Genomic DNA, 72,089 nt, shown 5'->3' on the forward strand with positions numbered 1-72,089 from the left:
TGACTTTAGGTTTGATTGTCACAGATACACCAGGCTGTTGCTGTTATCTCTGGTGATTTCTGTTCGTCCTCTGTGCCTATTCTGCTAGAACAGGCAGTTCCACTGGCGTCATTATAAATACGCCCCCAACTATTCCAGTGCTTTTGCTGAATGGTGTCTGATCCAGTGCATGTTGCAGCAACTAAATGTTAATCCAGATCATCTAGAGGAGTGATTCAAAGTCTCTTCAGCATCTCCAGCATCTGACCTGTAATACCGGATGACATAAAAGGAGAGACGGGCCATGGAAGAAGGATATGGTCAGCAAGCATGTCGTCTGGAATTACTTGAACAACTCTTGAGGATAAAAGCACAGCAAGAAGCTGCAGAACTCACAAGACAGACAGAAAACAACCAGAAAAGTGAGTTCATTCATCATCCGGAGGCTGGAGATAAGGCCTCTGATGTTTCAAACAAAGTGCAAGTCACCAAAACAGTAGTAAACTACAAAGACATCATAAAGAGGGTGTGGTACAAGTACCCCAACAATGTCTATCACTGAGAAGTTTATTTTCATGTTAAAAATCAGGTCATTGTAAAATATTGCATTATTCATTGTCATTTTGAAAGCTATTACTTGGGGAAAAAAATAATATGTTAATGTTTATCAAACAGTTCTACATTAAAACATTTTCAATTAAGTCATCTAACTATCCAAAATTGCCTTTCCTGTTAAATGTTTTTTTCTGACAGTCCATGAAAGTACATGCTTGATTAATGTATGAAGAAATGTGCCCCAGTTGACTGGAAAATTGCACCTGGCATGAATTGTGATATCCTAAAAAAGGGGGTGACAAACGTTGAAACACGACGAAAACAGACATCTGCAATTAAAATATCTACAATCTAAAATATCTAATTATCATTTTTGGTGTGTTTATTTTTTTGTGTTTGGTTATTTTTTTCCTGTGTCAGTGGATATGTTTCATCTCTGCGCGTCTGTTGATGGTTGGTAACAGTGCCACATACACAGTAATAGACAGTGTCTTCAGGATGCAGTTTCACCACTGTTAATGTCATTATATTATTGGAATGTGTTAGTAACTTTTTTATTCACTGAACAAAGAAACAGTGAATCAGTAAAACTCAGGTTAACAATAAATTTCAAAGCAATGAAGTGTTGATAATATTTATTATATGAGAACATGGCTTATAAATATAGCTTTAGCAGAAATCATGCTGTTACCCAAAATGTTTTAAAGCCATTTACTATTTTTTTTTAAATGCTAAATTCAATGGCCATTTAATTCTAAATAAAAGTAAATTAGTAAATTATCAGTACGTAAACAAATCAGATATATCTTTAAAAGAATCATCAGACTGCGAAAAAAAATTGCTTTGCATACTGACTGATTAGAAACACAGGTATGTGGAGATACAACACACAAAAACCATGAACATTTATTGTGGCTATTTTTTTCTGAATGTGTATATGATAATGAAGTAAAGAACAGAATTTTGGTTTGACCTGGGGTGTTAAGTTTTTGTACAGAGTTTCTTCCTCTTGTGTCACTGTGGCTCTTTGGCACAATAATAAACAGCTGAATCTTCAGTTGCCAAGCTGCTCATCTGCAGATACACCTGCTTTCTGCTGTTGTCTCTGGTGATGGTGAACCGGCCTCTGACTGACTGAGAGTAGTGGATATAGCTACTGCCACTGCTGCGATAGGCGATCCATTCCAGTCCTTTTCCAGCAGCTTGTCTGATCCAAGCAGCATGAATATCACCACCAAACCCTGAGTATGTACAGGTCAGTGTGTGGGAGTCTCCAGGCCTTTTAACCACTGATTCAGACTCTGTCAGTGTTTGACCCTCAGTACCTACAGAAATATTAACTTATTGTTGTGATCACATTTTCATTAGAAAAATGTTTGTTTGTCCAACAGATTTTTGTATCCTTACCAGCCAAGGTAGAAAACAAAATGAGAGAAACAACTAAACAGTTTGGTCTGATCATTGCAAAAGTCATTGTTGTTGTTGTCCACTCTGCAGTCTGTGACTTTTACTCTGCAGATGAACATTTGAAGGCATTGGCCATATCAGTTTTGCATTGGCTCCTCCTACTCAACAAAAAAACAAAAAACTCCTTTTCACAAAGTGAGAAGCAAAAGCTGGAAAATGTATAAATCACATTTGTCAGTAATATGACCATGTACTATAAATAATTGCGATACATAATTTTCTAATGATTCAAATGAACAATTATTAAGACAGTGTGACTGAATTTCTGTCTGCTGTCTATGAAGATGAGAGTAATATTCATTTCAATCAGAGTAGCACTGCACTACCTTTCCAGCAGCATGTCTGACTCAAGCGTTCCAGTAATGACTCAAACTCTCACTTTATACCCATCAGTCTCTGGGATTCTTCAGGCGTTTTGACCACTGGTTCACACTCAGTTAGGGTATAACAGTACCTACAAACAAATATTTAATTATTAGGGGAAATTAATTATGGAAAAGTTAACCTTGTATCAGTTCCTCCATCTGTTAGAGGACCACACCTTAGCTCATGCAAAATAGTCAGTAGCACTCGTGATTTTGATGTTGCATTTTTTGTAGAAATTCATGAACTGCAGCATGTCTGGGTTTATGTGTATGTGTTCATCTTATTCTTCTACTGTAATCTTTTGCTATTATTTGTGAACACTTGAATATGTGCTCTTACACTGCTAATATTAAGCAGCACACATTTTTGTTTGTTAATTTCATAAAATGGAATAATATAGAATAAGAGGCTTTGAAGCATGCACACTTTTTTTATTTTAATGCATCTATGGAGCTTTATAAACTCAAGCTTCATTGAAGTTATAACAACTAATCTTATCTTAAGTTCTAATTTGAAGACATTTCATTACAAACTTGCATTATAGTTGTTTATGTTATGTCTTTGTGTTGGGCACAAGCGAGTTTGATTAATCTTACGCATAGCAAGTTAAGTTATGGGTGTAGCATATATCAGAATTTTTTTTAATTGTTTTTGAATAAAATTTGTGTAATTTTCATATTTTCTTTGTTTTTGTTTTTCAAGTTTTCATTGTTATAGAAAATATACAAGCCATTCTTATTTAACCACTCCAAAACCATAAATGATCTAAGGGCTCCTCTGGTGGCTTCATGTTACAACTATTCAGACATTGAAGAGTTTTTGTTAATAACTCCCCCCAGACTGAGCTCCAACAGGGAGATCAGTTTGAGAACAGAAAAAAACACCTCTGCACATAGCACATGAAAAAACTCTTAATACACCAAAGAAACACATGACAAGCAACAGGGGTGGGTAAAGGGTGAGAGACAGCCAATGTAGACAGTACATCTGGGCCTGCAGCCTGTGCGCTGGTCTCCTTGATCCACCGTCAGCATCGGAGGGGAATAAGCGTCGAAGGCGTTTGGAGGGGGATGAGTGTACATCTGCATGTGTATATATATGTCTGTGTGTGTGTGTGTATGTGTCCAGAGTTCAGCTGAGACAGTGTCCTACGCACTGCCAGGCTAAGTAAACAGTCTTCCAGCCAACCCATGTGGCCTTGCGTAGGATAGGAAGAACAGTCTAGGCTCACACTGTTATCAAGGTGTTTTTGTTCAGTTCCAGCCTTGAGACCACAGCTGGCGCCGAGTGGTAGCCGCATGAAGTGATGATGGTTTTTACTTTAGTGCGAACAACTCATATGAATTTCAAAGCTGTTCTAACAGTCCGACACTGGTCTCTCAATCTCCCGTTGGAGAGCCGTGAGCTTCTCCATGATGTTATCAAACTTACGCTCCGTGATGGTATCATTCTTGTGCTCAAAGATCAGATTCTGAGAACTCATGACCGCAGTGAGCTTCTCCAAGATATTATCCAATTTGCGCTCAGAGGTCTTGTTCTGAGTGTTCACGGCAGCCGCGAGCTTCTCCAAGATCTTATCTGTGCTGCACTCAATGAGCCCATTTTGAGAACTCACGCCTTGTCCCATCGTTCCAATCCCAACGGGCAGCCTTGTGGGGGTTTGAACAGCCGGTTCCGCTTTCTTAATTCTTCGATAAGCCAGGGCCAAGCCAGCTCCGATCAGCAAGAACCCTGTTATCATGGTTCCGAATAGGTAGATATCTTCAGCGTCTTTGATCAACAGTCCCGCCAGGCACACCACCCTCCAGTTGTGCCACCCGTCCATCGTGTATCCGGCAAGGAAAGTACCTCCAGGACACTCAGGCTCACCAGAGCCCAGACTTCTCGTTGAGAAAAGGGTGTCAATTGCCTTCAGGGACCAGTTGATCAAATCCATAATTCCTCTTTTAGGTTTTAGAGAACAGACTGTGAGAGAGTGTTCCAGGGAAAAGTAATACAAAAAACATGAGACTAGAAAAGGACACAAGAGGCTAAGCAGGGAAGCTAAGGGAGAGGAGGAGGAGGAGAGGAGAAAAGTGCGACCGCCTTCGTCAAGAGCAAGAGAGAAACAAATGATTTTATGTCCATATTTTATGTCCACTGCCTCCACTTATAATCCACTCCAGTTCTTTCCCTGCAGGCTGTCTGATCCAGGCTGTCCTCCAGCTGCCTGGAGAATAAGAGACCTGATAGGTGATTGTCAGACTCTGACCTGGCTGCGCAATCACGGAGGCTGGCTGTGTCAGCTGCACTTCACACCTGTGGATAAAACATCAGTGCAATTGTAAAAAAAACAACAACAATATTCTCCAATCATAATGTTAGTATTTCTGGCTCACAGACCCAACCAGCCAACAGAAGCAGCACAAAGAACATTTTGTTACTGAAGGTGGTCTGATGGGAGCTCCTGCTCTCCTGTTGGAACTCACAGCATCATATCAGGTATTTATATGAGTCTGTGAGGAGGTTTACTTTGCATAAACATTGACACTGAAAGACAACAAAAGAACTATGGATTACACCCTCACTTACACCTAGACTGGAAATTGTTGTGAAAACATTTCATATATAAGCAAGCAGATTATGTTATTATTTCTTCGAGCGTGTTAATAACTGTACTTCGTTTCTGTACATTTGAAATGTAGAAAGCATTTTTGACTTAGTTTACATGTTATTTGTTTTTGTTTATATCCTTTTTTAAAAGAAAGTTAAATTTTATTTTATTTTTTTACAGAACCAGTCTAAAATCATTATTTGTCTGAGGGTTGTACCTCCGCTTGTTTAATGGTTTCACCAGTGCTGAGGGTCTAAGGAGTTTTTGTACAGCTCTACTAATAGTTTGTGTGACTGTGACTCTCTGGCACAGTAATACACAGCAGTGTCTTCAGGCTGCATATTTTGTCCATTTAAAGTCACTGCCTTGCTTGAAGTGTCTAAGTCAATGCTAAACTTGTTCTTTAATGAATCTTTGTAAAATGAATCTCCAGTATATTTCATTCCAATCCACTCCAGTCCTTTCCCTGCAGGCTGTCTGATCCAAGCTGTCCGATAGTTGCCCAGAGAATAAGACACCTGACAGGTGATGGTCAGACGCTGACCTGGCTGCACAATCACAGAGGATGGCTGTGTCAGCTGCTCACACTTCACACCTGTGGAAAAAAACATGTTTTATGTAACAGCAAAAGTCAGTATGCTGTGATCATCCTGTCAGTGGTTTTTTCCAGTCAGACTCACAGGATCCAGCAGCCAGCAGGAGCAGCAGAGCCACAGAGAACATTTTGGTATTCAAGATAATCTGATGAGAACTTTTCTTCTGCTTTAACTGACACCATGATTTCAAGCTTTTATAGTCGACTGTCAGGAAGTTTGCTTTGCATATAGATGGATGCTGACAGATTATAAGATAAGATAAGATAAGATAACCTTTATTAGTCCCACACGTAGGAAATGTGTTAAATTTGGCTATAAGAGATCACACTGCGGCAATCAGTATTTACAATTTAAAAAAAAAATAAAAAATTAAAATAACAATATTATTTAAAACACAAATATAAAGTTTGATGTGTTTTTCATTCAAAAATAATTTTACAAAAACAATCTCCCAGTGAAGCAGCTTTACTGAATCTTTGACTATGTTGATGAGTTAAATGTAATCTCTGTAACTTCTGTGAGAAAATGGTGTTTCTCACTTCTGTGACGCTGTGAGTCTCCAGCACAGTAATAAACAATAAAATCCTGCTATCAAGTTATCAAGAACGTGAAAAAATATGTACATTGGTTGCATGCAATAAAGTTTATATATTCTGTGTTAAAACGGTACAATTTTGATAGTAAAAATATTTTTATATCTTTAGTTCTTGAAAACTTTACATTTATCACATCTTAATTTAACACACAGTGTTTATGATTACATTTAAACTTTTTTATATGAATGCTTTTAGTCACCTTATGTTAAACCACCCTAATTATTTAATTTTGACAATTGGATATTCAGTTATATAAACTGCTTTTTAACACGTTTCTTATAAATATTTGCTGGTCAACCTGCTGTCAATGACTGTCAGTGATACTTGCATTTTGTAAATCTTTAAAAGTTTACTAAAAATATCTAAAATGTTACAGTTCTTTAAAGAAGCATCTATATTTTCTCAATATTGCACAGTTACAAAACTCCACTCCACACTACAGGCATGTGATACATTCTTGTGTGAACTATAATATAACATGACAACATAACAGTGAGAAACATACTGCTGGATATATAAATGAATCATCACAGCCAAGAAGGTAACAGTAACAGTACAATAAAAATATTAAAATGTCAATAATTTTAGCCAAGTAGTCAAAATTCCTGCACAGATTTTCTTCTGCCTCTGACATATATCCTCCAAACAGTAACAAGAAAAAAAGAACCGAAACCAATGAATCTAAACTAAAACTAAGCATTATCAAAAAAACAAAAAAACAAAAAAAACAAACAAACTGGTGAAAAAAATCTTCTAGACGTTTCTCTTCTTGCGTAAATGTATATATTCTATTTATATTAATAAAATATTATAATATAAATATATTTTATTTATATTAGCCTAGGTGGAAGTTAGCTTCTGACTGAATAAAAAAATAAATTATATTATTTACATATTACATATTATATTATTTAACCTGTTTTTTATACAGTGCCAAGTCAGTTAAAATAGTTGCTTTTTTTTTAACTCGGCCTTCTGACAGCTACTAAAAAAATACAACAAAGACAAAAACAATAAAAACACCCTCAGACAAAGTCTGATGTTTGCTTATTTAATAACAATCTGAGGTAAATACAGTGGCCACAAAGTATCTGTTTTTTATGTCAAATCTGAGTATCTGAGTTTTATGTCAAAGTGAAATACAATAAAGGATTATCTACTGACTTGATTTTTACATCTGTCATCATTCTTCTTTAACTCACATTGTAAAATCACTTAAATTATGTAATATCTTAAATTCATCAGTGGTCTGAGGGCTCCTCCTCTGGTGGCTTCATGTTATAACTGTTTAGGCACTGAGGGGATTTTGTTCAACTCTACGGATGTTTTGATGCTGTGGTTCTCTTCCACAGTAATACACAGCAGTGTCTTCAGTCTGCACAATCTGTCCACTTACAGTAAGTGCGTTGCTGGAAGAGTCTAAGTTGATGCGAAACTTATTCTTTACTGATTTTTTGCTGAATGAATCACCAGGATTATATTCAGATCCATACCAGTCCTTTCCCTGCAGGCTGCAATAAGTAATGATAAATAAGTCTATCTTTAAAAAGGTACTATTAAAGATTAATGCATGTGGTCTGAAAGCTAAAGAATAGAGTGCAATTTATAGTAAATATTTGAAATAGATGATCAAATTGATGACTAATCCCAACAGATAATATCTGTTGGGATTTTTTTGCAGATCTTTGTGGCTTTGTTGTGTCGTCTTGTGTTAATGATGTTGACTTGCAGTTCATTACTATAAATGTGAACAGCAGAAAGTAAATTGTTCCTTTGGTGATGTGCTGAGTTTTTGTACAAAGATTCTTCCTCTTGTGTCACTGTGGCTCTCGAGCACAATAATAAACAGCAGAATCCTCAGTCGTCAAGCTGTTCATCTGCAGATACACCTGCTTTCTGCTGTTGTCTCTGGAGATGGTAAAGTGACCTCTGACTGACTGAGAGTAGTAGATGCTGCTACTGCCAGGGCTGATATAAGCAATCCACTCCAGTCCTTTTCCAGCAGCTTGTCTGATCCAAGCAGCATAAATATCACTGCTGAACCCTGAGTATATACAGGTCAGTCTGTGGGATTGTCCAGGCTGTTTAATCACTGATTCAGACTGAGTCAGTGTTTGACCCTCAGTACCTGCAGATAAAAAACATAATTAGCCTTTGTATTTCAAGCATATAATTTGTCATCGAGTCATAATGTTTGTAAAAGAAATACTTCTGTCCTTACCAACCCAGTAAACTGACAGGACAAGAAAAACAGCCTTCAACGCTGGATGGTTCATTGTAGGAGCCATTTGTCTCTGCCCAGTTCACATTGGTGTGATTCAATCATGTAGTCCTTGTTTTTTATCCTGTGACACATATTCAAAGATGGAGGATATAATTTTGCATGTGTTCCTCCTCAAAGAGAACCACACTCCAGGTCATAGAAATTTAGCATTCAACAAGTATTCAGGCTATCATTATGCAAGAAATCAATACTACAGTGCTTAAAATATTTATTACACCACTTGCCATAATAATTTTATAAATCTTTCAAAAACCTGTTTTTTTGTAAATAGCTGGTACACATGACTCCTCTGTCAGAAAGGTCAGAAATTAATCAAGCATAATGGTCAACCAATAAAAGTATTTTTTTTTTCATTTCAGGAAATAAATATCTGTAATTTAACATCTTCATAAAATATAATAATGTGATTTCTTTTCTTTTTTTACTGATTTAAAATAAAAAATAATTTTAAAAAATTCGTCTTGAGTTTTTGTATAGCGTCAACATTTCCTCGTACCTATGTGTGTATCTAACACAGTAATACTGTACATAAAAGAGTCCCCTGGCTTAAAGTTGGACAGTCTGATAAACAACATATTGTTTTCTCTGTTTTATCTTACCTTAATTCAGAAACACAATAATAAACATCAATGATGAAATTTGATTACTTTCTGAAAATTGAAATGTAGAAAGCAGATATTGACTTAGTTTCATGCACTGGGTTTCTGTACAACATTTGTCCTTTATGTGTCTGTTACGACAGCGGCTCAAAAGCCGCAACATAAAAAAAGATGAATACCAGAGCGTTAGTGAGAAGAGGTTACCAGGTTGGCTAAAATGGCTGGTGCCACCAAGGCAAAGACAAGTGAGCTCCCTGGAAGCTTGCCTCAGGTATACTTTTATCCACACCTTACTAGGTGTGGCCAATTAGCACCAGCTGAAAACATTGAGGAGATTAGGGGCTGCAGAGGGACGTAACAGTGTCACTGGAAGTCGTAAGCGTAAAACCAAACGGCAGAATCCTCAGTCGTCAAGCTACATATACACCAGTGATTTTAAATCTGTCAAGCAAGATGTGATTGGCATGCAAACTTTCAGCTTTAATTTAAGGTGTTTAATAAAAGTAAGGCCTAAATTGTTTAGGAATTAGAGACAGGTGGTAGAAGAAGACACACTTCAGGTGTCTGACACTGCAGGTGATGGACAGAAGACCTGCACGTCATAAAGGCTGGCTGTGGTCATTGTTCACAGTTTAAGGTCAAATAAATTACAGTAACAGTTAATGTGTAGTGGCAATATTGTGAGTGTGTCTGCCTCAGTGAGAACATACACTGAGGGTGATAACACTAACCCTAAGGTATCACTTTCTTCTACTGATGAACTGATGATCATGACCTTAGTGGTAATATGACTCTGTCACGAAAGTTTCTATGAATGCAGACAGATGCTGACAAATTATAAGAAAAAATTGTCAACCCTGTGGAAATGCGTACTGGTACTAAACAATAGTTTTGGCATAATTAAAAGAAAATTATTATTCAAAATACAAAATAAAGTTAGATGTGTTTGTTATTTGTTAAAAACTGACAACAAGGCAGATGAAAACACAGAAATGTTTACACGTATGCCAAAAACAATTCCCAGTGAAGCAGATGATATGTTTGTGAGTTGATGAGTTAAATGTAATTTTTGTATCTTTGGGTAAGAAAAGTACAATTTAGATTTAGTTTAATGTGTTAAGTTTTTGTACAGCATTTCTTCCTCCTGTGTCACTGTGAGTATCGAGCACAGTAATAAACAGCAGAATCCTCAGTCGTCAGGCTGCTCATCTGCAGATACACCTGCTTTCTGCTGTTGTCTCTGGAGATAGTAAACCGGCCTTGGACTGACTGTGAGTAGTATTTGCTACTGCCACTGTAACTGTCAATCCAAGCAATCCACTCCAGTCCTTTTCCAGCAGCCTGTCTGATCCAAGCTACACCAACATCATAACCAAATCCTGAGTATGTACAGGTCAGTCTGTGGGAGTCTCCAGGACGTTTAACCACTGGTTCACACTGAGTCAGTGTTTGACCCTCTATACCTGCACAAATGTCAACAATTCCTTAGTTATAACATTTCTTCATATCATATAATTTGTTCAGCAAAATGTATGTCCTTATATGTCCTTACCAGCCAAGAAACAAAACAGAATCAGGAAAATAACTAAATGAACAGGTTTGGTCATTGTTAAAGTCAGTTGTTTTTGCCCAGTCTGCTGTGTCTATATGAGGTTGGGTCCCTGACTTAGGCTTGAACACTTATAAAGTTAGTTAATACAGGAGTTTTGCATTGACTCCTCCTCCCTGGAAAAAATACTGCTGTTTGACAAAGTTAAGAAAAAAACAAAAAAAATCAATATGTGCAATTTGCCAGTGTTCTGTGTCATTTTTATATATATTGTCCATAATTTTAAAGGAAATTTGAATTTTTAATATATTAAAACTGACCATTTTTTCATAACAATCATTTGCACACTATTTTCATACAATTTTGTCTTATACAGCTAGTAGTGCTGGCCAATGTGCTCTTTATGCACTTCATCATTGTTTTCAATGTTTTCCTTTATTATTCTTTATTTCTATTGAACACACAAATATAGTATTTGACAGCACACCACAGGCAATAGTGCGCCCCACATGGCTTGGCTATAACTTGGTTTTTCTCAACAACAAACTGTTCCACTATCACATTGCCAGGGAGGGACCTTAATTTCCCATTTGTAAGCTGGGAAAGCCAGAGGGACCTGGAAAGCGACGAAAACAACTTCAAATGAATCATTGTTAAATGTGGTATTGCAGAAGTGTGTCGAATTAGATGTTTTCTAATACGTGACTTTATTTTAACGGCTTGTTATATATATATATATATATATATATATATATATATATATATATATATATGTTCAAAAACAGTATAACAAAAAAGCTTTAGTCACTTGTTTAATTAATCTTCCAGTGTCTTTTTCTTCACACTTTTTTGTTTACACACAGAAAAATCTGAAAAAAGAAAAAAATTCACTTTTCTGTGCTTTCCCTAAATTTTATAAACAGTTTGACTTCAAATAAAGTTTAAAAATGTATACATTTAATATATAAATACTGCAACACAGTAGTGGACAGTATTTTATTTTATTTTTAACTGACAAGTTGTCAGAACTGTCAAAACTCTTTGCACATTCATGAAGATACACAGTTCGATTTTTGCCATAGCTGCTCATAAATACACACAGAATAGCATTGTATGTGAATGTGTATTACCACTTTGAATTGCAGTACATTGAGGAAAATTTCATCTTGCATTTCTAAAAAAAAAATGGCACCTTTTTTGATATAATTCAGTATTCCTTGTGTTGTTGGCAAATAGAGGAAGTAGTTTTTGTATGACTCTCCTGTTGCTGTTTCTCACTGTGTCTCTTCGGGCACAGTAATAAACTGCTGTGTCCTCAGTCTTCAGATTGTTCATCTGTAGATAGACTTTACTGCTGGAGTCATCTCTGGAAATAGTAAATCTACCCTGGACAGACTGGGAGTAATAGATATGAGAACTATATGTGTGTATAAATGCGATCCACTCCAGTCCTTTTCCAGGAGCCTGTCTGACCCAGTTCATAGGGTAGTCTCTGAATGTGAATCCAGAGCCTGTACAGGTCAGTCTGTGGGATGCTCCAGGCCTTTTAACTGCTGGTTCAGACTCAGTCAGAGTCTGACCAACAACACCTGTCAACAGCACCAAATCACACTAAGTTAAATAGTTTGTTGAGAGAAATAAATGTTGTGTAATATCAGGTCTATGAGTGTTTTCACCTGCCCAGCAGATAGTTAACAGCAGCAGTCCTGTCCTGTAGTCCATACTGTCAAACTGTGTGTCCTTCCTGTCATCTTCTCTGAAGTCAGATTTATAGAGGAGGAGCAGCATGCAAAAATATTTTGTTTTTGCATTAACGCCAATCTTTTAAGACCAGTCACAATTAGTAATATAGTTAGTACAAGTAATATATAAATCTGTTTTAAAGTCAGCCATTCATTTATATCAATAGAACAGGTGAAGGTGAAGATACTATTGTCAATTTTCTTAATGACTTTTATTGATAATTTTTTTGTGGAAGAAAAAAAAGGTCGATTAAGTTCTTAATGAGAAACTATGGTCTGCATATTATATTAATTCATTAAATAATTTCTATCTTATCGTAACAAAAAAGTTATCTGTCTTTCAAAAAAAGACCAATTCCTCGAAACAGTAAAGAGAGTGAGTCTCTGAGCTTCCATCTAACATTTCAAAAACAACCCCAAATCAACAAGCACAATTTAAGGTCACTATATTTAAATTTCTCATTGTAATTATTTCTGTGACATTTTATCATCATTATCATTTTTATTATAAGGTCTGCTTATAGACGCATCATTAAGAATTTTACAACAAACTGACTTCCAGAGAAAAATAATCTTGAATTCATTCATGTTCTGAGGGCTCCTCCTCTGGTAGTTTGATGCTACTGTTAGTCCAATAATCACACAACTGGTATGTTAACTCCAACTTCAATGGTTGCCTTCTTTCGTTCCTCCACCCAAGAGCAAAACCGACCCCTCAAAAACTCCTCCTTCCCCTTCCCGTCCGCGTGTAGCCATGCCCCCCTTCACTGGACACTTGCGCAGTGGGACAGATACATCTTAACAATCTCCCCTTTTTCTTTTAAGGAAAGGAAAACAGATTAGAACAATTTCTTTTTATTCTTTTTGAACAATATAACAGCTAAACATAATATAACACTCCAAACTAGTGTTTAAAAGAAACATTTTTATGAGTGTTAACTTATTTTTTGTCATTAGTCCTTTCAGCTTTCTAGCTGCCATTCCCCGTCTCTCAGGGCTCTTAGCAGTCCAAGTGCTGATGTTCCCACTTTTGTCAGGCAGTTAGCAAGCTGCTCTTTGGTAGATGTCCATATGATGTGCTGAATAGTCTCTGTGTGCATAAGTTCTTTGATGCTACTGATGTTGAGCCGAAGCCTCTTCTCAGTTACAGATTTTGTGGACTTGACAGCATCAAGAAGGGAATGGTTGTGTTACACAGACGATTGGCAAGATGTTGTGTGTACCATCACCAGTGGTGAGCTCAGAATAGAGTGCAGCCCGAAAAACAGCACTGTCGATCCCATCTGCAAGGGCCAAAGTCTCTCCTGCCAGTGTACTCCGTACCACCCTCCTGATCCGTTTCGACTGCCAACATATGGGCGAAAACTTTCCTCCTTCTCCCATCAAAATGATAAAATGTCCATCTTGTGTGCCTCCGTCTGAGAGGTTTCCCATGGAGGAATCACTAAACACCACTAATTTGAGGGAGTTGCTTTCACCCAAGAACTGAAACCTCAGCGTAACCTCCTCCGATTTACATTTTCTGATCAGTTTGTTTGTGCAGTGCATTGTCTGAATAGTAGCATGTTTTGTGCTTGATGCCAGGATGGAAATGTCACACATGATGTCGGGTCTGCTCTGTCTTGCTACCCACAGTATCTGTCCAATCTTGGATTTTAACATGTCCATCTCTGTATCTGTTAAAGGAGCCTCCCGCTGTGGTGCCCTGGTGGGATCAATAGGAATAGGCTGTAACTTTTGACTTAGACTAAACAATAAACAATAGGCTGTTTTCATCTACCGCTGTGATGACTTAGATAATGTGCATATTTCAGGAACATTGCTTTGTATTTGTCATGGCCCCTCAGTTCTCTCGATGTTGTCTCATCCTTTTCTCTCTTTCTAGCCTTTGTGCTGTTTTTGTGTAGAGGTGGGACACATCTCAGGTTATCCATGCACACACTTGTTCCTGATGTCCTTATTTGTAGCCACTACTTAATGTAATGTCTTGTTAGCTTTACTTGTGAAGTCTTAAGGATAAGTATGATACATATGCATTTTATACTTAAGATATAAAGATTTAAAAAAAAATCTGAATCAACATTCAAATTAAAGTTTTGGGGAAAAAAACAACTAAAAGTTTATTTCATTTCATTAAATTGCATTATATTCACAGGCTAAACCAAGTCTGAATTTGTAACTTCTAAACTATGCAACACTTTCACATTTTTTGCATTATGCTTTCATTGGAGCATGCAGCAATGTGGTTTACTTTGAGGGTTATGTATAGCAGAATATATATATATATATAGCATTATGAATTAGGAAAAGTAACCTATAAATAATTGTTATGAGAACTGGAATTAATAATCAGCTTTATTTCCAGATTATGTTTCAATGTTATGCATTGACTTATTATGCTGATCTGAAATCATCAGTGGTCTGAGGGCTCCTCCTCTGGTGGTTTCATGTTAGAACTGTTCAGTGAGGGGTTTTTGTTCAGCTCTAGTGAAGGGTTGTGTTACTGTGGCTCTCCAGTGCAATAATACACAGCAGAGTCCTCTGGCTTTAGGTTGGAAAGTCTCAGATGCACCATGCTGTTGCTTCCTGAGGCTTTTTCAACACTGACGTGGAGGGAATGGACTCCAAAGCCTGACCATTTAAACCTGGAAAGAACCAGTGAGATGAGTGAAACTGGGAGAAAAGAGTCACTTCATAAATAAAGAGAAAAGAAAAATAATAGTAATAATAATAATAATGAGTTAGTTATAAAATTATATGACTTACAGGGTAGACAGAGCACTGTCACCAGAACAGAGAGTCTGAGCATCATCTTGAAAGTGAAGTTGTGAAGGAAGTGCTTCCCATTAGACAAGATGACAGCCAGGCCCTACGAGGACAGAAGTAAGCCATCTAAATTTTATTAGGGAGGGACTAAAATGTCAGGCTTAAATATTATTCAAATACATCTTTAAAAAAGTTTGAAGGTGCGATGTAGTACACACACGTGTACACACAAAAACATCTATAAAGGCAGACACATCTCTTTTTCTTTTTTTTTAAATACTACCTGGGATAGAAGTGAAGTTAAATGATTTAATTAACAATTAATTTGTGATTATTACATCCAACCTATTATTACTAATTTAATTATGTCCTGTTGATTTTTAAGTGACATTTTATTTCTTCTTATTGTGCTGATCTGAAATCATTGGTGCTCTGAGGGATCACCTTCTTGTGGCTTCATGTGTTCAGTCACTGAGGGGTTTTTGTTCAGGTCTCATGATGCTTTGTGTTACTGTGGGTGGTTCTCTGGCACAGTAATACACAGCAGAGTCTTCAGGCTGCACATTCTGTCCAATCAGAGTCACGGTCCTGTTGGAAGAGTCTATGTCGATACTAAACTTGTTCTGTAGTGAGTCTTTGTACCGTGTGCTGTGTCCAATATGTACACTACCAATGCACTCCAGTTCTTTTCCTGCAGGTTGTCTGATCCAAAATGTTCGAGCGCTGCTAAGAGAATAAGAGGCCTGACAGGTGATGGTCAGACGATCCCCTGGATGCACAGTCACAGAGGCTGGCTGTGTCAGCTGTTCACACTTTACACCTGAGGAGGAAAACATGGGGAATATTGAAACAGTGTAACAGTCATTGTGTTTTTATCATAGTGTGAGTGCCTCAATAAGACTCACAGGATCCAGCAGCCAGCAGCAGCAGAGCTAAAGAGAACATGTTGGTACTGAAGGTGATCTGATGAGAACGTCTCATCTTCTTTTCAAGTCTTGATAGCAGACTGTCAGGAAGTTCACTTTGCATATCTGGAAGGACTCTGAGAGCCCTCTCACAAGAGGACTCTCACTTAAAATTGTGTTAATCTATTATAGTGGAACCCCGACTTATGAAATAAATTCATTCCCGAGGGTCTTTCGTAAGCTGAAAATTTTCGTAAGTCGAAGCACCCATCGCGCCTTTTGAGTGAACGATAGGCTATAGGCTAATTGCTAACTGCAACAACAATACGTCGTTCAAGTGGAACAGCGAAGCGCAAGTACGAAAGCCAAGGGGGTTGTCACATGATTCGGAAAGCATTGTGGGCATTTTGGGCTCAGCCAATCAGAGCCAGCGGATTTCGTTACGCGGGCATTTTGCCGTAACACGGGCAGAAATATTGCCATTAAGTGCATTCGTAACTTGAATTTTTTGTTAAATCGGGTATTCGTAAGTCGGGGTCCCACTGTATACATCTATTATTTAACTCAGGAAGAAGCTCTGATTCACAGAGGATCCTTTTACAAGCATATATTTTGTAAATGCATAATTTGTAAAATTACCCCCAAATTTCTGACTAGGGATTCTTGAATGTGCCGTGATTCTCTCTTTTTATCCATTTTTGTATTCTTCTAAAATGGTTGTTCAATGTTTTTCCATATTCTTTTTCATGATAATCAAAAGTATTTTTTATGTCACAAAAACACAGGTGTTATTGTGACATTGAGTTGAACATCATATTTTTGATCATCTGTTGGCCCCTGTAGGTTCTTGTGAAACTGTATGGCTGAAGGTTTTTGTAAAGCGTCTGTCATTACTTAAACCACTGTTTGTCTTTCACACAGTAATACACAGCAGAGTCCTCTGGTTTTAGGATGGAAGTCTCAGATTCTTTCCCAGCTCCTTAGACTCTCAGATATGTCATGCTGTTGCCGTTGCTGTTGTCTTTGGTCAATTTCTATATGTCCACTCAAACTGCTCACATATTTGCCTCTGCTGGAATCTGAGTAGCCTTCTCCTATCCATTCCAGTTTTTTTCTGCTTGTTGTCTTATACCATCCATAGAACAGCAGCTAAATATGAAACAAGATCCTCTACAGGAGAGACTGAGAGTCTCCCCAGGTCTCTTCACTACAGGACTGGAAGGGGTGGACTCCATACTCTGACCTGTAACACTGAAAAGATGAAAACAGGCAGGAACAAGTGAGACATATAACTGCAAAATGTTAAATATCATTAACTGACCATCAATCAGTTTGTCCTGGTACGTAATGAAATAGTAAGCAGCACATGAACTCAGGGGGAAGTAAAAAAGTGATCAATGAGGTTCAACACAAATGCTATGGCAAAGAGGAGCCAGGACAATGGAACCTCTGTAGCCAACTTGTGACCAATACTATGTGACGTGCCCTCTGAAGGTTGAAAGGAAGATGTGAATTCTGCATGCATTACAGATAAGGTGACTGTAATGCAGAATCATGTCAGGTGCTGGGGGTGTCCTATTTTTCATACTAGAAACCCTTTTGTTGATGTCTGCCACTGTGATTCCCACCCAGTGACATAATTCAGGAACTCAGTGGTGATGTGGTGTACAACACTGGAGGCTAACTTCAGGCCACTGGCACAAATCACCATCAAGTGTGGGATCTATGAAGGAGATGTCCTGTCCCCACTGCTGTTCTGCATAGGCCTGCAAACATCACCCACCTGCTCTACATGGGTGACATCAAGCTGTATAGCAAGAGTGATAGAGACATCAATTCACTGATCCATACCACTAGGATCTACAGCAGTGACATCGGAATGTCATTTGGACTGGAGAAGTGTAGTCAGATGGTAACAAAGAGAGGGAAGGTAGTCAGAACTAAGGGGATCACACTAACAGAAGGCAACAATGTAGGAAATTAGTTTTTTGAGTTTTTTCACACTTTTTGTTTACTACATAATTCCATATGTGTTCATTCATAGTTTTGATGCCTTCAGTGAGAATCTACGCCGTAAAAGAAATACCATTAAATGAGAAAGTGTGCCCAAACGTTTTACTTGTGGTGTATTAAATACTCATATTTCCCCTGTTAATAAATTGCTGCTTCTGCACATTAAGCTTTGTCTCACTCTTCTGGAAAATCTGAGAAATACAACATCTTGGTGCATGAAGCAATTTTCTGAAGGATAAACATGGTGTTATACTAGTATGTGTCATCATAATACGCTTTGAGGAAAGATAGCATGTGTCTAAATTCAAGAAGGAATTAAAGTATTTAGTCATTAGTTTCCTTTGTTCATTTTTGTATTTGTTTTCTTACTTCATCTTACATATATGTCACACTTAATATAAAACTAAAACACAAAAGACATTGTGTAAAGTACAAACAACACAATTAATAACAATGGAAACACAAAGTATTACATGTTCATATTAGTAATGTTTAGTGTTTAGTCTGCACCTCAAAGACTAAGAGCTGCTCCCTGAGTATTTCCATGGAGGACTGTTAACGTAATGTGAGGATGCGAGAGTCTGGCCATCTTCTTCCCAGTACACTATGATGTTAGCAGGGAAATATCCAGACACTAGGCCAGTGGTTCCCAAACTTTTTTTGCTGGGCCCCCTTTGTTTTACAAGAAAAATGTTCGTGCGCCCCCGCGTGCACGCACACGCACGCACACATCTTCCAACCACACACACCCATATTTTGCTCCACTGCGGTTTATTTCACACCTCAAACATTTAGTAAACAATTAAGCAAATACAAGTAAACTGCAATAAATTACAGGTAGTAATAAAATAAACTACTAACTCTTTTATGCTACGTCCACACCTACACGGGTATTTTTGAAAACGCAGCTGTTTAGTCCACACGTAAACGGCGTTTCGAATCACCGAAAACTGCGATTTTTTTAAAACTCCTTTTTTGCGTTTACGTGTGGACGAGGAATACAGAGTTTGTCACGCAACGTCAAAGGTATGTGCCTTTTTTCACGTCACGCTGTGCGCCACGGTATTGTTTACATGGGATAAATTGCAGAATGGCAGATAGAGATGAAATACTGTTAATCTGACTATCTGCAGGTTTTACACGCTTACATATACACACGCAGTTACTGTCCCTCTATTTACAAAAGCAGATGCGTCACGATGTGATTATTTTAGGTGTAGTTGTTTTTTTTTCTGTGTAATAATATTCAACATTGCTATCAGTACTTTTTTTTTTTCAAAAAATGCCTCTCTGTGCATAATGGGTTTAAAAACATAAACAACTGTGGCATACTGATACAAATCGTCAGGATCAGCCTGATATTATTTGTATCCCGCTGTAACTTTACTGTATAAAGTATAGTATAGTATGTATATCTCCAAAATGTCAGGAGTAGTTAGTCATTACAAGAAGTGTTTGTGAACTACAAATCAAGAATGTGGGATACTGTTTGTCCGTGATTTAAACAGCCCAATGCTGCTCCCGACGAAGGGAAAAGCAATTCTGCAGTGGAGACCTACCTCGGCACGTGTGCAGGTGAAACCAAAGGGAAGATATGCTTCACCATATTTTCTAGTCTTTGGCTTGGAATGAAGTTGGTTTGGAAACATATTCAGCTATGCTTCATCTCCTGCTTTGCGTTTCTGTAGGTGCCCGTGCTAGCAGTGTCCAAGCGTTTTGGTTTTTTCCCCCCTTTTTCATCCCACGCCCCTCCTGCCATGGCTCTGCACCCCCCCTAGGGGGCGGGCCCCACACTTTGGGAAAGTCTGCACTAGGCAAACAAGCATTAGGATGTCAGACATAGAAAGTTCAGAGGCAGTTGGTTGCATTGTCTTCACTGTTGGCACACAAAGGTCTTGAAAAACACAAAAGGGAGAGAACCATTAAAATATAGTCACAACCAGAGGAACATCAAATCAGATAAGTATTTATTGTCATTGCACAGTCATACCTAGAACAACAGTAGAACGAAATTGACCCTGCAGCCATGCTTTTGCCTCCTTTGTTTATGTTTCCTCTTTGGCTTGCCGCTGGGAAGATCCATCCATGGAGACCCTGGAGTTCTTATTATGTCCTCCAGAATGCCATGGAAGTCCAACGTAATGTTCCTTGCAGAGCGTAATCTCAAACTCAGAAGGTCCTGATGACTGTAAGTAGACTGTACTTGATATAGAGTAGTAAAACACACACACACATATATGTAAAAAATATAAAAAACAAAGCACCAAACGTGAGAAGCAGTGAGCCGCTGCATCTCACTGACGCATTGCCATCTTATACATGAAGTTTTAGAGAGAGCTTTAATCAATTTGTTACATTTCTTACATTACGTCTGCTTTTGCTTATATGGTCTTCATTGCCCTGATTGGGAAATGGATGTTTTCCTTCGCAAAACACTTATTTATATGCATCCCAATCCTCTGCTGGCACATTAAAGAAGCTCTGTCAAGTCTCTGTTCCATTGTTGCAACTCACTGTGGGATTAGTAATGGCATAACAGTCAGGAATTTTGTTGCCAGCTGATTTTCAGGTGACTTTCACTTTACCCGAACAGAGGCTGATATTTTTTGTCACGTTTTTATTCAGAGATCTTTCAGACACTTTACAAGAGAAGATCTTTCCTGTTTTATACTCATGGTGATCGATTATAAGTTGGCTGGTTACTTTAGCACGCTACTCATGCTGATATCAGTGATTGTTGGCCTGATTTCTACCAATGGAGTTTGAACTGGAGGACAATGAAACAAAGCAAAATATTATTTAAGGTGTCACCGTTCTGGGTCATTTTGACCCAGCATTTTCAGTTTTTGGTATTTTTCTGTATTATGATTTATGTTCTGATACTTTAGTTGTGCGGTTTTGATTATCATTCTAGGTTTAGTTCAGTGTCAAGTTTGCATCTTTGTGATTTGTTTCATGTTTCCTGTTTTATTTTGTTAGTCTCATTATACTCATTATAAATATCATGTGTGAACACAGCAAGGAAAAACATTAATCTTATCTAAGTTATTTGTACATTCAGATTCTGGTAAATGCAGAACTCTTCAATTTCAGTTGTCATTAAGTTATGTTAGAGTTGTGCTTTTACATTGTTTAGTGTTGTTCAGTAAGGTGAAAATAGGGCAGGAAGTCTGTTGCACAGTTGTTATGCATGATAAGGCAGAGTGATCAGGGCAAGCAGCAAGCGGAAGCATTGAGTAACAACCAGGTCTCAAAAAAGTACCAAAACACAGAATTGAGAGAATGCAAAGAGCAACAGAGCATCACAAACAGCAGGTGTGAGGTGTGGTTATGCCAGTAAGAGAAACAAAGAGCACATTTAAATTTCTCATGACAGTTTGCATGTGTACCACATACACAATATCGTATCACTTTGCCAAAGGTTTTAGTTCTCAAATCTTGTAATAATAGACTAAAATGCAACCAGCTGTAAAAGCTAACATTTAAGCATATCTGATATCACATGGGCTGCTGATCCCAGGTGCTGTGGATGTGCTCCAGATTACATAATTACATAAAGAGTACATAATTAAGTTAAGTAGTTACACGACAAATGATCTACATGTATATGAAAAACATATCAACACACAAGACATCTAAAATGCTATAACTACCTTTATATTGTATTTGGTGAAATAAACTGGTAACATATATTTTTAGTCATTTGAAATGTGAATGTGCTTAGTGAATACCTCAGGCACCAGAAACTCAAGAAAGAAGAGGAGCAAGCAGATGAGGCATCATGTGGCTTTACCAAACCAGGCAAAACCCCAGGTGCAGGCTGTGTAAAGATGCCCCTGAGACAATCCAGTACATAAGCTATATAGTTTTAGTTATAGTTTTAGTCTTCCATATTTCCAACTATATCCATAATCACATACTGTGTATGCTACCATTGTATATAGTATATTATCTTACTTTTTTTCATTGATTGTACTTATTTGTATTCATATATCTGTACCTGAGCTGAGGTGACGCAAAAATTTCCCTGTTGTGGGATCAATAAAGTCTTATCTTATCTTATCTTATCTTATCTTATCTTATCTTATCTTATAACAAGACGGTGCAAGATGCTAGCAGGCTCGGCATATATGGAACGCCATAACCAAGTGGCTGGCATAGTATACAGAAACATCTGTGTCAAGTATGGTCTGGAAGTCCCGAGGTCAAAATGGGAGATGCCCCCTAGGTTGGTCAAGAATGAGATACAGATGGGCAAACTGGTCCAACCGGACATAGTAATGGTGGACAAGCAGAGGAAGGACCACCATAGTCATAGATGTAGTTATACCAGGGGTCTGCAACCTTTAACACCCAAAGAGCCACTTGGACCCGGTTTCCACGCAAAAGAAAACACTGGGAGCCACAAATACTTTTTGAAATCTAAAATGAAGATAACACTGTATATATTGTTTTTTTACTTTTATGCTTTGTGTGAACAACTAAAGTAAGTAAGTAAAGTTTATTTATTAAGCGCTTTTCACAGACAGGCTGTCACAAAGCGCTGTACACAAATATTAAAATAAACAATACAATCAATAGACATTATACACAATGTAAAAGATCAAATGTAAATAATGTAAAGAATATAAAATACGTAGATCAACAAAAGGCTTGTTTGAACAGAAAAGTTTTTAACTGCTTTTTAAAAGAATCCACACAGCAACTAAGGTGTGTTGCTTATGAAATCCATGAAGTGCTACAGAGAAAATTACATTTTATTTATGTAATTAACACATTTTGAACTGAAAATGAAAAAAAGCACTATGCTGCTAAAAAAGGAAAAATAGATATTTGCAAAATTCTGCCTAAATATGTATTTTACCTGGTTAATGTGTGTGGCGGGGCGTGGTCTGCAGCGCCTGGGAGGCGGACCCACCTGAGCGGCACCCGCAATCACGCCTCGCCACCTTAAAGTCTGCGCTCTCTCTGCTGTTGTGTTGTCGGGCTGTGAGCTGAAAAGCTACAGCCGGCTGTATGCGTACAGCAACCGTGTGTGAAAAGTGGTCAATAAAGAGATGCTGAAAAGCGTGTTCATGCAAACATCGTCGGGTCTGCCGTGATATGTTTACAATAAGACTTATGGTCCCGAACCTGTGCGCAGCATCTGCAAATCGGGGCTTTCATCTTTACGCAGGACTGTAAGCTGTCATCTGTGAGGCGTGAGCGGTGTTTGTTTTAACATAGTTCATGGTGGAGCTGCTGACATAATGTGGATCCGAAGATCCATAACTGGCCTACCTGGGGTCGAAAGTCTCGATAAATGCACGGCGTTTCGGCGGGTATACCTGCTTCCGCGAGTGTGACGCTTATTTTGAGCGGTGAAAAAATAATATAATATAATTTTATTTTTATATTTCAAAATCACAATAATCTTCCAATTTAGAACTAGGGGAGACCGGGGATAGTTGTAACATTTTTGACATTTCTGTCTGTAAATTGGAGCTCTTTTAGGGTAGTGGATTAAAAAATGTAATGCAAAGTTTTTACATGTCTCTGCTATTAAATAGTGCAGCTATTTTCTCTGCAGCACAATTACCCATTGCATGGTATAGTCTCAAACACAAAGAGTGAAATGTTACAATTAACCCCATAGTCTGGGTTAGTTGTAAGATATACTGGGGTGAAATGTAACACAATGGCCTCATTGGCTGAGTGGGCATTATAACCTACAACTCTTGCACCAACTTTTGAACATAACAATGAAGCTGAAAAAATGTAGTTGTGCACCAGCATCGCAATTCCATTACTGTTTATCATGGCTTACCTTGGTGTGGTTTGCAAAGTGCTTCAGAAAGATGAGGAAATCTGTTTCTTGCACCCATCCTGATTTATTTCCACTACCAGTACTTCCTACTGGTCCATCTCTGACACAGTGGTCTGCATAATGTATGTGTGGGAACACAAACAGTGGAGGAATTGTGTTGCCAATGGCATTAACCGCATATACAAAGGTGACCAGTGAACCTCTCTCTGCTGATTTCATATCCCCAACTTGTTTAATATAAGTTAAAGTAATAGTGCGGTAAGTTGTAACATCTGCATTATTGTTACAACTAACCCAGACTGTTGCTGTTACAACTGACCCAGACTCCTATAGCCATGAACTAGCTAACATTACAGCCAACGGCTAAAACATTAGCACTAAAGACCTACACAGAATATATCCCCATAGACATACAAATAACACAATTTAAGTTTGATGAGTTTAACTGCAAAGCAGATAATGCTATTAGAAATTGAAATAATTCAATTCAATTCAATTCAATTCAATTCAATTTTATTTATATAGCGCCAAATCACAACAAATGTCGCCTCAAGGCGCTTCATAGATACAAAGAAAAGCCCAACAATCATATGACCCCCTATGAGCAAGCACTTTGGCGACAGTGGAAAGGAAAAACTCCCTTTTAACAGGAAGAAACCTCCGGCAGAACCAGGCTCAGGGAGGGGCGGCCATCTGCTGCGACCGGTTGGGGTGAGAGAAGGAAGACAGGATAAAGACATGCTGTGGAAGAGAGACAGAGATTAATAACAGATACGATTCAATACAGAGAGGTCAGTTAATACATAGTGAGTGAGAAAGGTGACTGGAAAGGAAAAACTCAATGCATCATGGGAAAGTAGAAAAACTTACTTTTTGGCATACAAATTACTTTTTTTCGTGTTAAATTGTCTATGTTTGACAAAATGTGCTGATTTTTCACATGCGATAGCAGAACTGAATTGGGCATGCACAGGATGAATCACATCATTTGAAACTTAGCCCTGAATGGAGAAATTGGAAGTGTTACAACTGACCCACGTTACAACTATCCCCGGTCTCCCCTACAAGTTAAAAAAAGAACTAAACACAAATAAAATACACTTCAGCTAAATACTTCTAATTTATTTTCCCAAACCACCGGGAGCCGCAGTATAAGGACAAAAGAGCCGCAGGTTGCCAACCCCTGAGTTATACCGAGTGATAGCAACATCACGTAGGAGAAACAGAAGTAGCTGGAGAAGTACCAAGGGCTTATAGAAGTGCTCAAGAAGCTGTGGCGGGTGAAGGTAACAGTGGTTCCAGTTGTAAACGGAGCACTTGTTGCAATGAACGTCAAGTTAGGTGACTGGCTCCAGCAGATCCCAGAAACAACATCTGAGATCTCTGTCCACAAGAACGCAGTCCTAGGAACAGCAAACATAATGTGCAAGACCCTCAAGCTCTCAGGCCTCTGTTAAAGGAGCCAAGCTTGAATTTTACTTTTCACAGTGTTCAAAAGAAAATCAGATTTCTGTAGCTGCAGAGCTCCAGTGTTCACTTCTGCATATACATTGACTGGCAAGCAAACACAGATTTAATATTAATCTTAATTATGTTAATTATCAGTGCACAATGGAAGTGGAGTGAGACAACTACAGATCAGAAAGGACAAGAAATAAGAACACCCCAATGTTCACTGAATAAGGCTACAGTATATATATACAGTGTTGGGGAGTAACGGAGTAACATGTACCACCATTATGTATTTGAAATACAAAATATGAGTAACTGTATTCCGTTACAGATAAAAAGATAAAGATAAAGATGATATTCAGAATACAGTTACTTTGCTGAAATAAATGGATTACACGACAGCATTTTCCTGTTTCATATGTTAGGCTGTCCCCTCTCTATTTTTAGGTAATTCCACGCTGGTGGAAACCCAAAAAAAACACGCATTAAGAGGCTCTAATGCCTGTGTCTCTATCTGGCGGCCCATGTCACCTCTACTTGTGGCCTGCATAATGACATGAAGAAATATTTTTTAAAATCATTATTCAAAAATTTATTTAATATGAAGGCAATAGGCAGGGTATTACAGGCATAGCCCTAAAGAATGTAGCTTCATGGGCAGTGTAGTCCGTGCTGCAGGAAGAATGGACTGCCATACCCGTTATGTGTCTGTGAGTGAGGGAGGGAGAAAAAGGAGAGTGGAAAAGTCCGAGTTGTCACCGACCAGAAACGGGAGCTGGAAGCATGTAAATATAACAATAACCACTGCAGCCAAAAAGAGTGCCTGACGAGCCCAGTTGTAAGTTCATGCTTTCCTCCGAAACAATAAGTTCAGTTTCAGCAGCCTTTCAACGCCTCTCTCTGTCTCTCACTAGCAAAGTTGACCGAGACAACAAAGTAAAGCTAGTTTTCGGCTACAAACCCGACACAAACCCAACATATTAGCCAGAGGTCCCTTTACTACGGTTCGGAGCTGCAAAGTTGTTTTATATACGCACAGAATCGTTTTCCATACGAGATCGCAGCAAAAAGTGCACCCTTACCTAATGTCCACCCTACTGTTACTCATTTATATATAAGATTTAAAAATCCAGTTGGTATTGGTATCGCGAGTAACCTTCTGTAATAGCAATAAACCACACAGCAATAGTACATTTATGTAGTTGTAAAAAGCATGAGAATATATTAAGTAAAAAATAAAAGTACTTAAAGTATTCAGAATATGTTACTCTCATTAACCCTTTAAGACCTACCATAGAACCAAGTCCGCCAGAGCTGATATTATATTTTTACATGCTGTAGAGCCATTTTTGGGAGCATTTCAAGTTGCTATACATCAATACAACCATTATAGCCCAAATTTTAATAATATGTATGCATTAAGTGCATAGTAATTACATACATTGCAAAAAAGTGCAATAAACGACAAAAAAATTGAAAATCGTTTTTGTTTTTTTAACATATATTTCTAGTTAGAGAAATTTAAGAGGCGTATCTCTCAAAACTGTAAATACAAAAAAGTTGCACAAAATAGTTTCCCACCACAGGAAATTTATTTTAAGTGTCTTCATAGTTTTATTTTTGAAATACACCAATTTTTATACACTGCAGGAAAAACGAAAAATAAATATTATAGTGCAAATTTGCAAAAAAGCAGCATATGCATCAAAATAAACTATTTTCAGCAGTGCAATATGAGTCCTGAGCATCCCAGAAACGACACAGAAAGTCATAAACTCAAACATAACTTTTAAAAACACCAGTATAGGCTCATGAGGCCCTGATGGTAAAGAACTACATTTCCGCGAAAATGACGTCACTTCCGGTTTCGGGCAGGTAATGGCGGACATGCGAAAGTTTGCTCTGACGTCTATTCCAACGTAGGAAGTGTTATGAACAGCTGATCAGATCTGCAAAGCCTGTTTCTGGAATATTATGTTTTTGTTGCTGCAAGCGCTTTTTATGCAGTTTCTGCAAAGTTATATGTGGAAGGAAACGTTGACCGAGGACAAGCTGATGGCATAAGATGTAAGTACAACTCCTCCGGTTTCACATGCAGAAAAAAATATTGCGCTAGCTTATGTGGTTGCAGAGCTACCGGGATTTAAAAATAGTTAGGCAAAACAGAGCGTGCCCGCTCCGACCGGCTTTAAAGGGTTAAGTAACGTGACGGAATACGTTACAAAATACATTTTGTCTGAAAAGAAACCATTTCGTTTGTTTTATATATATATATATATATATATATATATATATATATATATATATATATATGTTTATATGTAATTTAAGTGATCTAGGTAGCTCTGTTTTGGAAATTCAGTTCATGCTAGAAATGTGTTTTGGAGTTTGTACGTGTTTTGTCTCTAGGGGCCACCGCATATATTTATATATAAACATATATAAATAAAACCACTTTTTTTTACATTAGTAATTCCTTTTGTGCATAATTTTATATTATTGTTAATAATAAATTAATTAAAGCAACAAAACAACCTGAAGAGCCGGTTCGGAGCCGAAAGAGCCGGCTCTTTTTAGTGAGCCGAACCGAAAGAGCCGGTTCTCTAAAAAGAGCCGGAAATCCCATCACTAGTTTGTACGTGCTTTTTGGAGTTTGTACATGCTTTGTCTCAAGGGGCCACCGCATATATTTATATATAAACATATATAAATAAATCCACTTTTTTTACATTAGTAATTCCTTTTGTGCATAATTTTATATTATTGTTAATAATAAATTAATTAAAGCAACAAAACAACTTGAAGAGTTGGTTCGGAGCCGAAAGAGCCGGCTCTTTTGAGTGAGCCCAGCTGAAAGATCCGGTTCTCTAAAAAGAGCCGGAAATCCCATCAATAATCAGCTGATCATTAATCAATTTCACGATTGAAGTAGCAGCAGGAGAGGGAGGTAGAGAGAAGAGGCAGTCGCTCCATATATCGGTTGTTAAGCTTGACGCTGGAATGCTTTACAAACATTCAGAGATGAACTTACACACTTGCTTTACTTCTCTCTGGGATCACTTTATCGGAGATGTAATGTCAGTTTGGTAGCGAGGCTCTAAATACTCAACCAGACCGCTGAAAGGTCTCACACGCCACAGCCGCTCTATCACGTGATGCATACTGCTCCGACGTGCTACGGTTATGACCCGAGTAATGCCATGTCGCAAGTTTTGTGAGGTGCTATTGTGATATTTAATGGATCGGATTACATTTTATTTCTCTCCGATATCCGATCCAGTAATTTAGGTCAGTATCGGACCGATACCGATACGTAATATCGGATCGGTCCATCTCTAGTATTTACTATTAAGATATATTGTTTTATCAAACAGTCTGAGCTTGTTAATATAAAAATAAATATTTCACAATAATTCTAACAATGTTTTGAGATTTTAAAGTTACAAGTATGGTATGTTTTGGGTGATTAATATATAGTTGTATAATGTAAATTCAAATGAAAAAAGCAGGAATGATTGTCATTCATACAGAATGATTATGTAAATTATAAGGTGATTAATTGTAAATAATGTTACAGATTTTTCCTGTTGTTTTCAAAGACAATGTGCCATATTACTGTAACTTAATGTATTTTCAACATATTAGCAGTGTAAAAATAAAAGCAATTCACGTTTGTCGATTTACAGAAATTTAACATACATATTACAATAATTTACTCATTGATTTAATGGTATTTTACCGTTGCCATTTCGCAGTTATTTACAGTGAGTTTTACGTACATTTTTTACAGTGTACAGTTACAGAGGCTGGCTGTGTAAACCGATTAAACTTTTCCACACCTGTGGAGGAACTTTTATTGTAGTATGCTGTGGTCATTACATCAGAGTCCCTGCCTTAGTGAGGCTCACAGCATCCAGCAGCCAATGCCTCCAGCCAAACTTTCTTCTCAAGGGGATATGAAGGAATAAATTGCTGTATCATTAGACTGTAAAAACATTTTTTCATAATAATAAAAATACAAATATTAAAACGTAATAATGAAAAAGTTCTGACAGATTATGAAAGAATAGGGTCTTTGCTTTGTGTCTCTTGAGGACAATAATGAACAGCAGAATCGTTTGATGTCAAGATGCTCATCTGCCGATACAGCTGCTTTCTTCTGTTTTCTCTGGAGATGGTAAACTGGTGCTGAACTGCTGTGACCATAATTTGTTGCTACGACTACCTCAATCAAGAATAGTGACTCCTTAATGCCACTTCCCCACTTTTTTTTCTTAAGTATAAACACCCTTCAATCATCAATGGTCTTGGAGCTCCTCCTCTAGTGGCTTCATGTTACAACTGTTCATCCACTGAGGGGTTTTTGTTCAGCTCTACTGATGTTTTGTGCTACTGTGGCGTCTGGCACAGTAATACACAGCAGTGTCTTCAGGCTGCATATTCTGTCCATTTAAAGTCACTGTGTTGCTTGACGTGGCTAAGTCAATGCTGAACTTATTTTTCAGTGAGTCTTTATAGTGAGAACCCCCAGTGTATTTCATCCCAATCCACTCCAGCCCTTTCCCTCCAGGCTGTCTGATCCAAGCTGTGTAGTAACCAAGAGAATAAGAGACCTGACAGGTGATGGTCAGACGCTGACCTGGCTGCACAATCACAGAGGCTGGCTGTGTCAACTGTTCACACTTCACACCTGTGGAGAAAACATGTTTTATGTAGTAACAGTAAGAATCACTGTGCTGTGATCATAGTGTTTGTGTTCAGTGAGACTCACAGGATCCAGCAGCCAGCAGCAGCAGCAGAGCTACAGAGAACATGTTGGTACTAAAGATGATCTGATGGGAGCTTCTCATCTTCTTCTGTGACTGACAGCATGATATCAGACTTTATATCAGCCTGTGAGGAAGTTTGATTTGCATACAGATGGATGCTGACAGATTATAAGAGGAAAAAGATCACACTGTGGCATTTAGTATAAGTAGTAAGAACAAGTTTAGTACAATTAAAAGGAAATATTAATTAAAAACAAATATAGTTTTGGATTTTTTTAAAACAAAAAATCCTTTAACTCTCAATTCAGACACAGCAGATAACAATATTTACCTTTAAAAATCCACCAAAAAACTATTTATTGTAAAACTTTACAACACAAATGCTTCACAAAACCAGCAAATGTTGTTTTTCCGAGTGTGAGGATTGAGTTAAATTTATTTTCTGTAATTTGAGCAGCAATCTAGCAGTGTTTGGCTTTGAGTCTGATGAGTTTTTGTACAGAGTTTCTTCCTCTTGTGTCACTGTGGCCCTTGAGCACAATAATAAACAGCTGAATCCTTAGTTGTCAAGCTGCTCATCTGCAGATACACCTGCTTTCTGCTGTTGTCTCTGGTGATGGTAAACCGGCCTCTGAATGACTGAGAGTAGAAGATGACACTGCTAGGGTTGATATAAGCAATCCATTCTAGTCCTTTTCCAGCAGCCTGTCTGATCCAATTAGCATAAATATCACTGCGGAACCCTGAGTATGTACAGGTCAGTCTGTGGGAGTCTCCGGGCCTTTTAACCACTGGTTCAGACTCAGTCAGTGTTTGACCCTCAGTACCTACAGAAGTGTTAACAACTCGTTAGTTATCACATTTGTTCATATCATTTAATTTGTTCAGCAAAATGTATGTCCTTATATGTCCTTACCAGCCAAGAAACAAAACAGAATCAGGAAAATAACTAAATGAACAGGTTTGGTCATTGTTAAAGTCAGTTGTCTTTGCCCAGTCTGCTGTGTCTATATGAGGTTGGATCCCTGACTTAGGCTTGAACACATATAAAGTTAGTTAATACAGGAGTTTTGCATTAACTCCTCCTCCTCAGCAAAAATTTTGCTCTTTGACAAAGTAAAAAAACTAAAAAATGATACTAAACATTTTTCCATTTTTTGATTATTTTTTTTCATATATTAAATTAAATTAATTTTAAAGGAAATTAGAATTTTCAAATATTAAAACTGACCATTTTTTCAAGACAATCATTCGCACACTATTTTTAGAACATTATGTGTTATACTGCTAGTAGTGCTGGCCACTGGGCTCTTTATGTACTCTTTTTGGCACAGATTTCCTTTATTAGTCTTTATTTCTATTGAACACACAAATGCACAGTATTTGACAACACCACAGGTGTAAGTGTGGCTCAGATGGCTTGGCTATAACTTTGCTTTTCTCAGCAACAAACTGTGTCACATTGTCAGGAAGGGACCTTAATTTCCCATTTGCTAGGAAAGCCAGAGGGACCTATTATCAGAAAGCCACATGCACAGCCTCCAATGAATCATTGTTAAAAATTGAATTGCTCTGTGTTTAATAAATTAAATGAGATGCACTCTAATAAATGACTCTATTTTAATAGCGTGTTTTGTATAAACTTATTCAAAAAATGTAAATAAAATAGTCAACTCCTTAGTGCCTGTGATCTCAGCACAGTGGCACAAAGCAACTTTAGAAAATGTTTTATATACTCAAGTATGTTTCATTGTCTCAGTGTATTAATCACTTAAAACAGCACAGGTTTCTATAAACTTACAATATATTAGAAGAAAAACATTTTGTACATTAATCTTAAAAAACAATGAAAAACAAAAAACAAATTGACTTTTGGTAGGTTATAACACTTTTTCCCACTGTACAAAAACACTATCACAAAAAAAAGCTTTAGTCACTTATTTAATTAATCTTCCAGTCTTTTTCTTCACATTTTTTGTTTACACACAGAACAATTTGAGAGTATGAGTATGTGACATGTGTATTACCAATTAGCATTAGTGTACATTGAGGAAAATTTCATCTTGCATTTCTAAATAAAATGCCACCTTTTTGATATAATTCAGTATTCCTTGTGTTGTTGGCAAATAGAGGAAGTAGTTTTTGTATGACTCTCCAGTTGCTGTTTCTCACTGTGTCTGTCGGGCACAGTAATAAACTGCTGTGTCCTCAGTCTTCAGATTGTTCATCTGTAGATAGACTTTACTGCTGGGGTCATCTCTGGAAATAGTAAATCGACCCTGGACTGACTGGGAGTAAAAGAAATGAGAACTGCCTGTGTGTACAAAAGCGATCCACTCCAGTCCTTTTCCAGGAGCCTGTCTGACCCAGTTCATAGGGTAGCTGCTGAATGTGAATCCAGAGCCTGTACAGGTCAGTCTGTGGGATTCTCCAGGCCTTTTAATGACTGGTTCAGACTCAGTCAGAGTCTGACCAACAACACCTGTCAACAGCACCAAATCACACTAAGTTAAATAGTTTGTTGAGAGAAATAAATGTTGTGTAATATCAGGGTCTATGAGTATTTTCACCTGCCCAGCAGATAGTTAACAGCAGCAGTCCTGTCCTGTAGGCCATACTGTCAAACTGTGTGTCCTTAGCTTCCTGTCATCTTCTCTGAAGTCAGATTTATAGAGGAGGAGCAGCATGCAAAAATATTGTGGTTTTGCATTCATCCCACATTTTTTTAAGACCAGTCACAATTAGCCATGTAGTTAGGATATGTAATATATAAATCTGTTTTAGTCAGCCACTGATTATATCAATAGAACAGGTGAAGGTGAAGATACTATTGTCAATTTTCTTAATGATGTTTATTGATTAATATTTATAAAACACAAACATGATCATATGAGTAATAAAAATATTGGATAACACATAAATGAAGAGTCATGGGAACATTAACGGCAGTGCTCCAGTTTTATAATTAATATTATAGATATTAAAATTATTTTTTTGGAAGAAAAAAAAAGGATGATGAAGTATATCATGAGAAACTGTGGTCTGCATTTTGAGTATCTGCACAGGTTTTTGGAGGTCTGTGGATGATGATGATGATGTCTCTTTACAGATATATTATATTAATTCATTAAATAATTTCTATCTCAACCTAAAAACAAGTTATCTGTCTTTCAAAAGAGACAAATTCCTTGAAAAAGTAAAGCTGGTGAGATTTCAAACAAAACCTCAAATCAACAAGCATCATTTAATCTCACTATATTTAAATTTCTCATTGAAATTATTTTAATTCTGTGACAATTTATCATCATTATCATTATTATTATAAGATGTGCTTACAGACTCACCTTGGAGAATTTATCAACAAACTGACTTCCAGAGAAAAATAATCTTGAATTCATTCATGTTCTGAGGGCTCCTCCTCTGGTAGTTTGATGCTACAACTGAGGGGGTTTGTTAAGCTATGCTGAGGGGCTGTGTCTCTCTGGCTCTATGGTAATACACACCAGTGACTTCAGTCTGCAAATCTGGTCAATTTTCAAGTCACTTTCTTGTTTGAAGTTTTAAATTCGATACTGAAATTATTCTTCAGTGGATCTTTGTAGTATGAATCTGCAGTCTGCAGAATATCCAGTCCTTTCCCTGCATGTTTTTTTTTTTTAATCCAAGCTGTGTGGTAGCTCAGCAAATAAGAGACCTGACAGGTCAGATGGTCAGATGCTGACCTGGCTGCAGAGTCACAGAGGCTGGCTGTGTCAACTGTTCACACTGTATTTAATTGTACATAAAGTAACAGTGCGTAGCATCTATGATGTCAGTGTTTCTTTTCAGTGAAACTCATAGGATCCAGCAGCAGAGCTACAGAGAACATGTTGGTGCTGAAAGTGATCTTCTGGAATCTTCTCTTGTTCTGGTTCAACAAAATTCACCATGTCAAGTTCTTATATGTGTCTGTGAGGAAGCTTATTTTTAATACAGATTACAACTGGCAGAATTAAATAGAAATATGGATTAACCTGCAAGCAACAAGTGGAGTTTGGATGTTTTGTGCTGCTATGAACTGCATGAAGATTTGTATCAGGATATCACAGTGAGGGAGTGGGAATTTGATTAGGGATGTGACACTGAATTTTTTTGTCATTGTCATAAATTATTGTGACTTAATTATGGACATTTTCTTGTTTTGTCATGACTGACCTATTGAGTTATTAACACTTACCAGTGTTGAGGCTCTGAGGGATTTTTTATTCAGCTATACTGATGGTTTGTATTACTGTGACTCTCTGGCACAGTAATACACGTCCTGGTTGAAGTGTCTAAGATGATAGTCAACTATTGTTTCATCTAATATGATGAAACAATACAATGAAATCAGTGTATCTTTCATACTGTCATTGCCTCAGTGAGACTCTTTGGATCCAACAGCGGCATCAGAGCTACAGAGAACTTGTACTGAGGGTGATAACCCAAAACTTCTCATTTTCTCCTGCACCAGGCTGATATTAATCTTTATATCTGTGTGTGAGGAGCTTTGCTTTCTGTACAGAAGGACAATGACCGATTATAAGAGAGAATGAATGGCCTTGTGGCTGTACTGTAGTACTGGTTTGGGCATAATTAAAAGAAAAGTATTTAAAACAGAAATTTAGATTTTAATATGTCTTTGTCTTTGTTTTTTTAATTGATAAAAAATTTAATTAAGACAAGACATCATAAAAGCATTTCCCATTGAGGCAGTGTTATTACATCTTTGAGCGTTTTGATAACTTAACTGTAATTTCTGTAACTTTAAGGGGAAAAACAGCTGGCAGCAAATGGTTCCATCTTTTGATGGGCTGACTTTTTGTAGAGCATTTCTTCATTTTGTGTCACTGTGACTCTCGAGCACAATAATAAACAGCAGAGTCCCCAGTTGTCAAGCTGTTCATCTGCAGATACACCTGCTTTCTGCTGTTGTCTCTGGAGATGGTAAAGCGGCCTCTGAATGACTGAGAGTGCCAGCTGCTGCTGCTACTGCTGATCCAAGCGATCCATTCTAGTCCTTTTCCAGCAGCCTGTCTGATCCAAGCATTACTATAATCACCACTGAACCCTGAGTATGTACAGGTCAGTCTTTGGGAGTCTCCAGGCCTTTTAACCACTGATTCAGACTCAGTCAGTGTTTGACCTTCAGTACCTACAGAAATGTTGATGGCTTATTATTCCAAAGACTTTACTTCATAACAATTAATTTGAACAATAAATGTAAAAACGTCCTTACCAGTCAAGAAAAAAAACAAAATCAGTAAAATTGCAAAATAAACTTTTCTGATCATTGTTAAGGTCAGATGTCTTTGTCTAGTCTGCAGTGTCTCTGGTAGAATGAGTACCAAGATATATAAATCTACTGAACAGTTTTACATAGACTCCTCCTACAAAGTAAACTCAGCAGTATATCAAGAACCTAGTAAATATTTTTAGCAACTAACAGATGAATAGTTTGAGAACTGTTTGTTGCACTGGCTGCCCTGCTAGTATATAATTTTTCTTTTTGTTTTGTTTTGTTTTGTTTTGTTTTGTTTTGTTTTGTTTTGTTTTGTTTTGTTTTGTTTTGTTTTGTTTTGTTTTGTTTTGTTTTGTTTTGTTTTGGTTTGGTTTTTTTTGCTATGATCTTCATATGCACTGTATGCATCTGGTCCCTGTCATTCCTGTCTTCTAAGGACAAGTAGAATGGTGCGGGGGCAAGCCATCAGACATAATTAGTTTCTGGGCACAGCAGTGCTGTCGTTACATTGTATGTGAAGTGTCCTTAAGATTTCTTTTAAGAGGCCAGAGGGCACAACCTGATATCCAGGCAGCCAGAAACACAGGATCATTAACTTTTGCATCTTTTCTGATGATTGAAACAGAGAAAACATGCAAACTGCAAAGCCTGAAGATTAATATCAGGATATCATTTGGGAGGAAGTGACAAATATAAGTTTACTGTTTATTTATTTATTTTTGTTTAATTAAATCTAAAACATGTTTTTATCTGTAAAACGTTGACTAAACAATAAACATTAGCCTTCTCTCATCTACCCCGTGATGACTTTTTTTGGACTTATATAATGTGAATATTTCAGGAAAATTGCTTTGTCCTCAGTTCTCTCTATGTTCTCTCTTTCTATCCTTTATGCTATTTTTGTGTGGACTTGGGAGCCATCTCAGGTTATCCGTACACACACCTGTTCCTTATGCACTTCTTTGCAGCCACTACTTAATGTAATGTCAGACCGTCAGTCTTTGCTGGATCATTGCATTGCATCGGTCAGCAAATGTCCTTCTCATAATTTCTGCTAAAGAGAGGAGAGCTATTTGGTGTTTTATAGGAGAGAATCGGTGCATCAGCGTGGATTTGTGGAAAAGTGCCAAGCTTTTGTTTGTATTTGAATTCGCTTTAAATAAATTCAGTGAACTTCAGCATGAGTCCTGCCTTTTTTTTTTTTTTACAAATAATGAAACACAACCAATTCTAACCTTCATTACAGGTGGTTTAACACAAAGCTGGAAGAACTTTTAATGAACTTTAAGAACTTTTTAAAACTTATCATATAAATGATTATCAAAATATATTATTGTCACTTAATTACAGAAACAAAATGTCAAAACTTTTGCAGGTTATTAAGGTTGAATTGGAAATATAAAATTTAAAACTTTATACAGCTGTGTCTTCAGGCTGCATATTCTGTCCATTTAGAGTCACTGTCTTGCTTGAAATGTCTAAGTTGATGGTGAACTTGTTCTTTAGTGAATCTTTGTAGTATGTGTTGTGTCCATAATGTGCATCTCCAATCCACTCCAGTCCTTTCCCTGCAGGCTGTCTGATCCAAGCTGTCCGATAGCTGCTTAGAGAATAAGAGACCTGACAGGTGATGGTCAGACGCTGACCTGGCTGCACAGTCACAAACTCTGGCTGTGTCAGCTGCTCACATTTTACACCTGTGGAGAAAACATGTTGAATACTGAATCTGTGTTTCAGCAGAATCTTATAATCATATTCTGTCTTTTCCGTATTGAGACTCACAGGTTCCAGAAACCAGCAGCAGCAGGAGCACAGCTACAGAGAACATGTTGCCTCCTTTGTGTCACTGATGGCATGATCTCAACTCTTATAGGAGACTGTGAGTAAGTGCAATTTGCATACATGGATACAAACATGGTATAACAGAAAGGTTACTGAAGTTTCCACCTGTAAAAATAACTCTCATATATTAGGCAACCCTTAAGTTAAATATGTGTTTCTGACTGCAGAAAAATGTGGGTCATAGCTAGGTATTTTACAATGAAATGGAAATATGGAAAATGGGTTGTGCAAAAAAGGTGTTACATTATTGTGCTTAATTAGTGCTTAAATGGTAAATGGCCTGTATTTGTATAGCGCTTTACTAGTCCCTAAGGACCCCAAAGCACTTTACACAACCAGTCATCCACCCATTCACACATACATTCACACACTTAAACTATTTAAAACAGTGGAGGTTTATATGAACTAAAAAGGAAAAAAAATAATTTTTTCTTTAAAAGTTTTCAGCTTATGTGTTATTTATTATGTCTTATTTAATGAAGTGTTGAATTTGCAGATTTTGTTTTCTAAACTCTTTTGATACACACTGAAAGCTAAAAAAAAAAAAAAAGATGAATATATAAAAAGCACAAATAAATTAAAGCCTGAAATAGAGGCTGGGTGTCAAATGCTGAATATCAAATCATTATAAAACGAAGAGCTACAGAAATGAATAGAACAGTCCTTTATTGTCATTGTGCATGTACAACAAAATTGTGCTCCACACCAACTGTGCAGGTATAAAATATAAATAGCAGAAATAAATAACAAACATGAGAGAGATGTACAAACAGCAGGAATATAGACAGAACAAGAGAAAGGCACACAATAAAAGACCAGGTTGCAAAGTCCCTGGGCCTCTAAAATAGCTGAGTGAAATATTTTTCATTTCCTTTTTTTTAATCAAAAAAAGCATCAAATTGCATTCTTTTGCTTTGTTTGTAAATATGGACTCATGAACTTGTAACTACTAAACTATGCAATACTTTCATATTTTTTATGCTTTCGAAGAAACATACAGCAATGTGGTTTGCTTTGAGGGTTATGTATAGCAGAATATGTTTTTGGTTGTTGAAGAAAAGAAGAGGGATTAAGAAAAGTAACCTTCCTCCGTGAGAAATAACGTTTATTAGAACTGGAATTAATAATCAGCTTTATTTCCAGATTATGTTTCAATGTTATGTATTGACTTATTATGCTGATCTGAAATCATCAGTGGTCTGAGGGCTCCTCCTCTGGTGGTTTCATGTTAGAACTGTTCAGTGAGGGGTTTTTGTTCAGCTCTAGTGAAGGGTTGTGTTACTGTGGCTTTCTAGCACAGTAATACACAGCAGAGTCCTCTGGCTTGAGGTTGGAAAGTCTTAGATGCACCATGCTGTTGCTGTTGTCTCTGGTGATTTCTATACGTCCTTGCACACTGCTGGCATAAATGGTTTTACTTGCATCATACCAAATAACTCCCATCCATTCTAGTGTTTTTCCTGCTGGTTGTCTGATCCAGTGCATTCCATACTGGCCAAAGTCAAAACCAGACCCTCTACAGGAAAGACTGAAGGCTTCCTGAGGCTTTTTCAACACTGAAGTGGGGGGAATGGACTCCAAAGCCTGACCATTTAAACCTGGAAAGAACCAGTGAGATGAGTGAAACTGGGAGAAAAGAGTCACTTCATAAATAAAGAGAAAAGAAAAATAATAGTAATAATAATAATAATGAGTTAGTTATAAAATTATATGACTTACAGGGTAGACAGAGCACTGTCACCAGAACAGAGAGTCTGAGCATCATCTTGAAAGTGAAGTTGTGAAGGAAGTGCTTCCCATTAGACAAGATGACAGCCAGGCCCTACGAGGACAGAAGTAAGCCATCTAAATTTTATTAGGGAGGGACTAAAATGTCAGGCTTAAATATTATTCAAATACATCTTAAAAAAAAAAGGTTAAAAAAAAGGTTGAAGATGTGATGTAGTACACACACAGACACACACACACGTACATACAGAAACACATATAAAGCAGACAAAGACACATTTTTGATAAAGCATAACAGTGAGTTCAGTCTCGTGTTATCTTCTATTATGTTGGAAAAAATGCTATCTGGGACAGAAGTGAAGTTAAATGATTTAATTAACAATACGGGGTTGAAAAACAAAAAATAAAATGTTTTGCTTTTGTTGTTTAGTTTATTTTGTTATCCATGCATTAAAATTTTCAACTGCTTTTCTAACTTGGGACATCCAGCAAGAGGCAACGCACACCATGTGTGAGTAATCAGTCTGTGAAAAGCCTGTGTTTTAAGAATGAGAATAGACCAACAGAAGGATCGTTTAGACTTTTATGGTTATTATATTAAACTTATTATGACTCATTTAATTGCATGCTGTTGATTTTTAAGTGACATTTTATTTCTTCTTATTGTGCTGATCTGAAATCATTGGTGCTCTGAGGGATCACCTTCTTGTGGCTTTGTGTGTTCAGTCACTGAGGGGTTTTTGTTCAGGTCTCATGATGCTTTGTGTTGAGTCTTCAGGCTGCACATTCTGTCCAATCAGAGTCACGGTCCTGTTGGAAGAGTCTATGTCGATACTAAACTTGTTCTGTAGTGAGTCTTTGTACCGTGTGCTGTGTCCAATATGTACACTACCAATGCACTCCAGTTCTTTGCCTGCAGGTTGTCTGATCCAAAATGTTCGAGCGCTGCTAAGAGAATAAGAGGCCTGACAGGTGATGGTCAGACGATCCCCTGGATGCACAGTCACAGAGGCTGGCTGTGTCAGCTGTTCACACTTTACACCTGAGGAGGAAAACATGAGGAATATTGAAACAGTGTAACAGTCATTGTGTTTTTATCATAGTGTGAGTTCCTCAGTGAGACTCACAGGATCCAGCAGCAGCAGAGCTAAAGAGAACATGTTGGTACTGAAGTTGATCTGATGAGAACATCTCATCTTCTTCTGTAACCGGTGCCATGATTTCAAGTCTTGATAGCAGACTATCAGGAAGTTCACTTTGCATATTGATAAGGACTCTGAGAGCCCTCTCACAAGAGGACTCTCACTTAAAATTGTGTTAATATAATATGTATCTGGGGCAGCACGGTGGCACGGTGGTTAGCACTGTTGCCGCACAGCAAGAAGGTCCTGAGTTCAATTCCAACATCAGGCCGGGGTCTTTCTGTGTGGAGTTTGCATGTTCTCCCCGTGTTTGCGTGGGTTCTCTCTGGGTACTCTGGCTTCCTCCCACTGTCCAAAGACATGCAGCTTGTGGGGATAGGTTAATTGGAAAATCCAAATTGCCACTAGGTGTGAATGTGCGAGTGAATGTGCGAGTGAATGTGCGAGTGAATGTGAGCGCGAATGGTTGTCTGTCCCTGTGTGTTGGCCCTGCGACAGACTGGCGACCTGTCCAGGGTGTACCCCGCCTCTCGCCCTATGACAGCTGGGATAGGCTCCAGCGCCCCCTGCGACCCTGAAAAGGATAAGCGGAAGCGAATGGATGGATGGATGGATAATATGTATCTATTATTAACTCAGGAAGAAGCTCTGATTCACAGAGGATGCACCTACAAACATATTATGTGAATGCATAATTTGGAAAATTTCCCCAGGATTCTTGAATGTGCCATTGTGTCTATCTATTTTTGTATCCCTCTTAAAAATGGTGTTTCAGTGTTTTTGAATGATATTTTCCATATTATTTTTCATTATAATCAAAAGTCTTTTTTATATTTTAAAAGCATTCATAGAGGATAAACACAGGTGTTATTGTGTCAGTGAGTTGAACATCATAGTTTGATCATCTGTTGGCCCCTGTAGGTTCTTGTGAAACTGTCTGGCTGAAGGTTTTTGTAAAGCTTATGTCATTACTTAAACCATGGTTTGTCTTTCACACAGTAATACACAACAGATTTTTCTGGTTTTCTGTTGAGGCTGCAGAGTCACAGAGGCTGGCTGTGTCAGATGCTCACATTTTACACCTGTGGAGAAAACATGTTGAATACTGAATCTGTGTTTCAGCAGAATCTTATAATCATATTCTGTCTTTTCCGTATTGAGACTCACAGGTTCCAGAAACCAGCAGCAGCAGGAGCACAGCTACAGAGAACATGTTGCCTCCTTTGTGTCACTGATGGCATGATCTCAACTCTTATAGGCGACTGTGAGTAAGTGCAATTTGCATACATGGATACAAACATGGTATAACAGAAAGGTTACTGAAGTTTCCACCTGTAAAAATAACTCTCATATATTAGGCAACCCTTAAGTTAAATATGTGTTTCTGACTGCAGAAAAATGTGGGTCATAGCTAGGTATTTTACAATGAAATGGAAATATGGAAAATGGGTTGTGCAAAAAAGGTGTTACATTATTGTGCTTAATTAGTGCTTAAATGGTAAATGGCCTGTATTTGTATAGCACTTTACTAGTCCCTAAGGACCCCAAAGCGCTTTACACAACCAGTCATCCACCCATTCATACATACATTCACACACTTAAACTATTTAAAACAGTGGAGGTTTATATGAACTAAAAAGGAAAAAAAAATAATTTTTTCTTTAAAATTTTTCAGCTTCTGTGTTATTTATTATGTCTTATTTAATGAAGTGTTGAATTTGCAGATTTTGTTTTCTAAACTCTTTTGATACACACTGAAAGCTAAAAAAAGACGAATCCATCTGTCTAAGCTTTCATTTCATATCATATACATAAAATAATTTAATTATAGTATAAAGAATTGTAAAACAATTGTTTTTTCATAGCAGTTCAGAACTTCTATAATTGATTTCTTTTATTCAAATATATGTTTTGCAACCCAAGTTTATGTAGGCGTTCATAAACAGAAAATACAAGATAAAACAAATCTTATTCTTTATTCACAAAGATATACAGTTAGACCTGTGCCACAGAAGTTCTTTTTTTTAGTTAGTGTTGTCTTCAGTATTCAGTGAGTGCACATTTCAAGAGGAAAGCTGTGCCGACTGTTCATGTTTAAATGTTTTTGAAAAAAACATTGAATAACACTGTAATAACAGTAACACTTAATGTGCTGTGATCATGCTGTTAGTGTCTCGACTTCAGTGAGAGTCACAGGATCCAGCAGCAGCAGAGCTACAGACAACAGGTTGGTACTCAAGGTGATAGCATGGGAGCTTCTGTTCCTATTAAAAATATTTTTATTTAAAAGTTTTTATAAACGTCTGATAGGTGGCAATCCTTTTTTTTTAATCTATGTCCATTATTTTCATTATTTGCTTTTTTCTAAATAACGTGTTATTATTATCATTATCATCTTTTTTAAAAAGAAATTTCTTACAACTGTCTCATCAGCCGGTGTCCCTGTTTTTGATGAACAACTGCTTCCTTTGGGTTCTTCTAAAAACAAATGGCAGGATGTTTTTGTAAAGCCTCTTCAGCTGCTTTAACCACTGTGTTTCCCTTTGGCACAGTAATAAATAGCAGAATCCTCTGGCCTCAAATTGGACAACCTCAAAGACACCATGCTGTTGCTGTCATCTCTGCTGATTTCTACACGTCCTCTCAAACTGCTTGCATAACTGTTTCTGCTGGAAGTTGAGAAGCCGCTCCCGATCAATTCCAGTGGTTTTCCTGCAGGTTCTCTGACCCAGATCATAACACAGCAATCAAAACTGAAGCCTGATCCTCTACAGGAGAGACTAAGAGTGTCTCCAGGCTTTTTCACTACTGGACTGGAAGGAATGGACTCCATGCTCTGACCTGTAACACCTGATGAGATGAAAGAAGAGAGGAACAAGTGAGACACCTGGAAAGTTGTAATGGGGCCACAAATGAGTATGACTTGATGTTTTTTTGATATGAGAAAAATAAGAATCAAGACAACTTACAGGGCAGAGAGAGAACAATGAGCAGGGGAGTGAGTGTATTCATCATCCTGGTGGAGATGTGATTTCTGGTGCTCTATGCAATATAAAAGACCAGCACGGGATGAAGATTTGCATCATGATATCAGAAAAGGGAGGGGCTCAAAAAGATAGTTATTCTTTAGTTTAATTATGTGCAGTGTAATGACAAAATGTGTTTTTTATTAGGGTTCATTAAAATTAAAACAACAGGAGTAGTAATGAAAGAGAAAGTTAATTTATATTTTTATTTGGCTTTGTTGTGAATAATACACATGAAATGGAATAAATGGTAAGCATACAGATTGCTAGCATTACTTGTGAAGTCTTAAGGATATATATGCTACATATGCATTACATACTTAAGATTTAAAGATAAAAAGAAAAACATCTGAATCAACATTAAAATGTAAATTTGGGTGAAAAAAGTTGATTTCATTTGTTTCACATGGCCAATTTAACCTGTACATTTATGTGATTGGTTGAGGTGTTTTATTTTCTGCAGTGTCGTTTAGTCTTTACTGTATGAATGCATATAGAGTATGAGTAATTTTTTTGCACACTTCAATGTGTTTTAGATTTAAAACTCTAGGTTTTATCCCTTAGAAGAATAATCCATAATGACAACTTGCAAAAAAGGGAAAATTATATCTTTATCCATAACTCATGAGGGATGTACAGTTGTAAAGCAATTAATTAAATTGGATAAAAAGCACAAACAAATTAAAGCCTGAAATAGAGGCTGGGTGTCGAATGCTGAATATCAAATCAGTATCAAACGAAGAGCTACAGAAAAGAATAGAACAGTCCTTTATTGTCATTGTACATGCACAACAAAATTGTGCTCCACACCAACTATGCAGGTATAAAATATAAATAGTAAGATAGCAGGAATAAATAACAAACATGAGAGAGATGTACAAACAGCAGGAATATAGACAGAACAAGAGAAAGGCACACAATAAAAGACCAGGTTGCAAAGTCCCTGGGCCTCTAAAATAGCTGAGTGAAATATTTTTCATTTCCTTTTTTTTAAATCAAAAAAAGCATTAAATTGCATTCTTTTGCTTTGTTTGTAAACATGGACTCACCTGCTGAACTAAGTCTGAACTTGTAACTACTAAACTATGCAACACTTTCATATTTTTTGCTTTCAAAGAAACATACAGCAATGTGGTTTACTTTGAGGGTTATGTATAGCAGAATATGTTTTTGGTTGTTGAAGAAAAGAAGAGGGATTAAGAAAAGTAACCTTCCTCTGTGATAAATAATGTTTATTAGAACTGGAATTAATAATCAGCTTTATTTCCAGATTATGTTTCAATGTTATGTATTGACTTATTATGCTGATCTGAAATCATCAGTGGTGGTTTCATGTTAGAACTATTCAGTGAGGGGTTTTTGTTCAGCTCTAGTGAAGGGTTGTGTTACTGTGGCTCTCTAGCACAGTAATACACAGCAGAGTCCTCTGGCTTGAGGTTGGAAAGTCTCAGATGCACCATGCTGTTGCTGTTGTCTCGTGTGATTTCTATACGTCCTTGCACACTGCTGGCATAAACAGTTTTACTTGCATCATACCAGATTGCTCCCATCCATTCTAGTGTTTTTCCTGCTGGTTGTCTGATCCAGTGCATTCCATACTGGCCAAAATCAAAACCAGACCCTCTACAGGAAAGACTGAAGGCTTCCTGAGGCTTTTTCAACACTGACGTGGAGGGAATGGACTCCAAAGCCTGACCATTTAAACCTGGAAAGAACCAGTGAGATGAGTGAAACTGGGAGAAAAGAGTCACTTCATAAATTAACAGATACTACTAATACTACTACTACTACTACTACTACTACTAATAATAATAATAATAATAATAATAATAATAATAATAATAATAATGAGTTAGTTATAAAATTATATGACTTACAGGGTAGACAGAGCACTGTCACCAGAACAGAGAGTCTGAGCATCATCTTGAAAGTGAAGTTGTGAAGGAAGTGCTTCCCATTAGACAAGATGACAGCCAGGCCCTACGAGGACAGAAGTAAGCCATCTAAATTTTATTAGGGAGGGACTAAAATGTCAGGCTTAAATATTATTCAAATACATATTTAAAAAAAAGGTTAAAAAGAAAAGGTTGAAGATGCGATGTAGTACACACAGACACACACGTACACACACAAACACATATAAAGCAGACAAAGACAGACGTGAAGTTAAATGATTTAATTAACAATACGGGGTTGAAAAACAAAAAATAAAATGTTTTGCTTTTGTTGTTTAGTTTATTTTGTTATCCATGCATTAAATTTTTCAACTACCTTTCTAACTTGGGTCATCCAGCAAGAGGCAACGCACATCATGTGTGAGTAATCAGTCTGTGAAAAGCCTGTGTTTTAAGAATGAGAATAGACCAACAGAAGGATCGTTTAGACTTTTATGGTTATTATATTAAACTTATTATGACTCATTTAATTGCATGCTGTTGATTTTTAAGTGACATTTTATTTCTTCTTATTGTGCTGATCTGAAATCATTGGTGCTCTGAGGGATCACCTTCTTGTGGCTTTGTGTGTTCAGTCACTGAGGGGTTTTTGTTCAGGTCTCATGATGCTTTGTGTTACTGTGGGTGGTTCTCTGGCACAGTAATACACAGCAGAGTCTTCAGGCTGCACATTCTGTCCAATCAGAGTCACGGTCCTGTTGGAAGAGTCTATGTCGATACTAAACTTGTTCTGTAGTGAGTCTTTGTACCGTGTGCTGTGTCCAATATGTACACTACCAATGCACTCCAGTTCTTTGCCTGCAGGTTGTCTGATCCAAAATGTTCGAGCGCTGCTAAGAGAATAAGAGGCCTGACAGGTGATGGTCAGACGATCCCCTGGATGCACAGTCACAGAGGCTGGCTGTGTCAGCTGTTCACACTTTACACCTGAGTAGGAAAACATGAGGAATATTGAAACAGTGTAACAGTCATTGTGTTTTTATCATAGTGTGAGTTCCTCAGTGAGACTCACAGGATCCAGCAGCCAGCAGCAGCAGAGCTAAAGAGAACATGTTGGTACTGAAGTTGATCTGATGAGAACGTCTCATCTTCTTTTCAAGTCTTGATAGCAGACTGTCAGGAAGTTCACTTTGCATATTGAGAAGGACTCTGAGAGCTCTCTCACAAGAGGACTCTCACTTAAAATTGTGTTAATATAATATGTATCTATTATTAACTCAGGAAGAAGCTCTGATTCACAGAGGATGCTCCTACAAACATATTGTGTGAATGCATAATTTGTATAATTACCCCAGGATTCTTGAATGTGCTATTGTGTCTATCTATTTTTGTATCCCTCTTAAAAATGGTGTTTCAGTGTTTTTGAATGATATTTTCCATATTATTTTTCATTATAATCAAAAGTCTTTTTTATATTTTAAAAGCATTCATAGAGGATAAACACAGGTGTTATTGTGACAGTGAGTTGAACATCATAGTTTGATCATCTGTTGGCCCCTGTAGGTTCTTGTGAAACTGTATGGCTGAAGGTTTTTGTAAAGCTTATGTCATTACTTAAACCATGGTTTGTCTTTCACACAGTAATACACAGTATTTTTCTGGTTTTAGGATGGAAGTCTCAGATATGTCATACTGTTGCTATTGTCTTCAGTAATTCTATATGTCCACTCAAACAGCTCATGTATCTGTTTCTCCTGGAAGATAAAAAGCCTTCTCCTATCCATTCCGGTTCATTTCCTGGTGGTTGTTTTATACAATCCATAGTACAGCAACTAACTGTGAAACCAGATCCTTTACAGGAGAAACTGAGAGTCTCTCCAGGCCTTTTCACTACAGGATTGGAAGGAATGGACTCCATACTCTGACCTGTAACAGCTGAGGAGATGAAAACAGAGAGAAACAAGTGAGACAGATAAAATGATAGACAGATAAAAGTATCATTAACTCACCATCAATCAGTGTGTCCTGGTACATGGTGAAATAGTGAGGAGCACAGGAACTCAGGGGGAAGCAAAAAAGCAATCGATGAGGTACAGCACAAATGCTATGGCAAGGACGAGCCAGGACGTCAGGTCATCCATATGTGTTCATTCATAGTTTTGATGCCTTCAGTGAGAATCTACCATGTGAATAGTCATGAAAATAAAGAAAAGCATTAAATGAGAAGGTGTGTCCTGGTAGTGTATTAAATACTGATATTTCCGATGTTAATAAATGTGTTTTTGTTAACGTGAAAATATGGGATAGTCTGAAAGTGCAACAGATCACTTCAGAGGTTGCCAATAGTAAGCTTTAGTGTGTTTAGTGCTCTCCCTGCCAGTTGTGAATTCCTCTAAACCTCAAGTACACAAATGCAATTCATTCAAAGACAGGGAGTGTACAGATTTACAAGGACACTACATATGTTTGCAAAGAAGAAGAGTTACAACAACAGTCTTTGTGCTTTCAAATGACTGCACCTCTTCATAACACCACTGGCATACCAACACATTTATCGGCATCTTGAAATTACTACATGAATAGTTTTTTTACTTAGAGGTGGAAACTATATTGCTGCTTCTGCACATGGAGCTTTGTCTCACTCTTGTGGAAAATCTGAGGATTACAATATCTTGGAGCATGAAGCAATTTTCTGAAGGATAAACATGGTGTTTATTATTATTATTATTATTATTATTATTATTATTATTATTATTATTATTATTATTATTATTATTATTATTATTATTATTATTATTATTATTATAGTAAAAATGCACAGTATAATTTAAAAATTGGACCGGAATCTTACTTTTAAACAATCAAATGACAGGCGCTTATCTTAATCAATGTAACTATGATACCATATAAGGTGGTGATGATGAAAAAACCAATGAGGGTGAAAACTGCATTCCAGCTTTCCTCAGCTCACATCATTCCTTTGTTCCCAGGCTGCTACAGTGATGATGGTCCCTGAACATAAACCCCAACTAGCTGTGAGGATGATGGAGGTACTCAAAAAAACCCAAAACAAAAACAAAAACATTCTTAATATGTATCACAATAATAGTGTTTTCACTTTACCTGTACAGAGATTGATATTTCTTGTGATATTTTTATTCATAGATCTGTCAGATACTGTACAAGCGAAGATCTTCCACTCAGAGTGATCAATTATAAGTTGGCTGGTCACTCCAGCATGTCCATCTACACTCATGCTGATATCAGTGGTTGTTGATCTTTGCTGAGACTCGTTAAACCATGTAATATGAGCGTTGAAGACCCATCCACAGCATAAGAGTGTCTGTGATCTTGACTCCTTACTTTGGACCAGAAGGAGCTCCACTAAAGTGAGACAAATCAGGGCATCAATTAATCTATTTAACAGAAACCATTAAAGTATAAATCAACAAAGTTAAATCAGCTGCCTGAAAGGGAAGCAAGAGTAGCTTGTTACCAAAAATATAGCTGGTAGAGTTTGCTCTCCTCTGCATGTTAAATGCTTTACTTGCTTCCACCAACTCAAGAAAAAAGTTTACTGATAATAAGAGTTGTGTTTTACTCTCCGCACATTTTTTCATTCGTGGCGCTCCATTAATCAGCCAGGAGATCATGGCATCAAAATTAGTGTGGACCCAACATGTTCCTTGCACATTAGAGTCTGACGCTTAAGTCTTAAACTTGGGAATCTCCACATGAATGGAAGGTGAATTTCTGTGGAATTAAAGAAAAACATGCAAATTAATCAACTTTATCTTAAGACTGTTCTTAATTTGTTCAAGATATACCTGCAAATGTGCATGGTGAATATGGGCTTTGAGACAGTAGATGTACATACTCACTGTGACAAATGCTTATTGTCTTCTTATATTCAGTGTAATTATGATTAGCTTTGAAGGTAAAAGTTGATCCTTGTCCCCACACTGAGAGTTTGCTGCTCAGGCTGAAGGTTTTCTGCTCTGTCCCTTCACTTTGTAGCTTTGTTCTGCTTGGCTTCTTGTTTTGACTCAAAACCACTCCAAAGCCAGTTTGTCTGGAAAGAAGCCATTTAGCAGATGAGCCTTACTGGTGAGATTCCAAATTCCCCATCCGAGACTGGGTACAATGTGATGTTTGGCGACACAATCCATGGCACTGAAATAAAGAAGAGATTAGTTTGATTTGCATAACTCATTATAAATATCATGTGTGAACACAACAAAGAAAAGCATTAATCTTATCTAAGTGATACATACCTTCAGATTCTGGTAAATGCAGAACTCTTCAATTTCAGTTGTCATTAAGTTATGTTAGAGTTGTGCTTTTACATTGTTTAGTGTTGTTCAGTAAGGTGAAAATAGGGCAGGAAGTCTGTTGCACAGTTGTTATGCATGATAACGCAGAGTGATCAGGGCAAGCAGCAAGCGGAAGCATTGAGCAACAACCAGGTCTCAAAAAAGTACCAAAACACAGAAGTGAGAGAATGCAAAGAGCAACGGAGCATCACAAACAGCAGGTGTGAGGTGTGGTTATGTCAGTAAGAGAAACAAAGTGCACATTTAAATTTCTCATATCAGTTTGCATGTGTACCACATGCACAATATCTTATCACTTTGCCAAAGGTTTTAGTTCTCAAATCTTGTAATAATAGACTAAAATGCAACAAGTTTTAAAAGCTACCATTTTGCATTTTTGGTATCACATGGGCTGCTGATCCCAGGTGCTGTGGATGTGGATTGGCCTGTAGTTATCTAATAATAAAAACTTTTAATCTTTTTTTTTGTTTACTATATTTTAAGCATCTGTGTAAAGCATATGAATTATTCACTGTTGCTCTTTTCTTAGTGTAATTCTAGCAGCCACTGTCAATATCTGATCTAATATCTGATCTGATAAATTCTTCTGTAAATCTGATGCGAAGTTTTTTTACAGAAGAAAGATTGCCAAGTGTGATTAGCGTTTATGCCACATGCAGTTTATTTTTCTGAATCATGTGTGAGTTTTAAACCACTGCCTGAAAGGTTTTTGAGTTACACAGTGGATCGCTGCGGTTCCAACCATTTCTCTGTTTGCAGTACCATTAAGACCCAATTTAGCTGCTCTCTCTTCTTGTCTTTGGAAATTTGTCACTCTACAGGTTATAAAAGGAGACAATGTAACAAAAATACATCCCTCAGTAGATAACTCATGCAACAACAGTCTACAATGTTGAATCTTCTTGAATATCTAATTTTTACACTAACTAAAAGTTGGGACGAAGAAATTACCGTGTATTAATATTTACAAAAGTTCTGAAAATGAGAAAAACTAAAATACATAATTTTCTCTACTATACCAAACATTGGTTATCAGATACATGTAAACAGGATAAAGACTATTGGATTTTGTACTGTTCAATGAACTTCAGTTTGTAAATGTGAATTGAAGAATAAAATGTAGCTTTTTTTATTTATTCATTTTTGTTTTTCTGAGTTTTTGTACAGTGTTTCTTCCTCTTGTGTCACTGTGACTCTCGAGCACAATAATAAACAGCAGAGTCTTCAGTCTTCAGGCTGTTCATCTGCAGATACACCTGCTGTCTGCTGTTGTCTCTGGAGATGGTAAACCGGCCTTGGACTGACTGAGAGTAGTATTTGCTACTACCAGTACTAACTTCGGCAACCCATTCCAGTACTTTCCCAGGAGTCTGTCTGACCCAGTGCATATCATAGCTGCTAAATGAGAATCCAGATGCTGTGCAGGTTAGTCTGTGGGACTCTCCAGGCCTTTTAACGACTGGTTCAGACTCTGTCAGAGTCTGACCATCAACACCTGTCAAAACAAACAAGAACATTGTCACCTGCTGTGAGTTGGAAAATCATTAAAAGAAATTCAGCTCAAAATGACTGAAACTATACCTCCCCAGAACAGTAAGATAATCAGCAGTCTGGCCGATATGTCCATTATGTTAAACTGTGAGTTCACTCCTGTCATTCACAATTCAGTCACAAGAGTATTCTTTAAAATCACCCAAGTTTTGCATTAACTCCTCCCCACAGAAAGGATATAGTGTTCATCCTTCTTTTTTTCTTCTGATCCCCTATTTTAAATTAGATGATCAACAAGTAGTTGCTACCGGAAAGAGAACACAAATCAACCAGCCACACAGATGTTCCAGTCATGTCTGGATTAATGAATGATTGTAGTTGTTTTCTACATAGAAGTGCATTCAAACATATTTGTCTCAAGATTGTTGAAGTCTTCAGTCAAATCACGTACTATGCTCATCTTAACTGAATAATGTTTTTTAATATTGTGAGTAGTGCATCACTGCCATATATACAGCTACTTCCTTTAACACCGATGACAACTTGAAAGCATCAGTGGTCCAAGAGCTCCTCCTGTGGTTTGTTAATATTAGAGCTGTTTAGACACTGAATGGTTTTTGTTCAAGTCCACTAGTGTTTTGTGTCACTGTGAGTCTCTGGCACAGTAATACACAGCACTGTCTTCAGGTTGCACATTCTGCCCACTTAGAATCACTGTGTTCGTGGAAGAGTCGGTGGAAATGCTGAACTTATTTCTGAGTAAAGGACTGTAGTGAGGTGTGCTTCCAGAAGCTGCTCTTCCAATCCACTCTAGTCCTTTTCCCGGAGCCTGTCTATTCCAGTGAGGTGGAGTTTAATAAACTCAGTCGTCTGCTCCTTGCTATCTAAAATATAACAGGACACTGGAGTAAATTCTTTACCATCTCACACTTCTGTTTAATCAGTTTTCTGTTTGACGTTTTTTCAGCTGTGTGAAAACGATAACTTTAATCTCAGTCAAACCGATTTACTCGCTTTACTGATTTACTTGCTACTTATTCCTGCGTCTTTCAGGATCTTACAAAGCTTCAAACAACGCGCCAACTATTAAATTAGTCGTTGACAGAAGAAAGAAGTAGTACAAGGTTTATATTTGTGTGCATTATACGTATAGACCCAGTCCCTGTCATTCTTTATTTCTACTGCAGCACTTGCAAGTGCGTGTCTATTTCAAACTTTGCAGTGATATCGCACCCAGGCTGATACCCTCAGACATCGGTGCATTGATGGTTCTTGGTGTCTGGGGCTGGGCGCTCATGTATGTACCGTCTCCCTCCTGGTGGCCGCTTGGCAGGGCCTGGAGCCTGTGACCCGGTTGGGCCCCTTCCAGAGGGTGGGGGGCCCTCAGGCCTCTGGCCTCTGGGCCTGGGGCTCGGTCCTCTCTGGCACAGCTGGCTGCCAGCAGAGCCCGCGGGCAAGTCACTGCAGCCCCCTTTGGCCTCTGCTCCATGGCTCCTGGGTGACCCCTTGTTAGGTTTATATTGTGGATTGTCATTTATGCTTTGAAATATGTACTCATATATGCTTAGAGTTTTATAATCGATTGCATAATGATAGAGGTCTGATCCTTAGCAGTCTGCAAAGACTTTGTGTGCCTCCCAGAGCACTCTGGCATACACACACATCTTAAGGTCATGAGAGAGGTCGTACCTTCTCTTACTGATTTATGCTATGGGAGGACACCTACTCTGTATCTGTTTAACTATAAGTGCCTGTTGTTTAGGTGGACCGCTGGACTCCTGGCTCCAGCTTTGGGGGAGTCATTCACAGGGTCACATCTTGACACACACACACACACATGCACACACACACATACCTACACTATGCACAGACTGGTATTCTTTGTTCACATGTACGTCTATGTAAGACATCATAGGTTAATGAACATATGCATAGTCATGTAACCGCAATAAAGAGCAGTGTTACGAGGGAGCAGACAAGAGCAACTGGGGTCAAGCGAAGGAACGACACAGGTCACAGGTCTCTCCCTCGTGCACGAGCAATACAAAAAACTTTGCCGACTTGTGTCTTGCTTTGCTGTGTAGTAGAATTGTCTTGAACGTTCCAGCAAATAGGTTTATGCTACAAACCTAACACCCCTCGTCTGGGGCTCTCCTCAGCTCTTTCCAGGAGGGCAGCATGGTTAATGGTCCTCCTTGGGTTCTTGGGTACACAGGTGTTCACAGACACAAACTACACCTTTCTTGGCTGCTACCTTGAAGCACATTGTGCGCTGTCAATCTTGCGTGCTGCACAATAACATTTAATATTTAGTATCTACTGTTATTTACTGTTAGCTAGTTTATTGTGATGGTTTTGTGTTTATTAAGTTGCTCTTTTTTGTTTGTTTTCTCTTCTGTTTTTTCTTCTCTTGACAGGTAATCCAGGTGATTTTTTTTCTTCTCCCCTTTCTCACTATCTCTTCTCCCCTCTTTTTTCTTTCTCTACTTCTCTTTCTTTCATTGTTTCTTTCTTCCTTTCCTATCCCCCAGTCATGTCTGTTCCATCTGTAACAACCGAAAATAAAATAAAATAAATACATAATAATAATAAAGGTCAATCAGATGATCCAATATGGCAAGGCCATGATGATCCACTTGGTAAAGTAAATCCGCTAGGCATCTTTCTTGGCCTTCAGACAATAATTCTGATGGCTAAAGATCCAAACGGGACAGGCAAAAAAAAAAAACCAAAGAAAGAAAATGAAACAACTGTAGCTGCCTCCACCATTGTGTGAATGTGAGAGTGAATGAATAGTGGAATTGTAAAGCACTTTGAGGGTCTCGAAAAGCGCTATATAAATGCAATCCAGTATTATTATTATCATTACAAATTATTAAGACTTTAACAAATTCCATTGAGTCCTCTTGAGAACATGTGAGCATACCTCCTTTGAGGTGATTGGAAGTAAAGAAAAACAATAGCGCTTATCAGTCCAGCAAAGAGTGGAATGGAGCACTGGTCCACACACACACACACACACACTGTGCCCCCAAAGTGCTGTAAGGATTTGTGAAAGAAAGTATAAAGCATCATTAAGATTAGCATTCACCCTCCGAAAAGGGTGAAGGGGAAAAATCATTGGATGTGACCAAATTAAATCCTTTATGTGCAACTCATACTGTATGATTTAGATTTTTTTCCTATTCACGCACTGAGGGGTTCTTTTTCAACTCTACTGATGCTTCTTTTCTGTGAGTCTCTGGACAAGTAATGTTGAAAGTTGAAAGCAGTGTTTGACTTTCATGGGTTTTTGTACAGCGTTACTTCCTTTTGTGTCACTGTGACTGTCGAGCACAATAATAAACAGCTGAATCCTCAGTCGTCAAGCTGTTCATCTGCAGATACACCTGCTTTCTGCTGTTGTCTCTGGAGATGGTGAACCGGCCTCTCACTGACTCAGAGTAGTAGATGCTGCTACTGCTATCACTGATAGTAGAAACCCATTCCAGTCCTTTTCCAGGAGCCTGTCTGATCCAAGCGTTCCAGTAATTGCTACTGAACCCTGAGTATGTACAGGTCAGTCTGTGGGAGTCTCCAGGCCTTTTAACCACTGATTCAGACTCAGTCAGTGTTTGACCTTCAGTACCTACAAACAAACAGCTCATTAGATGCAATGATGCAGACATTTTATGTGTTTTCATTAGTAAAAGTAAACGTATAATGCTTACCAGCCCAGTTCATTAAAAGAATGAGAAAAGTGAACCAGATATGAAGTCTGAACATGATGAAAGCCATTTATCTCTGCTCAGTCTACAGTGGGTACATCAATGATTTACTCTCTGTCTTAAACTCTCTTACACTTATGTAAAGATAAACTAGAACAGTTTTGCATCAGCTCCTCCCTCAAATACAGAACCACGCTGTAGCTTGTAGTACTGATCATTTTATTACATTATTATTTGAAATGTATTTATTTGTTAAGTAATTGTGTTCAGGTAAGACAGTCCTATCCTTATAATTCTACATTATTTTCTTTTTTCTTTGATCATAAAATCCTTCTTGATACTCATTTAGAAAAGTACATCATGTTGAAGCATTTGTTTAAGCATCAGAGTTTCTGTGTTTATGATTATTGTTCATTTTACTGTAAAGTATGAGCTAAGTAAATAAAAATTAATTCTGTTCAGCATGCGCATAAATCTTTCTATTAGTCTGTCTCCAAAGAGATTGAACTGCAGGTGATTAATGCAAATATCATTTTGATCGGCTGAGTTTTTGAACTAAATTTCTTGAAGGAGGATTGTTTACTGTCATATGTAAATATTTATAAAAGGATAGTGAGGTTTCTGCTAAATGCCACTTAACATCTGTTTCATTTATCAAGCTTAATATTACAAAAAAAATAGATTTTACTCCAGCAGACAAACTGTTGGAGTCATTTCTGGAGATGATGGACCTACCCTGGATGAACTGGGACTATCAGCAGTGCCAGTGTGTATCAGTTCATATTGTAGCTGCTGAATGTGAATCCGGAGCATGTACAGGTTAATTCTGGATATTTTCCAGGCCTTTTATCACTGATTCAGATTCTGTCAGAGACCATAAAAACATGTCAAGAGCATCAAATCACACTAAATTAAACTGTATTTATTATTAGAATTATTAATGCTGTCAACTCCCAAGCAAATAGTTAACAGCAGTTATGATGATATTTCTAATCCACAATCAGGATTAACAAGAAGCACTGGAAAATTAAAAAATAAGCAAGGAGAAACTAAAGTTGTCCAGTTTTATTTTCAATATTCATATTTCTCTCTTTTAAAATAAAATGAAAATAAAATCAAAGACAGAAGATGTCATAATGAACAATACTCAGAGAATAAGAGACCTGACAGGTTACTGTGAGATTGTGATAAACATGAAAAATTGAGTCCAGTTCTAAAGAAATGAACACTCTGTCCATGCTTTCAGTGTTTATGTTCAGTGAGAACATGTTGATATTGAAATTCATCAGGTCAAAGCTTCTGTATCTCTTGCAACCAACTGCAGCAAGACTATTCCAGCAGCCTGTCTGATCCAAGCAGCGCTAATATCACCACTCAACCCTGAGTATGTACAGGTCAGTCTGTGGGAGTCTCCAGACGTTTTAACCACTGATTCAGACTGAGAACCTCAGAACCTAAAACTGAATACCACTCTTTTAAAGTAAAAATCAGGGAAAAATGGAAATTTTTAATTTTTCAAATAATAAAACTTACAATACAGCAATACCTATACTAAATACATATGCTAAAAGCCAACTTGCCAGCTGAAAGTGGAAGTGAACAGGATAGTGGTCTGAGAGCTCCAGTTCTGGAAGCTTTTTATTAAAACAGACTGTGAGGGGTTTTTGTCCAGGTTCGTTGATGGTTTGTGTTACTGTGGCCTGGCTGCACAGTCTCAGAGGCTGGCTGTGTCAACTCTGCACATGTTACATCCAACACGTTCTCACTCCCAAAGCGTAACATTTTACGCTAGGTGACAAATCGTCAACATATTACGTTTTCGGCTACCCACCACGTTCCTAAATGACGACCTCGGAAAAATGAGGAAATATGAGAAAATATGAGAACCGTATGGTCTCAATCTACACATGTTCGCTCTTTTTCTTCAAATCGCCTGGTTAAGATCAGGAAAATGTTATGGTTAGGGCTAGGGATAAGGTTAGGTTTAGGGCTGGAATACAGGGCTGGAACGTCTATTACCGCGGGAGCGTCATTGCACTGGATTTCGCCCATAACCCGCCGCGTACCATAAGAACGCCGAAGGTCTCCTTTCGCGTTCCTCAGGAACGCCGCGGGACGTGACAAAACGTCGGCATGTTACGCCTCGGGAGTGAGAACGGGCTGGTTACATCTGTAAAAAGGTGGATATAAAGCAGGACAAATGATTGAATTTTAAAAGAAAAGCTGCACATTTACAGGTTGTAAATTTACAGTGACTTGCGGTATCCAGCTGCCAACAGCAATGGGGAAACATGTTTTTTGATTGAAGCTAACTGTATGACCTTCTGATCACTGTTTCACTTTAAGTGACTCCTTTATAACTGTGTCACAGGAAGTCACTTGGTTTGCATATTGATTTGAAATATTAGGGTGCACATTTACCATGGTGTGTGACCAGGTAACCATATGTCTCATGTTGGGGTGCAGCAGACTTCATCACTGCTCCACTACTCAATAAAGTGCAAAAAGAATATCAAAAAGAAAAGAACAAAGAAAAGGAAAAATACTGGAAAAAATATTAACTTGTAAAAGCAGCATGTAATACAAAAAGAGAGGAAGAGAAGTGATTGATGCATTGTGGGAGGTTCACCAGAAACCTGGGCTTATGGCAGGATTTCTAACAAATTTGTAGAATAATTTATTCAATAAATATATCTTTGTATGTTATGTATTATGGGATAGGAGAGACCTCTTTGGTAATTTCTTTGCTGTTGTACATCTTAATTGAAGGGCCATGGATTAAACACAATCAACGGAAACTCAGTAGCTCACACTTAAGTACTTTGTGTAAGCTTGAAGTCAGTAGACAGTTTGTGAGATTATCTGGATCTTTTAATCAGCCTGTCAAAGTCTTATGAACAAAGACAAAATGAAACTGGATTTGTAAGTAAAACAAAACACAAAACAAAATCACATGCACAAGCACATATGAGTGAAAAATGTCTGAGGATCACAGGAGGATTTTGTTCAGCTGTTCAACTAGTTCCAGTCACTGTGAGTCTCGAGCACAATAATACACAGCAGAATCTTCAGTCTTCAAGTTGTTCATCTGCAAAAACAGCTGTTCTCTGCTGTTGTCTCTGGAGGCAGTAAACCTGCCTCGTACTGACTGAGAGTAGTAGTTGGTGCCTCCATTAGCCTCAGTTGCAATCCACTCCAGTCCTTTCCCAGGAGCCTGTCTGATCCAGGCCATCCACCAGCTACTAAATGAGAGTCCAGAGGTGGTACAGGTGAGCCTGTGAGACTCTCCAGGTTTTTTAACAACGGGTTCAGACTGTGTCAGAGTCTGACCATCAATACCTGTAAAAACAGAATTGAATAATAATCAGTTCCTTTATGTTTTTAAGAATTTTATTGATGAGTAAATCTTGTAGATCTTCACCTGCCCAGCAGATAGCTAATAGCAGCAGCCCCGTCCTGCAGTCCATTGTGTTAAACTGTGTGACTTCTGCTCTCTGTCATGCTCCCTGCAGTCACATAAGTAGAGGTGTAAGGTATGTAAGTTTTGCATTGACTCCTCCTCACATTAGGTAACTAGACTCATGTGAACTCATTTTAACTGAGCCTCACATATTAACTGGTGAAACTGGAGTGGATGCTACATGTAAGTAAATGTTTGCATAAACTTTAAATTGAGTGACAGTTTTGGACATCACTCCAGTAACAAAGAAATAAATATGTGATCTGTTTGATTAAGTGAACCGTTTTGATTTGCCACTTCCTGAAACTTGAGACCAAGTTTCTGTTCAGTAAAAACAAATAATAGACATAATGTTAATGTTTATAAATGTTATCTCTTTTTTACAATTTCTGCTATCAGTGTCTCCAGTATTCAAACTGAGTGCACATTCACTCGTCTTGCAAAATTACAACACGCTCTTTGCAAGACTGTTAACACGTCTCCCTCCTTAACACCTAGCAAGGTTTTGTGGTACTTAAAGTGTTTTGAGTGAGTAATTGTTTTCAAAGTTAGTGCTTAAGTAATTACACATAAAATATAATCATGGTAATTTATCCTGTATTGACAAATTTTAGTCAGGAAAACTAAAAGAGCGTATCAGAGCAACTACTATAAAACTACTCTATATTATTAAGTGGTAATGAAAAAGAGGAGTAGTTTTTGCATGACTCTCCTATTACTTCTTCCCAGTGTTTCTCGTCGAGCACAGTAATAAACTGCTGTGTCCTCAGTCTTCAAAATGTTCTTCTTCAAACATTTGTAGATAGACTTTACTGCTGGAGTCATCTTTGGAGATGGTGAATCTGCCTGAACTGTCTGAGAGAACTAGCTGTATAAAAGCAATCCACTCCAGCCCTTTTCCAGCAGCCTGTCTGACCCAGGCCATAGTGTAGCTGCTTAATGTGAATCCGAATCCGAATCAGAATTTATTTGTCACATACAGGTTGCCCTGCAGTAAAATGAGACACCCCCCCCCCCCCCCCCCCCGACCTTACACACATAACACAGACATTACATTGGGGTTACAAGTCGGAGATCGGCAGTTACGGAAAAAACATTGAAATGTACACACAATGGGAAGGTACAAGAGGAAAAAAAGAGACCCCTACTCATGCTGTGCTTCCGTGGTAGGACAGCACGAGAACAGGAAACAAAAAAAACTCCTCTGCACAAAAAATGCACATGAATGTTCACAGCACAACATTATGAAGACATAACAAGCCACAGGGTTGGGTATAATTGTAATTAGTTGTATAATTGGTGGTAGTATTGTTGTTGTTGTTGTTTCTTGTTTTTTCATTAGATGAAGAGACAACTATGAAGCAATCAGTTCATATAAATCTTGTTAGAGTGAGGATGCGCTTTAAAATCATTAGTGGTCTTAGAGCGCCTCCTGTGGTGCTTTTACTGATGTTCAGGCAGAGTGCAGTTTTTGTTCAGCTCTAGTGATGTTTTGTGTTATTGTGGGTCTCTGGCACAGTAATACACTGCTGTGTCTTCAGGCTGCATATTCTGTCCAGTCAGAGTCACGGTGTTGCTGGAAGAGTCTAAACTGATACTGAACTTGTTTTTTAGTGAATCTTTATAAGCTAAAGTTCCACCAACTCTGCTTCCAATCCACTCCAGTCCTTTCCCTGCAGGCTGTCTTATCCAAGCTGTCCAGCGGCTGGTCACAGAATAGGAAACCTGACAGGTGATGGTCAGACGTTGACCTGGCTGTACAGTCTCAGAGGCTTTCTGTGTCAACTGCTCACACTGAACACCTGCAAGTAGAAAACGGTTATTTTTAACATGTGATTAAATTGTGTTGTTACAGATAATCTGATGAATATGACAAATATTGGAGACTCACATGATCCACCTGCCAACAGCAGGAACAGAGCTACAGAAAACATGGTTTAATTGAGACTGATGTTCTGGTATCTCCACCCAAAAATGTGAGCAGTTTTTATGACTGAGTAGCGAGGAAGCTGAGTGAGTTTGCATAGAACAAAGCACGTGCTTGTAAACTAGAGCAAGTAGCGCGGTCACTATACTAGCTGCCAAACTTGCCACGAGATCACATTTGCCTAAAATTTGTTTAACCATATTACCAAATACAATACTAATTGCTTTTTTATGGAAACAATCACTGTACTGCTGATTTTTTGAAATCATGTTTGCTGTTTACTTGACTGAAACATATGCATGAAGAATGTGCTGCAGCATTTAATTATTTATCCTGTAATATCAGGAACAGCTTGTTGCATTATTTAAATTTGCCCTGTAACACAGAATTTGCAATAAAAACTGTAATATTTTAGTAGATTAATTATCATGTCCAAAGGTAAAGCTCAATAAAGGCACTTTATGCCTTGAATACTTATGTTATTTAGTGCACAGACAGCCCTGTTATGCTAATGCACTTCAGTGTCTGTATTTCTAAGGCAGCAAACCTATTGGGAAAACTGATAAACACAGGAACCAAGTTGTTATAAATAAGTTATAACATTAATTTATGGATAAATTAATTTAAATATGCTATTTTCAGGCTAAATAACATAGATGATTTGGTCAAGCCACAAACAGCTGCAGGTAAAGTGACAGTGTGCCGGATCTTATCAATGTGAGTGTATTGTAAGGGACACAGGATAAGTAATCATTTTACATTTCACACAAGTTTGGGGGTGGTTTGAAAGTTTATGGTGTGTGTGTGTGTGTGTGTGTGTGTGTGTGTGTGTGTGTGTGTGTGTGTGTGTGTGTGTGTGTGTGTAGGTGTGTGTGTGTGTGTGTGTGTGTGTGTGTCATTTGTGATTCCATTGTCTTTAATACTGAGAAACCCAATCATGAAGAATGTATCTTCTTACAAAACATTACAAAATGTACTTAAGTTGTTTGCAATTGCTAGGCCTATATGTATGTGTGTGTGTGTGTGTGTGTGTGTGTGTGTGTATGTGTGTGTGTATGTATATATGTGTGTGTGTGTGTGTAGTTGTATACTACATTATACAACTACACAAGATATGTATCTATATTAATAAGTAAACGTAAACTGTATGTGGAAAGCTAGAGGATTTTGTACAGGAACTAAAACAGCTTTAATCACTGTGGCTCTCGAGCACAATAATAAACAGCAGAATCTTCAGCCTTCAGGTTGTTCATTTGCAGCAACAGCAGCTGTCTGTTGTCGTCTCTGGAGATGGTGAAGCGACCTTGGACTGACTGGGAGTAGAATCTCCTGCTACCACTGCCGCTATCGTGCCAGGCAATCCACTCCAGTCCTTTTCCAACAGGCTGTCTGATCCATGCCATATAGTTGCTGCTCAGTGTTAATCCAGAGGCTGCACAGGTCAATGTGTGTGATTGTCCAGGCCTTTTAACCGCTGGTTCAGATTCTGTTAAAGTCTGGGCACAAGCACCTGGTAAAAAAATAAGAAAATTATGATTTTCTGCAAGCTGGCAAATTTTAAAAGACAGAGGATATTTTCTCACCTGTGCACCAAACAGTTAAAAGCAACAGTCTCATGTTACAGCCCATCATGTTGAAGTGTCTGTCGTCTATTCTCTGTCGTCCTCTCTCCAGTCACATAAGAAGCGCTGGATTACATTTAGGTTTTGCATTGGCTCCTCCTCATAGTAAGTATTTCTAAGTATATTCCTCCAGCACTGTTACTGTTTCTTTTAGATCTTCAACTCCTGCCCCATATTGCTCTTATGATAGTGAATAAATGCAAATTGAATATTAGCCATATGATTTATGTCTTTGATTCACCACTGTCACAAAGTGCTTCATCACAGGCCAGTGATATGACTTTAAACATGCAACTGAAGTTTAATTTACTTCAGTTTTGTTAAGTGTGCTGTCTTTCCGTTTTTTCATACAAGATTATTTAAGTTTATTGTTTGCTGAATTTCTTTAATTTATGATCATAATTACAGATATATCATGTATAAGATCAGGAGTGTTCACTTCTGCAAAATGCTGTGTGCCCTTTACAGATAGCAAGTGCTATAAAGGTCCTTCAGGTGTCCAGTGATGTTCTGGTATTGTTAGTGACCCTTCTTAGTGGCTTATTGTGTGCCATAGTGGAGCTTGACAACAACACAGAGATACAATATGTCAGCACACTCTCAGTGGAGAAGTGGTAGAAGATGGTCAGCAGCTTCAACTTCAGGTTGATCCCCGTGCGGATCCTCAGAAACCAGGAATTTGAAGCTGGTCAGCCTCTCCACACACTTCCTAATGATGAAGATGGGCTGTAGGCCGGACTTCCTCCTGCTGAAATCAGTGATAAGTTTTAGGTCTTTTGGGTTTTTGGTCAACTTAAGGACTGATTTATTGAGTAATCACTGGCCCAGACTGAGCTAGTGTTTGACCATCAATACCTAAAGACATGGTAACAGCTCATTAGTGCAATCTGCCTGTAACCAGCAAATAAAGCTGTGTCAGAGTTCAAGTCTGTCAGCTGAGTACTGATCTGGGTCCATTATCATCTTGCCACACAACAGACCATAACATTAGAAGTCTGTGCAATCCACCATATATAAATACATCACAGGTATCAGTTTTGCATCAACTCCTCCTTAAAAAAGACAAAAAACTGTTAATTCATGGTTATACATAGAAAATCTTTTAGTAGGCAGGTATTTATGCCAATAACACTCTCAAAATCAACAATACACCACAAGCTCAGCAGTCTCTTATCATTTAACTCTAAAGGGTAACCTTTATTCTATGTAATACAAAACTTTTAAATTAAATATTTCTCAAAAATGCACCTGCAAAAGTGAAATGTCACTAGAGATAATAACAAAAGAAGTTTTAAGTTGCTGGTTTCATTTAGAGGAGTCTATATGCTGTGCAAAGATCTAAAACCTGACTTCATAGTACTTTCAAACATGATATATGAAAGCTAAATCCGTCTAGAATAAAAGGAACAAAGTTTGATTTGTTGATAAGAACATATGGACCATAGCTTTTTTAGATTTTCCTTTTTCCTTCAACCATGTTGAGCAATCATTTGTGATCCTAGAGCTCCTCCTCTGGCAGCTTCATAAGTGATCAGGCTCGGAGGGGTTTTTGTTCAGGTCTGCTGATGGTTTGTGTTAATGTGTATCTCTCGCACAGTAATACACAGCAGTGTCTTCAGGCTGCATATTCTGTCCATTTAAAGTCACTGTGTTGCTTGAAGTGTCTAAGTCAATACTGAACTTGTTCTTTAGTGAATCTTTATAGTAAGAGCTCCCAGTACTTTTCACCCCAATCCACTCCAGTCCTTTCCCTGCAGGCTGCCTGATCCAGCCTGTCCAGTAGCTGCTAAGAGAATAAGAGACCTGACAGGTGATGGTCAGACGGTGGCCTGGCTGCACTGTCACAGAGGCTGGCTGTGTCAACTGCTCACACTTTACACCTGTAAATAGAAAATATTATTTTTAACAGATGATTAGGTGAAGCCGTTAGTGATAAACTATTGAGTTTGACAAATAAAAAGGGACTCACGAGATCCAGCTGCCAACAGCAGCAGCAGAGCTACAGAAAACATGGTTTATGTTGAGGGTGATGTTCTGGTATCTCCACCCCAAAGATGTGAGGAGTTTTTATGGCTGAGTAGAAAGGAAGGACACTGAGTTTGCATACAATCAAACACAAGAGGCACCAGTGTTGGTACAGTTAGAGCCAACAGAAAAATCTGCTATAATATAATAGTGTGATATAAACTTGCCAGGACTCATCTTTGCTTAGCATTATTACTCATTCACATTTTCAAATCCAAAGGAAAGTTTAATCTCTTGTTTTTTTATCTTATAACACATCTGTGCACCTGTGGTTTTAAAAATATGTCTGCTATTTTCTTGACAAAACTGACTAATTCAGTCATTTGTCAGATTCAGAAATATATTATAAGTGCCTCTTAATTATACAATTTAACTAATTATCTATTATTTCAAAAGGCACTTGATTCATTTCAGGACCATAAGATTCATAAATATAGCAACAGAAATATGAGTAGGTACATCTTGTACTTTCAGCACATTATTGTTATGATGTCTTCCAGCCTTAAACAAACATGGTGAAAGCTTTGCAGAAAGACATTATTTCCTTCATTTTCACAGGAAATATGTTAATTCTTTCAGAGGTTGCAGATCTGCAAAAATTGCACTTTTTACTGTTTGGGTTTAGTATTGCTTTGCCTGTTTGCAGTAATATTTTAGTAGGAAATAAAGCTTGGGGCAGCTTAGCGATATTTTAAACAGGATGCACTGTGGGATCCATTTCATTCATGCACAAACAGCTGAAATAGTCCTGACACATTGCACTTCATTTTTCCATGTGAACAAAAGTGTTGAAAAGTTTTATTAATATAGCAGCACAGATATGAACATGAAGATGTTCAGTCCAACACTCCCTTCCTCACCTACACCAGATAATATTGGCAATAAATACATCAGTGCTTTGCAGAATATTGCCAGTGTGAGTATTTTTAAAGGGACATATTGTAAGCAGGCTTTTTGAGTTCTGAAATCTTATGAATGTTTATGATGTCCATGAGATTCTTGATTCCAATATTATTCCCCCATCATGAAGTATGGTTCCCTTTTAAACAATAAGAAGGGTAAAAACATCCAGGTGGAGTGCTGAAAATGCAGGAGACAGCCTTTATACATAAAGGAATATTTTTAAGTTTAAGACATAAATTTTACAGTTTTTTCTGAATGCTTAAACCCTAACTGTGATTCTTATAGCACATTTTCTAAAACTATTAATACTTATAGCAAAACCACTCACTGAGTTTGCAAAACTAAAAGCACAAACACTGCTTTGCACTCAGTTTGCCATTTTGTAACACACACTTTGCAAACCTGTAGCTACAATCCACTGCACAGCACTCTTTTTGCAGAACTGTAAACACAACTCACTGCTTTACACTCAATTTCCAAATGATCAACACACTCCTAGCAAAACTATACACATTTATGGCTATTATTTACACTATTTTGCCAACTGTCTGGCACACTGTCACATGTAAAAACTTTTTTAGATAATTAGTTCACTTTGCAATCAGCCCAAGCACTATAATACAGGTAAGCTCTGTGTGTGGAGTACAATGGAGGGAGCAGGAAGAGTGAGAAGTAGAGGAGGCCGAGGAAGAGGACGTGGAGGTGAAGAAGTAGGATGAAGAGGACGACAAGGACAAGGAGGAACAAGAGGAGGACGAGGAGGGGGGAGAGGAGGACGAGGAGGGGGGAAGAGGACGAGGAGGGGGCAGAGGAAGGGTAAGAAGAGTAAGAAATAGAATTGCTGATGACATCAGAGCTACAATAGTGGACCATGTAATCAACCGTGGAATGACCCTGAGGGAAGCTGGTCGACGGGTTCAGCCTAACTCGAGCCGCTACACTGTAGCAAGCATCATAAGGACATTTTGAAATGAGAATCGGTTAGTACAGTCACTTTGCACTAAGATTTGTAGCACTGCCATATGCTAATGAGAAACACAACAATACCATAGATGTAAAAATACTGAAATTGTTACTTTACAGAATTGCTAGATGACCAGATGCTGGGGGCAGAGGAAGCCTGTTCACTGCAGACCAAGAAACCCATATAGTCAATATGGCGATTGCAAATAATCCTATACTTGGAAATAAACACTTGTGTTTGTTTTGATGTGTGTAAATAAACACCAGTACTTGAAGTTTGGATCCCTCCATGTTTACAGACCTATGACAAAAGTATGAGCTCAAACTGACATGGCCTAGCTTGTGCACAGAGAAAGCAAAAGCCAGATGTGTTTTGTATTCATACCATCAGTGTGCAGTTGGCGCATTGTGTGCTTAGTAGATGATGGCTTGTGTGTACTGTTTGATACGAAAACACCATTTTTACGAAGGTGTGAAGAGTTAATCTAGCTGTGTTCGCTTTTGCAAGAGAACTACAATGTTTTGATAATTGGGTGACAGGTTTTCTTATTTGTGTGTAGAGTTTTGCAAAAATAGCCAATAGTTACAAAAAATGTGCTTACAGTTTTTTCTGATTGCTTAAGCACATTTTTTGTTTTTGTAATTATCATTTTTTTTGTATTATCATTCATAATCATTTTTTGTAATTATCTAAAACAGTTTTCACATGTGAAAGTGTGCCAGACAGTTGGCAAAATAGTGTTAATGATAGCCATACATGTGTATAATTTTGCTAGGAGTGTGTTGGAAATTTGGTAATTGAGTGTAAGCAGTGAGTTGTGCCTACAGTTTTGCAAAGTGTGTGTTACAAAATTGCAAACTGAGTGCAAAGCAGTGTTTGTGCTTTTAGTTTTGCAAACTCAGTGAGTGGTTTTGCTATAAGTGTTAATAGTTTTAGGAATTGTGCTATAAGAATCACAGTTAGGGTTTAAGCATTCAGAAAAAACTGTAAGCAATCAGAAAAAACTGTAACTGCACTGCCCCAAGAGAAAGCAGGATTTTATACAGCTGTCAGTGCCCAGAGGGGCATCCTGAAAGGGCCAGTGCCATCTGATGGTACGATTAAGAGCAACAGTATGTTTGACAACAAAAACATTCAGAGATTGGAAAAAAGTAATAACATAATAATAGTAATAATATTATCATGTTCATGAGAATTTAAGAATGAAGAGCCATGATTCATTTTTATGATTGCTGGGTATTTGTGCAGGTTAGTGTGTGGTTTGCATCACTGTGGGTTATGCGTCATTCATCTCAATATTTAGCATTTTTTCTGTATTTATTATTCATATGCAGCTCCTCACAGAGTCAAGCTGCCAGGAGATGTATCATACAGAGAACATGGCTGATGTCAAAGGTGACTTGAAGTGAGGAAGCTGAAGTACCCACGTGGATATGGAGAGAACGTGCAAGCAGGATGATGGATTTGAAACTAGGACTTTCTTGCTATGAGGCAACAGTGCTGACCACTACACCTTCATACGGGAGCACTTTTTCTATTTTTATATTTGAAATCAATAAGAAGTTTTCTGAAGACTGATATGAAAAGTAACCACTAAGCTTTTTTAGTTTCTTTTTTATTACCTAATTGTTTTAATACTCGGTGTGGTGTTAAGAGTCAAGAATTGTGATATTATTGGTAAGAAAATTTGCAGTTGAATAAAAAAGTGAACATGTGAAATCACAGAAAAGATGCAAAAGTACACCTGGCATGTTAAGTTATTGTACAGTGTTTCTCCCTCTCGTGTCACTGTGGCTGTTCTGCACAGTAATAAACAGCAGAATCCTCAGTCGTCAAGCTGTTCATCTGCAGATACACCTGCTTTCTGCTGTTGTCTCTGGAGATGGTAAAGCGGCCTCTGAATGACTGAGAGTAGAAGATGGCACTGCTCCTGCTGATATAAGCGATCCATTCCAGTCCTTTTCCAGCAGCCTGTCTGACCCAAACACCATCAATATTATAATTGAACCCTGAGTATGTACAGGTCAGTCTGTGGGAGTCTCCAGGCCTTTTAACCACTGGTTCAGACTCAGTCAGTGTTTGACCCTCAGTACCTACAGAAATATTAACAGCTCATTAGCACAATCATTTGTATACATATGTCTTCTTATCCAACAGCTTTTTATATCCTTACCAGACAAGGTAGAAAACACAAAGAGAGAAACAATTAAATAAACAGATTTGATCATTGTAAAAGTCAGTTAACTTCCACTTTACAGTTTGTCTATCAGATTGAGTCCCTCGCCTTTGCTCTGCAACATATACAGTAATGATTTTAAAGATGTCCGTTTTGCATGGACTCCTCCCCATCATCCACTGTGGTGATAACTTGGGAAATGAGGGAGCACCTAAAGTACCCAAAAACATCTTCTTTTATCCACTACTTGACAGGAAGAGTTGCCGTTAATTAGTAAAAAACTGTGGATTGCTGTAGGATATTTTGTAAAGTTCTCCAGTGTGTTTACCATATTTTTAAATTGCTGATCCTCCTTTTATTATGATGTGTGTTTACTGGAAGTGCTTGTTTCCTAGAATTATGATTACCTTTACTACCTAAACAAAGTAAAAAGTAAACATAAACACAGTGTATTTGAAACTTCGGTATGTTCTTGTTTATAACACTTAAAGACCTTTGTACAGCAAATGCAAGCAACTGCTAGGTTCCCTTTTTCTCAGCGAGACTAAAAAGACACTCAATGTTTTCAGTTCTTGCAGCTGTGCAAAGGCAAAGATGTGGCGATAAAAAAACAAAACTGCAGAGAAACTGAAAATATGTGTGATGATATGCAAAAAAGTAAAAAAGGTAAAATAAAATGTACTTTATGCACTTAATGCAACTTCAGTGTATGAAGTACCATTAATGCGCTTATGCATGAATTGACTCAAATGCGCTCAAATTTGACCTTTGTTTTATCTTATTTATCAAGAATTAAAACAAAATACTCTTAATTAAACATTAGGAATGTATTTTAGTCTAAGGGTCTTACCTGTTACAGCTCACAGCTTGATGAACATTTGGTCTCATGTTACTTTGAACGTAACTCAAAGTCACAGTGTTGCAAATACCTGAGCACAAATTTAGTCTTTTTTGTCTTCCTTTCTCCCTCTATACAAAGGTGGGCCCCAGGATCTTTACTTTTCTCAATTTATGTAAATAATATTTTTTTAATGCAATGCTGCTTTTCATTTTCTCATGGAAGCTTCTGTTCTGATGCAACTGACAGCGTGATATCAAGGCTTCATAATAGACTGATGGGAAGTTTGCTTTGAGTCATGAATAGGAAGAGGCTATAAAGCAATGACTCCACTTGACATGGGTGTTAGGGAGTTTTTGTACAGTGTGTTTTCCCTCCTGTGTCACTGTGAGTGTCGAGCACAATAATACACAGCAGAGTCTTTATTATTCAAACTGTTCATCTGCAGATACAGCTGCTGCCTGCTGTTGTCTCTGGAGATGGTAAACCGGCCTTTGACTGACTGAGAATAGTGGATATAGCTACCTCCACCACTGATGTAAGCAATCCACTCCAGTCCATTTCCAGCAGCCTGTCTGGTCCAAACATTGTCTTCATGAACACAGAAATCTGAGTATGTACAGGTCAGTCTGTGGGAGTCCCCAGCCCTTTTAATCACTGGTTCAGACTCAGTCGGTGTTTGACCTTCAGTACCTATAGAAATGTTAACAGTCCATTAATGTAGTTACTTTTTCTTTGCCATGTTATTTTTTTTTAATAATTTGACCAGTCAATCTAAAAACAGAATGAAGAAAACAAACAAAGGTGGTGATTGTTAAAATTGTCTAAGTTTGCTTTGTTTTTGTCAGATCCTGACTGCAGAATATATAAACTGACTAAAGATATCAGTTTTGCATAGACTCCTCCTCTTAAAGGGTTGAATATTGGATGATGATTCTTAACTTTGTGTTTTAACAAAACGTCATTGTTTAAGGATGTTATATCATCACTAGTGCATACACGGCACCATATACAAGGCAACAGTCCAAACCACTCCACCATTTTGCCATGCTATTTCAACTCTGCCTGTTTCAAGGCACACTCTGATTTCTAAATTACTTTGGGGGTTTTTGCACACCATATATGATCACTCTCGTGGTATTTCACTATTAAACTGCTTCTAGATTCCCCTTTTGAACATTCAAAAACCAGTCAGCGCCAGTCTCTGCAGAAAACTGGGCAAATATGGTGAGAATACAAGAAGTTCTCTGCAAACCTGTCACTACTGTCCCATAAAAAAAACTGGGACAAATTTTGTGACAAAATATCACAAAAATCCAGTGTATGTGACAAACAGTGTGGATTACATGGATTCTCATTATGATTTGCCCTCGCTGTGAGGCAGAATATTATTTCAGTTTCTTTCAGTTTGAGCAGTCAATCAGCCAACAGGTTGTCTGATTCATAATTTGGTGTGTTTTAAACAAAAAAACAAACAAACTATGATACACAGATCTGTGTGTATGGCTCTCATGGCCTATTGCCCTCTGTTGCTGGAAGTCTCCAAGTTAATATTAATTCATTCTTTAGTGATTAGTTTAGTAAAACAATGTATGTCTTCTATTATGAATATAATCATTTATCTGTTTTATATGATTCCACATCAAGAATGCTTTATATAGTAATTAAAGAGACTTGGTCTGGTCCTGAAGTCATTAGTGGTCTTAGGGCGCCTCCTCTGGTGGCTTCATGTTCCAAGTGTTCAGACTTTAAGGGGTTTTGTTCAGACCTGCTGATGATTTGTGTTACTGTCAGTGTCTGGCACAATAATACACAGCAGCATGCTCAGGTGCATATTTTGTCCATTTAGAGTCACTGTGTTGCTGGAAGACTGTAAGTCCAAACTGAACTTGTTCTTTAATTATTCTTTGTAGTATGTCATGGATCCAAAACATGCACTTTGAAAAAACTCCAGTCCTTTTCCCTGCAGGCTGTCTGATCCAGGCTGTGTGATAGTTACTAACAGAATAAGAGACCTGACAGGTGATGGTCAGATACACAGAGACAGAGGATAACTGTGTCAGATGTTCACACTTCACATCATTAAAAACAAGAAAATTGTTTGTTGCAAGATATCAAAATTGACTAAAAAAAGAACAACTGTGGCCAGACAGACTCAAATCCAGGCCCCCAAAACAGTAACAGAGGTGTTGAGGTGTTTGCATGACGTCAGTGATAAAGTTTTTATAGCTGAGTCAGCACTCATAGCATTAAAGAGTTAAAAGTCTTTAAAAAACAAAATGTACTGATTGATCTTCTTTCTTTAATAAAGAATGATCTTTTGACGATAGGCAATGAATGAATTTTTTTTTAATTAAATCAATTAATCATTTTGAGATATTATAATATTTGCAATATGCTGATATTTTAAACCACAGAATACACAAGTACAAAGATAATTTCATGATAAACAACATTATTTCCAAAGCTTAAGTAATCTTTTGTCTTCTGTTCCCCAATGCTGTAAAAGAGGAAGTTTATGTATGACTCTCCTATTATTTTCTCTCACTGTGTTGTCTCGGGCACAGTAATAAACTGCTGTGTCCTCAGTCTTCAGATTGTTCATCTGTAGATAGAGTTTACTGCTGGAGTCATCTCTGGAGATGGTGAATCTACCCTGGACTGACTGGGAGTAGTAGATTTCAGAACTGCGTGTGTGTATAAAAGCAATCCACTCCAGTCCTTTTCCTGGAGCCTGTCTGACCCAGTTCATAGTGTAGCTGCTGAATGTGAATCCTGAGTATGTACAAGTCAGTCTGTGGGATTCTCCAGGCCTTTTAACTGCTGGTTCAGATTCAGTCAGGGTTTGACCATTAACACCTATAAAGAGAATTTTAAAAAACCTGATTAAATGTGCTGGATTCAGATCTAAAATCAGCATAATAATAGAATCTATTTCACCTGCAAAGCAGATCGTTGTTGTGGAAGTTTTCCACTTAAATAAAGCCTGCAGACGAGCGGTACAAAGACAACATACAAACAAGCTTGATGAAGTCCCCCATGACCACGGGACAGACGGTCAGCAGAGTTCTCCCTGAGCCTAGCATGGCTCTCAGTTAAATACCTTCTCCAGGAACAAAGGCAGTACACAGCTGTTTCACACCTTAAGGTTCACACTCCCTTGCTACTTCCCAGAGTCCTCGAAGAGACAAAAGACTGGTCCTCTCGAGTTCCTGTTTCCCCCAACATCCTTACTACACCCCCTACCATTTGTCTTAAGTATGAGTGTCAGACATGTTAAAATCCAGTGGCACCAAGGCATTACAATAACGTGATTAATACCTAAGTGAAAGAAATTCCTATACATCGTCAAAATCAGTACTACTGTCTTGTAGCCCATACTGGTAAACTGTGTGCCAGCTGCTGTCTGTCAAACTTTCTGTACTGATATATAGAGGTGAAAACATTTGGGTTTAGTCTTAACTCCTCCTCACAGGAAGCAAAACCTAATGGGCTTTATTGTGTTATGTAAATATATAAATGAATATCATTTGTTGTGAAGCTCATGGCAAAATACAATAACCAGTAAATATATAAATACATTATTAAATTAGGTATTTAAAGGCAGAAATCCAATGCCATCTTTATGATTAAATTAAGGCTCTCTGTGAGGTTTAGTTTAACCAATGAATTTAATCAGTGAGAAAACTTTTCTTCTCCTTGATGGTAAAAT

The 72,089-nt window shown here is 37.7% G+C and overlaps 1 protein-coding gene, 2 long non-coding RNA genes, 2 pseudogenes and 1 gene segment (V, D, J or C); 1 reads left to right on the top strand and 5 right to left on the bottom strand.

The window, feature by feature from the left end:
• Nucleotides 1-30,556: 30,556 nt before the first annotated feature.
• On the bottom strand, nucleotides 30,557-32,712 carry LOC146520272 (uncharacterized). The gene is made up of 5 exons (XM_085157594.1): nucleotides 32,608-32,712; nucleotides 32,210-32,519; nucleotides 31,942-31,948; nucleotides 30,954-31,044; nucleotides 30,557-30,864 (listed from the first exon to the last, which is right to left on the bottom strand). Exons 1-5 carry the CDS (start codon nucleotides 32,651-32,653, stop codon nucleotides 30,557-30,559), a joined length of 762 nt encoding a protein of 253 aa, XP_085013720.1. The 5' UTR covers nucleotides 32,654-32,712.
• Nucleotides 32,713-36,710: 3,998 nt separating this feature from the next.
• On the bottom strand, nucleotides 36,711-37,125 carry LOC146520273 (Ig heavy chain V region 5A pseudogene; annotated as a pseudogene).
• A 1,709-nt stretch (nucleotides 37,126-38,834) lies between these two features.
• On the top strand, nucleotides 38,835-40,620 carry LOC146520274 (uncharacterized). Its single transcript, XR_014873821.1, has 2 exons — nucleotides 38,835-38,975; nucleotides 39,787-40,620. It is a non-coding gene; the product is annotated as an uncharacterized LOC146520274 (long non-coding RNA).
• A 5,509-nt stretch (nucleotides 40,621-46,129) lies between these two features.
• Nucleotides 46,130-50,448, bottom strand: LOC146520275 (uncharacterized). 3 transcript variants are annotated; one of them, XR_014873817.1, is made up of 4 exons: nucleotides 49,205-50,448; nucleotides 48,812-49,103; nucleotides 46,940-48,683; nucleotides 46,130-46,865 (listed from the first exon to the last, which is right to left on the bottom strand). It is a non-coding gene; the product is annotated as an uncharacterized LOC146520275 (long non-coding RNA). The 3 variants fall into 3 exon arrangements; XR_014873816.1 differs by having other exon boundaries at nucleotides 46,130-48,314; nucleotides 48,427-48,683; nucleotides 49,205-49,609; XR_014873815.1 differs by having other exon boundaries at nucleotides 46,130-48,683; nucleotides 49,205-49,607.
• A 7,042-nt stretch (nucleotides 50,449-57,490) lies between these two features.
• On the bottom strand, nucleotides 57,491-57,929 carry LOC146520276 (Ig heavy chain V region 914-like). The segment is given in 2 exon segments: nucleotides 57,491-57,801; nucleotides 57,884-57,929. Coding segments are annotated over 2 exon segments (357 nt in total).
• Nucleotides 57,930-59,419: 1,490 nt separating this feature from the next.
• LOC146520277 (Ig heavy chain V region 5A pseudogene) lies at nucleotides 59,420-59,856 on the bottom strand (annotated as a pseudogene).
• Between the last annotated feature and the right edge of the window lie 12,233 nt (nucleotides 59,857-72,089).

The sequence above is a fragment of the Neolamprologus multifasciatus genome, chromosome 4 (assembly GCF_963576455.1).
Source record: "Neolamprologus multifasciatus chromosome 4, fNeoMul1.2, whole genome shotgun sequence".
Classification (NCBI taxonomy): Eukaryota; Metazoa; Chordata; class Actinopteri; order Cichliformes; family Cichlidae; genus Neolamprologus; species Neolamprologus multifasciatus.

What these genes read in the sequence shown, in the direction of transcription:
- LOC146520272 (XM_085157594.1), bottom strand. Translation starts at nt 32,653, where the DNA reads ATGGCCTACAGGACAGGACTGCTGCTGTTAACTATCTGCTGGGCAG. An exon ending in GTTAACTATCTGCTGGGCAG is followed by an intron (nt 32,520 to 32,607) that starts GTGAAAATACTC and finishes TGCTGTTGACAG; the next exon opens with GTGTTGTTGGTCAGACTCTG. An exon ending in TCTGTTTTGTTTCTTGGCTG is followed by an intron (nt 30,865 to 30,953) that starts GTAAGGACATAT and finishes ACACTTCTGTAG; the next exon opens with GTACTGAGGGTCAAACACTG.